Consider the following 72089-nt stretch of genomic DNA (forward strand, 5'->3'; position numbering starts at 1 on the left):
GGGCATAAATACTTTAACTCTATTTTACCGTGTGTGTGCATAAGCATATATATGCATTTATATATGCACATTATAAATGATCTCATGGTGACACAGCAAATGACAGATTTGAGAGGGAAATCCAGATCTGTCTCATTGCAAACAGCAGCAGCTCAATTATTAATCTCTTCTGAATCAGGCAAGCTAGTTGGTCAAAATTCTGTGACACAGACACTGTCCATATGTAGGTTTCCTCACTCATACCCTCCCTTTCTTTCTTAGGCATATTTTCTTCTTGCTTCAACTTTCATACTTACTAATTTATGGTTTCTTTCTGGTAGTCCTTTTTAAAGCCTTCGGAGAACATAAATAAGTGAAATAAACAAGTTACCGTGTGTGTGTGTGTGTGTGTGTGTGTGTGTGTGTGTGTGTGTGTGTGTGTGTGTGTCCAAAGATACAGCCAACTAAGACAAAATTGCACTCAGTGACAGAAGCTCTGAAGTCAGGTGCTTTGGGTGCTTAGTAACATAGCCTACATTGTACTATTGAGTAAAGACAGGAAGTCAAGCGTATAGCATACCTAAAACGGCATTGCTAGTAACTTTTATTACTACAATAGAATTGATCCTGTATTTTGAAATTCTGAAGGCATTAGATAGAACAATCTCTGTGAAAGCTCTTCAGTCAACAAAAGTGATTAAGGCCTTTACCAACTTCTGAGAGCAGAGTGCCCACTCACTATGATTAGTTAGTGGGTCAGCCTGAATCATAAGAAAGAATGCACCTGACTGAATCACCCATTCCATTTCCTGTAGCACCTGGTTTTCCTTGGATAGCTGCCACTCACCCAGGGCACCAACCAAAGCCTATTTGGTTCATGAAATCTGATAAAGTTACAACCACAGGCAGTATGGCAGTCAGATTCACTAGGCATTTATGCAAGAGTGGGGAAATCCATTACTCTCTAAAACCAACAAACATCTATCCATATAGCTTTTTGATATAGTCCCAGTCATTTAGACAAAGTCATTTTGTTGGGCACCGGGAAGCAATAGCAGGAAACTACTAATATAAGTCTAAGCAAATACTGGGGTTATTACATTTCAAAACGATTGATGTACAAAGTATCTGATAAAAGTTGCTGCTGAACTTGTGAGTCATTGATTTCCCCCTGCTAGAGTCCTATGAGAATTATGTTGTTAGAAGCCAGGGCCTCTCACTGCCGCCCTCTCCCAAGGCCTGGCCTAATCTCTTTGCTTCAGCCACTGGACTAGTGAGGAAACTCTCATCTGGGTGAGCTTAAGAAGACTGTCACTAGAAGAACAATCCAAATAAGATAAGAGAGGAAGAGCTGGACACCGGTGGCTCACGCCTGTAATTCTAGCTACTCAGGAGGCTGAGATCTGAGTATTGCTGTTCAAAGCCAGCTCGGGCAGGAAAGTCCATGAGACTCTTATCTCCAATAAGCCACTAGAAAAATGGAAGTGGTCTGTAGTTCAAATGGTAGAGTGCTTGCCTTGAGCTGAAGAGCTGAGAGACAGTGCCCAGGCCCAGAGTTCTAGACCATAAAAGTGGAGAGAGAGAGTGTCAGCCAACTCACTACCACCTTTCATTTACCATTATCAATATCTCAGGATATAAAACCTGTCAATTCAGGTTCCTAATATCAGGGTGCCATTCATTGGGTGAGCCTTTTCTCATGAGTAGGTTTAAACTACATCAGATCATAGAGATTGATCTATGTATGAGTCAATTACAATGAAAAAAGTCAGCCATGGGGAAGGTGGGCATGACTGTGCTGCAGATCAATGCACTTTCTTCTATGGAGGAGCCATGTGGAAAGGAAGTCACGGGAAGGATGCTTCTTGAGGAACGCAAGACCAATCAGAGCCCAAAGACTAAGCTCATACCTCATATCACCTATATCTAGCTGGCTAGTGAGCTAGGTGTGGTGGTGGGGCTTGAACTCAGGGCTCCCTATTGGTAAGCTGCAAAGCCATACCCTCCAGGCCTGTTTTCTGCTGGTTATTTTTAGGATGGGACTCCACTTACTGGGAATCATAATCTACCTACTTTCGGCTTCCCGTAGTTGCAGAGATAACCAGCACATGCCATGACATGCAGCTGCCCTTCATGGAGTTTTCCCACTCAGGCTATCCTGGAACCATGGTCCTCCCTATTTTAAACTATCATGTAGCTGGGTGGACAGGTTTATACGACTGTCCCTATCAATTAGTTGAGGAGGGGTCTCTCAAACTTGGATGAAGAGGCTGGCTTTGAACCACAATCTTCCAAATAGATAGGAATCACAGCCTCTCAAGTAGTTAGGATTTTAGGTATGAGACACCGGCGCCCAGCTAAGCTGATCTTAATAGACTGAGACACTCAGCCAAAGAAAGGAATCTTGCCAAGTCTCTTCTGATCATTTTGGCTTCTGTGACTCTACCTCCTCTGACTCCACAGTTGATGAGCCTTGTTAGCAAAGAGACTTTCCCCAAGATGGGGAATATTTGAGACGACACATACTGAGTTACAAAGCTGTGCACTCACATTCTAAGCCTTCTTTCTGATATTCCTCCTCACCATGTGCTGAAGCATGAGTGGTTTTCAAAATCTCCATCACCATAGAACAACAGCTAATTGTACTCATTTTGTAAGCATTTTCCAGTTTTTTAATACTAAGAAAAGCCATATTTTTTTAAAAAAGAAAAATCATAAATTCAAACTTGAAGAGTAATTCACCACCGTTTTATATATTGATAGTACTTTTTCTTTTCTTTCTTTTTTTGGGGGAGGTGGTGGTACCAGTCCTGGGGCTTGAACTGAGGGCCTAGACTCTGTCCCTTAGCTTTCATGCTCAAGGTTAACTCCCTATAACAGTGGATTCACAGCTCTGCTTTTACTGGTTAATGAGAGATAAGTCTCACAAGACTTTCCTGCTTGGGCTGGCTTTGAACAAATCATGATCTTCAGATCTCAGCCTTCTTAGTAGCTAGGATTATATGAGTGAGCCACCAATGCCTGGCTTGATATTAGCTTTTAATTTCAATTTAAGAACCAATATTAGAAACTATTAAAAACTTACTAGACCATAGCAATTTCAGACAAGTTTACTTAATATGTTGTGTTTATTATAACATTTTTTTGTACTCACACATATGCACACACAGGCATTGTCACACTTTAAAACAGTCACAACAGTTTCTCCAAATGGAGAGATGGTAAGAATATTCCCTGCCTGACCAGGGCTTTCCAGCTTATTCATGAGGCTTTGGCTATGACACTGTAACTCTGCTTTGAAACCAAGATTTCTAAAATCTTTGTTCAAAAACAGCAACTTCATTGCTAACTGGGTCATGCCTGCTTCCTGTTTGCTCCTTTTCCTGCATTGTAGACAAATTCTTAGATATACAACCAATGACATGTAAGTACTAGATGAGACCAATGAAATTCCAGTTAAACCGTCAGCCTCATCCCAACACCACATGAGATTACACGGGGCTTTCCTCTTCATTTCTTTCAGATTTCCTACAGCAAAGATCCAATATTGCCCCTCCCCAGTAAGTTCTAGAGTTTAATCAAGACGTTCTTCCTTGTGTGTAAATATAGTCTGACGGTAGAAACCATTTCTCTGTCTGATCTGCATGGAAAGAGGAAACATATAACCAGTTCTTTAATAACAGCATTCTATAGACTTGAAAACATTCAAGTCATCTCTAATTGCAATTTTTTCCCCAAATCAAATTCCCCACACTCTTGTTCTATTTCCCAACACTTCCGATTTTGTTTCTCTGTGGCTGCTTAATGAATTTGATAAGCCCCGTGTAACACAGAGAGATACCTAAAGTAGTAATTCTCCAGCCTGAAGTCTCCAAATATTTTATCCCATCTCCCAAATCATTGTAATATGTTCAGATTAGGACAGAAAGAAAGCAATATACTTTAGGCCCTATTTCAGCTCTAGCTCCTGTTCCACTTCAGTTTGGGATTAGTGACACTCAAAAAAATACCTGTTATCATTCCTCTTACCCTTTACCTATTCGCTTTTCTCAAGTAGGAATTACCAGTAACCAAAAGCAAGAGGTCTTACCCTTCAATCCAAATTCAAAAGCCTTCATAAAATGAATCTATAGTAACTGCCTTAGCAGGTAAACACCAAGTCTGCTTGCTTGCTTGCTTGCTTCCTTCCTCTCACTTTTCTTTTGCCTCTTTCTCCTCCTTTTCTTTCTTCTTTTTCTTCTTCCTTCTTTCTTCTCCATCATTATCTCTCTCTCCATTCTCCCCCCTCTTTGCAGTACATAGTGCCTCCTATTTGCCATACTCCTAGTTCTTTTAACTTAATTTTTCATATTAGCACTCAAGTTAACTTTGCCTTGTCAGCCATGAATTATGATCCTACTTCTGCCTCCTGAGTATCTGGGATTACAGGCATAGACTACTATACCCTACTGAACAAATCTCTTCTTTATTATTTCTGGACAGCATACACTCCCCTGACTAGCTTCAACATAGCAAGCAGATTTCTCCTACTACATGCCTTTATCTTTGGAGCCAAACAAATGATTTTTAACAATCCAGTATAGCCAAGCACTAGTGGCTCACGCCTGTAATCCTAGCTACTCAGGAGGCTGAGATATGAGGACTGCAGTTCAAAGCCAGCTTGGGCAGGAAAGTCCATGAGCTTTTATTGTCAATTAGCTATTCTACACCCCCCAAAAAAGCTGGAAGTGGAGGTGTGGTTCGAGTGGTGGAGCGCTAGCCTTGAGCAGAGAAAGCTCAGGAAGTGTGCCAGGCCCAGAGATTAAGCCCCAGAACTCCATACAATGAAAAGAAAAGAAACAATTCAGTAGAAACAAAACCTTCAAATGAGAAATGTGTAAGATAGCAAGGAAGTCCTTGGAAAAAGCCTTAGAAATGACAATGAGTGAGATTCATAATCTATGATCATTATTGCAATTTTTAATGAAAATTCTTAGGGCAATAATTTGATGAGGCTAAGGGATTGGAATGACTGGTTGGAATTCAAGACAAGAAGTGAAATGAAGAAAAGACTACACTTCATGTAACTTAAATACAACATCATTCCTGTAGCACAAATTCAACCACTGTGTGTAACTCCTTTAGTTTTAGCTCATCACACAGTCACATATTAAGAAGCCAAACTGCTTTGTGCTCAGCAGCCGAGATGTTGGGTACCCACCTACTGACTTCAACCCCTGAGGTGTTCTGTCACAAACATTTGTAAGTGTCAATATCCTCATTCCTTCCCAACCCCTTTTAATATCTAGCTCACATATATTTGTTATATGAAAAACGTTTTTTTGAGCTGGGCACAGGTGGCTCACACCTGTAATCATAAATACTTGGGAGGCTGAGATCTAAAGATTGCGGTTCAAAGCCAGCTGGGGCAGGAAAGTCTGTGATCCTCTTATCTCCAGTTAACCACTCAAAAACAAGAAGTATTGCTGTGGTAGATCACTAGCCTAGAGCAAAAAGAGCTTAGAAACAGCACCCAGGCCCTGAGTTCAAGCCCCAATGACAGACTAAATAAATTAATAAGTAAATTTGTAAACTCTTTACAAACATTGGTTTATCAAATCTTCATAACATCGCAAAGAGGTAGAAATTCTTTTTAAAATCCTGGTTGAGCCAGGTGCTGGTCGCTCACATCTGTAATCCTAGATATTCAGAAGGCTAAAATCTGGTTTGAAGCCAGCCAGGCAGGAACTATGTGGCTCAAGTGGTGGAGCACTAGCCAGACTTGCATTCAAGTCACAATACCGCCATGTGTGTGCACGCATGCACACCCCCACACTCACCCCCCACACACACACACAAAGCCTCACTCACAATGTGAAAATAAAGACTTAGGATATTAATTAAATTGTTGAGACACGTAGAAAATAGAAGATTCAGACTGATCCAACTGGCCTAGATTCAAGGTCTACTTTTACCAACGTTGCTAGGGCTATCATTGAGATTAATAGAAGTAACTTTCAATTACCTGGCAAACAAAAATATTCAGTAAGTGGTAGGGTTTGTATGTTGTTATGAAGAGGGGCAATTCTAATCTTATTGTTTTCCAAAGTGAACAGGAGGGCTTCCAAGGCGTGGTAGGAAGGGACATTGCTGATCAGTAGGTGGAGCTCTTTCCTGTGACTATCTATATATGTATGCCCACCACCTTCACCATCACCCACAGTCTTCCTACCATGGCATTGTGAAGTGATTGCATATTCAATGTGCCAGATATTGTATGGAAACGCCACCCACCTTTATCATAAACCTATATATGGAAAGTCTATAATAATACTAAGTTTCTGCAGTGACCACTGCTTCCTTCTTTTCTTCTGAAATTTTTGTGGTTCTCAAGGGCAAATCAATGCAACAGTGATACTCACAAGACAATATGCTGGGAATGAACTTTACAACTTGAGGGGAGGAGATTGGGGGGAGGAAAAGTAGGGGAAAAATGAGGGAGGGGGTAACAATGTTTGACAAGAAATGTACTTACAATCTTACGTATGTAACTATAACCCCTCTGTACATCACCTTGACAATAAAATGAAAATTTTAAAAGAAGGCAGTATAATGCCATGACCCACACACTGGGGTTGAATTCTCCTCTACCCTCTCTCAGCTATGGGAGCTTGGATATATTATTCTCTGTCTATGCTTTAGTCTTGTTTAGTGGGGATACTGAGTATATCTGCTCAATGAGATTGTTTGTCAGGAGCAAAATGACTTGATCCAGATAAAGTATTTAGAGCAACCCTTTAAGAGTATGCAACCATTGAGAAACATTATTCCTACTCACAAAACTTTATGGAATACTTATGTAGAACCAGGAAGCTCCTGAGCAGACAAAAGAAGAGTGAGGGCAAGGGTCAAAGTTAGGCTTTCCATGACTTACCCTGTTGAATTAAAAATGATCCAGCCATGGTCATCAGGAAGTTCAAAGGAAAGGAGGAAGGAGATCAAGTTAATAAGGAATCTACTGTCATCTATATTATTTGTGTTTTATTCCTCACCCTGCCATAGAATTAATCATTCATTCAACAAATATTTACAGAGAACATACTCTGTACACTGTACAGCGCCAACTGCTGACCAAATTAGAAACAAAAATTATGCTAGCTATGGATCCCAACCTCTGTCAGCCTAAACTAATTCACAAAAGAAGCGAAATAAACAACAGAAACAGGATTGTGTATATTGTAAGTGCAAATTTCATTGAGCATACATTCCTATAGTTAATATATTATCACCATGATATTCATTATACACAAAGATATTGATGTGATGTGATCACATTTGGAAAATCTACCAGGATTGAAGATTTTCATAATTTTCAAAAGGTGAGTGGGATAAGATTCACATTTATTTCCTTTATTTTCTTGGTAATGTGATTAAAATAAAATATTTTAAGTGGAGAAATCTTACTGAAGAAAAAGCTCTATCAAGTGCCTTCCTTTATAGTAGCCATTTGAGAAAGGCATTCAGCGAAATGAAAGCGCAAGGCAGGCAGGAGACAGGCTTCATCTTTGCTCTTGCTTGATCTTGAACATGTTAGAACTTGAGTTTGTTGACTACAAAATGGGGAAGATAACAGCTATACTGCTTTCATCTCAAGAATGCTAAAGATATACATATACATATACATAGACATATACCTATACATACAAATTCTATTAAACATGGGAGGCTATATAAACTACAGCCATGGAGTAGAAGGTGAAGAAAAGTGGTCCACGATTATGCTAGTGGTAAGAAGAGGCCATTCATTACCCTGCCCAAGCACACATTCCATGGTCCTTTGCATTCTTATTTTTAGATCTCCTAAGCACCTCGGACCATGTTCTACATATGAAAAAGATTCCATTAGTATCATTGATAGCATGACTTTTAGACATTATCATGATTTTAGGTGCTTGGAAAAACTTATTTATTCATCATACAGAAAAAAAGTTTGGATCCTATTCCACTTACAACAATTACTAATTATTGTCTCTATTCCCATATCTGAGCATTTATTGTCACATTGCTTTCTGTGCTTTTGTCCCAGCGACAAAACATAGTAGATAGTCATCCAAATAATAGTAATTTAAAATGATGAAGTCAGGAGTAAACAAACAACCTTGACTTAACCCATTCTCTTTTCTCACTTATGATTTTCCAGGCACCATCATGCATGACTTGTGGTACAGATTCCTTCCTGCTTGTTGAGCTGACCTGAATTCAAATTCTTAAGGACAGAACTTGAACCTGGGTTTCAGATTATTATGTAGGCTACCGGTATTTAGGAGTTAATCTCTAGTTCTTTCTCTAACAAACGAGGTTGATAATTGAATTCATCTATTTAACTTGAAAATATGTGAGGATACTTTTCCAATGCTGTTAAATTAGTGTTCCCAGATGGTAGAAGATGTAAGAGCACAAAATGTAATTACCACTGATTAGAATTTTGCCTCTGGAATTCCTTATCAATCAACTGTAGGACAGAAGACGAATTACATAATCTCAGTTTGCTCATCTCAGCATTCCCTTTTTAAGTCTCTATAAGTATAAATATAGACATTTTTGCCTTTTTTACATTGAAGTTAAGAAGCTAGACCAAGAGAGACAGGGCAGTCTACCACAGGAGATGTCTGTAGAAACAAGCAGTTGTAGTAGTAATAATAATAACAATACAAAAATAAACTAGCATATTGAAGTATCTCTTTTAAAAGTTTGAATGTGGTTTGTTTATTTGGTTCGGTTTTATTTTTTGTTGTTTTTTTTGTTGGTGCTAAATGTGATTGCTAACCCTTAATTCCACTTTAAAATAAAGAAAAAGAAGAACAGCAAGCTAAGATTTCATTGTTCAAATAAGAGAAAGTATGCAGCTAATGCAGAGTGCTGACTTCCCGAATGTCCTCCAAACTCATGAAGCGATTCCATCAACTCTCATGAGGTAGCAACAGGCAACAGAGTGTATATAGGCATAGAATGTCCCTGCTTCCCATGGAGCTGACTTTTCTGTTCACAGTGCCAGTTTGGGGCTTTCAAGGAAAAGAGAAACTTGTTTCTTCTCCTTATTTCATTAATGTTAAACTCACAGTACAAATTTCATAGTACAATCTTGCAGGGACCACAATTTGCAACGAGAGATAAACAGGGTAATGGGGAATGGTATGGTTGATTTCCTAAATGAATAACAAGGCATTTTTTCTCATATGCTAATGTTTATATGGTCAAGGAAACAAGATGTAAAGACTGCAGAATAAGTAATAGTAACAAGTAGGTCTAGAGGTTAAAAACCTTGTCAGAATTAGAATTCAGTACAACCTCTTGAGGTCTACTCTATCTACCATGGAAGTGAACGATCTAGTAGCACTAATTGATCACTTGTAAGCCTTTAACAAGGCCCCTGCTCACTTCTACCCCACTCCCAGCCTCAACTTCATCTCTCTAGTAGAAGGGCTGGTTTTACTGGCTTATAATGATAGCCAAAGAATTGTCTACATTGAAGGGCTGGGAAGGTGGCTCAGTGGTAGAGTGCTTGCCTTGCAGGCATGAGGCCCTGGGTTCGATTCCTCAGCACCACTTAAGCAAAAAGAAAAAAGCCGGAAGTGGCGCTGTGGCTCAAGTGGTAGAGCGCTAGCCTTGAGCTGAAGAGCTAAGGGACAGTGCCCAGGCCCAGAGTTCAGGCCCCACGACCGGACCCCCTCCCACACACAAAAACAGAATTGTCCATGTTCATGACCAGATCTTATCAAAACATTGAACAAATAGGAAGCATTACTATATTGTGACATTTCTTTGATATGGGTACTTATATTTTAGGACTTAAAAAAGTAAGCCAGATAATAAAAAATGTACATTAATGTGCTAATTTCTCCAGGAAGGAAGGATATATAAAATAAGAGGGAAAATAGCTGTCTTGGAAAGCATTATTTTTCATATGGTGGTTGGAGATTGGGACCATGAAAATTCATGATATGCAAAACTTCTAGGACAAAAATCAGTGAGTTACTTTAGGCAAATATTCCATTTCATGAGAATTGTCATACATTTTACTGATTGTCAGTTTTTACTTATTTCCTCCCTTCTTCCCTCTCTTTACTTCTCCTCTTTACTTCTCTCCTTCTCTCCTCTTCTCTCCTTCCCTTTCTTTCCCCTCTCTGTTCCTCTCCTCTCCTTTCCATCAGTTGGCCTTAAATTACCAGACTCAAGTAATATTCCTACCTCATCCTCTTGACTAGCTGACTACGAGATTACTAGTACACAATAACACTAATTTTCAGCATAAATAAAATGTACAACTTTGAAACTTTGATGGAGATAGTTAAACTTCTGAAACTTTAATAAGCACTTTGAGATCTAGAAACATCTCTGTGTTCTTATGATAAACAATACTCACTGACACTTGAATTCATAGTTTTAGAAGATATCAAATAAGCAGGTAAAATCTCAACCATCAGTATCCTGGTAACTTACTCTAATCTCTCTTCTCCCCCTTTTTAATTCCTTCACACTACTGTGTTTATTTCTTATTTGTCTTTAGTAAAAGGAGATTTCAGAAAAATCAAAATAAAATTATGTTGGTGTTTTTTGTTACTGGGATCCCGGTTAAATGAAAGTTGTACATTCTTGAAGAGGATGGGGATTTCAACTTTCCTATAGGCCAGAAAGAAGCCATGGGCCTTGATTAAGTTCCTTAAACTCTATGAATATCAGATTCCTCTTCAAAAAGTGACTCCATACAACATATTACAAATTTATAATTCTCAGGGTATGAGCAAAGATATACATCGTGAAAGTTTTTAAAACTGCAATTTAGTAGAAAGATGGATCAATTAGGATGAGGGTCTAAAATCTTAGTTTTATAGATGCCACTAACCATCTAAGTGACCCAGCCAAACTAAACTCTTTCTGAACAAGGAGGGGGGAAAATGATATTAAAGCTTGAAAAGTTGAGTGGTTTCATGTAAGCCACTCATTAACCTTTCTGGATCTCAATTTTTGCATCTAAAATATAAAAGTGCTTGATTAAATGATATCTGAAATCTTTTGGCTCTAGAAATAACGTTTGGCCATTTCTATTTTTGTATTTTCCAATATCATAATGATGGTCCAATAGCCATTTTCAACACTAATCATTATAAAATTTAATTAGTCATAACTAACTTTTGATCTACTTCTCTATAACTCTTCGAGATAATTAATACTGTCCAGTTGTTCCTTGCCAGAAAAAAACCAAATATCTTGTGGATGATGCATTTCATTCATTTATTCACTCATTGTGTTTTACTATTTTTTCAAATGATGACTAACTCTGAGGACCGAAATATATTCCACTTCAAAAGGCTAAAACACTTGCTTTCTTTGTGCTTTTTTTCACTATAAAATTGGGAGCGTAGGTACTTACCTCCATATGGAAGGCTTTGATGACTCATGACATGTGTAAGGTGCATTGAGGTCCTTAATGGAAGAAACTCCATCTGTTACAGCATGTAATTAACATTATGAGTTTACCAAAAGGAACATAAGAGTCATTGTTAAAGAGCATCATGGGGGCTGGCTCATCCTTTAGTCATAAGACACTTCTGATGCAGAAGCAGGTAATAATAGTAGCTCCTAAAAGAAACTTGGATGGGAAAAAGACATAGTTGTTTTAAAACTCAGCATGGTCTTTTTGATTAATTAGAAGAGTCGCCATGGTAATCTATTCAACATGCTGTGTTTTTAACTGATAAGAAAAACAAGTGCTATGCTGTAGACAAAGTGTTAGATTCTATGAAAGCTAAAGAAGGTAATATCTATCTATCTTAGGCAAGCTATTTGCGAGTGTGTGTGTGTGTGTGTGTGTGTGTGTGTGTGTGTGTGTGTGTGTGTGCTCATGTATGCATGCATACTACTACCAGCACTTGAATTAAGGGCCTCAGCACTGTCCCTTAGCTTCTTCTGCTCAAGGATGGTACTCTGCTATTAAGGTACAGTTCTACTTCCAGCTTTTTGATGGCTAATTGGAGATAGACGTCTATGGACTTCCTTGCTCAGTCTGGCTTTGAACTACAATTCTCAGATCTCAGCCTCCTGAGTAGCTGGTGGGAGGACCACCAGCATCCAGCTTAGGCAAGCTACTCTTAAGAGAGTCTTGTTGCTACAGAGCTGGAAAATATCTGATTCTTTGGTCAAAAGTAGAGAGAATGCCCTCTTTACTTTTCACATCTTTTGTATGTGCTAGAATTCTACAATGCACTCTAGTAATGTTGGCATTGGGCAGGTGAGGAATCTAGTATAAGCATTTAAGCCTGTTGTGTGACAATGCTACCTAAAGCATTTTCTAAGCCCTGCACTTCTCTAGAAGACCAGAAAAGCTCTGAGCAAGTCTCAGTGATCCAAAGTGTGACTGTCAAATAGTTCTAGCCAACATTTCCTAAGGGCCAAGTCTGGCAGTGTCACACATATGTCAATGCTTAATTAAGATTGGTGTTAAGCCAGGTGCCAGTGGCTTGCCCCTGTAACCTTCAATACTCAGGAGGCTGAGATCTGAGGATCGCTGTGTAAAACCAGCCAGAGCAGATAATCAGCCAGAGCAGATAATCCCCATGAGACTCTTATCTCCAATTAACCACCAAAAGCCAGAAGTGGACCTGTGGCTCAACTGGTAGAGCACTAGCCTTGAGAAAATAAGCTTAAGAACAACACCTAGGAGCAGCGCACATGCACACACAGAGCCAATTCTTGGTATTGATGCTGTAGCTGATGATGGGGGGGAGGGGGCGGTGGAAATGAACTCACAATTGTGCCATAGTTGACACATTAAATCTTTCACCTCCAATAAAAATAAAGGAAGCTGGGTATAATAGCTCAAGCCTATAATCCCAGCTACTTTGGCAGCAGAGATAAGGATGATTGTATTCACTGGTGTTGACCGGGCACAAAGCTAGCAAGACCTTATCTTGATCAATAGCTAGGCAGGGTAACAAAAACCTGTGGCCCCAGCCCCTTAGGAGGGGTTAGAAGGTGGACAAAGAAGTATAAAGCTGGCCCCTGGGAAATGATAAAAGAATCTTATCTGAAAAATAACTATAGTAGCTGTATCTATAGGTGCTGGTGGCTCACATCTATAATCCCAGCTACACAGGAGGCTGAGATCTGAGAATCACTGTGTAAAGCCAGCCAGAGCAGACAAGTCCCCATGAGACTCTTATCTCCAATTAAACACTCAAAAACTGGACGTGGCACTGTGGCTCAAGTGGTAGAGCACTAGTCTTGAGCACAGAGGCTCAAGGACAATGTCTAAGCCCTGAGTTCAAGCCTCACAACCAACAACAGCAAAAACAACTGTAGTAGAAAAGGACTGGGAATGTGGCACAAGTGGTGTAGCACCTGCCTAGCAAGCAAGTAAATACAAGAACAAATAATTAAATAAGGAATGGAAATAAGGGAGAAAATTCTTATTTTTTACTCCAGATGTGCCATGGGCTTAGGGGAGTCTTCCCATATTAGAGCCACACTTGACAAGCTTTTTGAGTAGGTAACCAAATGCATATTTATCCAAATACTGTGCTAAAACTGTGCCAAATACTGTCCTAAAACTAAAATCGAAAAATTCTTAAAACCTTAATGCAAATATATCTTTTAAAAAATCAGATCAGGGCTGAGAATGTGGCTTAGTGGTAGAGTGCTAGCCTAGCATGCATGAAGCTCTGGGTTCAATTCCCCAGTATGACATAAACAGAAAAAAAAAAAGAAGTAGCACTGTTACACAAGTTGTAGAGTGCTAGCCTTGAGCTAGCTCAGGGACAGTGTCAAGGCCCTAAGTTCAAGCCCTAGGACTGGCAAAAACAAAACAAAACAAAGCAAAAAACTAATCAACTGGGAGTGAGCAAAGGAAGATGTTGCATTCTCCAAAAAAGAATGTACTCATTTTATCTGATTTATAAAATGGTAGCCCTTCTGTATATCACTCTTATAATAACAATAAAAATATTTAATGAAAAGATCAAATCATCATCCATAACAAAAAAGAGGAGAAAGGCTTCATGCTACTCCATGCACATGCAATCTGAACAAAAAAAATCAGGCACAAAGGTGAATCCTTTTTAAAGTGTTAGTAAGATCAAACATAGTCAGAAATTGAGCCTGGCTAGAACTCCTCCTTTAAATAAACAGGTGGACATACTGCAAAGAAGCAACAAGCTCACAGAGATCTTGGTATATTTTGAATCAGAAAATTGATTAAACTACACATTTTTACAGTAAAGATTGTTGATGATCCCAATAAAAGTTGTAACTCTTATCCTCAACTTGAAGCAAAACAGAAAATATTTTATAAGACTTCTATACGTTTAGCTGATGTAGATATAGTTGTATGATAAATAGAAATTGGGATAGTTGGATCCAATAGACAAATAAATTATGTGTTCAGGATTTGTTTCATGCTTCCTATACTGGGAATTTTATAAACTAAGATTAGAATTGGGAAAGTGAATATAATACTCTGTTCTTTGTATTAAGTCATATAGAATCAAATGGTTATGGGTCTAGTTATACCATTTATATTTATGAATACTTTTGTGGCCTGAGTCATTTCAAGGTCAAGTAGTTTAATTAAGTTATAAGAGAATGCTGGTTAGAAAAACCACTGGGGGAAAATCTTAAGGATCATCAGGGTCTGAAACTTACATGCTCTATGCTCAACTGTCTTACCATCTGGATGGAAAAAGACACCTTCAGTCTTCTTGTCTATGGTTGTTCACTGATATGGTAGAGTGTCACAGCAGTATTACACAAAGCGCTCTGATGTGGACAATCCAGGGAAAAAAATTAAGAAATGGGTAAACTTTTCATTTTTCTTTGGGTAGTACTAAGGTTTGAGCTCAAGAACTTATGAGCTTTACCACTTGAAACATATCTTCAGCCTTCAAATTTGACTTTGTACCACTTTCAGGGATAACTCACTTCCTTTATTTTCAGAAACGGGCTCTCTGTTCCCTCCTGATACACAGAGATTTCATCTTTCTGCTTTAATACATTTGCTGCTCCAAGTTCCCAATTCCTGTTGATGCTTCGAAGAATAACCCACCAAGGGTGTCCTACATGGATCAATTCTCTCAGTTAGTCATTCTGTGGCAACCTAGACCAACCACCATCCCTCATTCTTTATTCACTTCTTTTGTTTAGTAGGCAGTACTAGGGTGTGAACTCAGGGTGTGAACTTGCATTTGCTAGGCAAGTGTTCTACCACCTGAGCCATCTCCAAAAAAAAAAATGTACTCATTTTATCTGACTTATGAAATGGTAACCTCTGTACATCATCTTTATGATAACAATAAAAATATTTAATGAAAAAAATCAAATCATTATCCATTCCAAAAAAAGAGAAAAAAGTTCTCATGCTACTACATGCACATGTAATTTAAGCAAAAAAAGCAGCCACGAAAGCGAATTTTTGCTTTCAGGTTAGTTTTCAGATATGGTTTCACTCTCTTGCCCTACCAGCCAGGGACCACAATCTCCCTCTGTCTCTCATGTACCTGGGACAGTAGTTAAATAACAATACTTCAGGCTCTTTTAATCACCTACATTCAGTCACCTACTGGACACTTACTATAAACTAGACATCAAACTAAACTAATGGATACCCTAAACAATAAAAGAAATGTGGCCCCTGGTCTCATAAAGTTTATTGTTGATCTAGAAAGACAAGCATGAATCACACCAATGAGTATTTAATTCAAATATTCATAAGCATTACAAAGGAACACATATGGTAATGAGAATGTGTAGAAGGAATGAATCTGCTAATATGTGAGTGGGAGTTGGTCAGAGAAGTTTAAGGCTCTGATGTTTTTTGTGTGGTCTAGCCTGTCATCACATGTTGAATCATGCAACCTCTACAAGACAAAACTTTTATTCCTTTCAAAAATGCAATTAGCTGACAGGTGCCAGTGGCTCACACCTGTAATCCTAGCTACTCAGGAGGCTGAGATCTGAGGATCATGGTTCAAAGCCAGCCCAGGCAGGAAAGTCCATGAGATGTTGATATCTAACTACCAGAAAAATTGAAAATGTAACTGTGGCTCACATGGTGGCAACCTAGCCTTGAGTAAGAAAAACTCAGGGACAGTGCTCAGGCCCCGAGTTCAAGGCCCAGGCCTTGAACTAATGGCATTTTAAAAATGCAATTAGGTAATCTAGTGAATTCATTGTAGAACTGATATGCTAGCAATAAGATCCTGATGGGGCTTTCAGAAGCACCTCTTCACTGAACAGCCCCCTTATACTCATGGCAAAGGACCATCAGCGTCTCTGGTATCTCAAACTGAAGGAATGTGCAGTCAATTACAAAGGAAAAGCCCAGGGTTGATCTGATTGAGATGAAGTGGTTCATGCCTCAGTCAGCTGCCTCCTTTATCTATGCTGGGGTCATATCTGACAATTATCTCAGGACCATGTTACCAAGGCAAAGATAGACATTATTGGGGCATGCTAGGTTTTATAAAAGTCCCTCAGGGCAGGGGTGGGGGGAAGAGGGGAAATCAGTGAGTCTCCTTCGAGGTGGTGACCTTAGGCCATCTTTTGTAGAACTCTGTAAAAAGTCTTTATAGTTATCTCTTAGCCTTGGGCCTCCTTATAAGAGTGTGTTTATTATAGCCATAAAATCTGGAGGGATCCAGCACGATCTTGATCAGCCACAAGCAGGACATATCCAGGCATTATTATAAAGTAGGTGGTTTAATTCCAATGGTCCTTTTGAGAATTTCCATGCTAAACACTCCTTATCACCTGGTGATACCTGTTGGACACCTTAAATGTTCACACTGTAGCATACCATTAATCACAACAATGTCCTTACCACCTAGTCAAAATGTACATACCCTTTGTACCATTTTCTCAAAACCCTATCTATACAATACTGTTAGTTGTTTTAGCAACACAATTATATTAAATGACAGGGTTAATTCTATGCCAATATTCTTGAACAAAATGTCTTCCCTTTACTTTTTCTAGGCCTTGTTTTCCTTAACATGAAGAGGTTGGCTTAGATGAACTTTGGAGTTAATTTTCAGATTCAACAATCTACTAATATAATGGGATACAAAAATCTATTCTAACATTGCAGCTGTCACTGATACATTCCTCCCATGAATTGTGGTGTTTTATGCACTCAGTTCTGGATTGGCTAGCAAGGTGTTAAGGTATCTCATGATTTACTTCTCTTCTTTTCTTTCTTTTTCTTTCATTTTCTTTTCTCATTTTTCTTCTCTTCTGCTCTCCCCCACCTCACACTTTCTGTTCTCATTTCACTAGAATTTTCCACTGTCTCTAGAACATTTACTCCTCTATGTTCCTTAAATGCATCCTGTTTTCCAAGACCTCAAAGATGTGCACAATCTTTATTTTCCTCTGGAAAAAGGTTCTAACATAACCCTGTTTGCTAGGAGTTTTCCCCTTTCATTAGGAAATATTTCAAATACACAAAGATAACAGTAACTAATATCACGACCCTACTTTGATCTTACTTCCAAAAGCTGTTCTGTAATGTGTGCCTTTTGCTGTTATCTCACATGTACTATCTCATAAATATTATTCAGATTCTTTGTGAGAGTTTCAAACCTGCATCCATGAAATATTGTGTATACTTATTTGTGATATGCTTATTTCTGGTTAACCTAATACTTTCTAGCCCCATCTGTAGAGCCAGATCATTTACTAAGCCCCAATGTTTCCATTCTGTGAGCATAACATAATTTAAAGATTCATTCAGAGTACATAAATGTACACTTAGGTCTTTCAAAGGTTGTGGTTTAACTAATACTGCCATAGGAAATATCCTGTCAGATATTTCCTTGGGCATGAGTGAGAGATTCTCTCTCAAGGATGTACCCTGTAAGTATAGCACCTGGCTACAGGTGCTACACACCTTCAAATTACTATTAATCTATGGAAATTCAAGTGAAAACCAATCCAAAAAGCAGGTCACTGTTTTCTGTATAACCAATTGGCAAAAAAAAAAAAAAGAAAGCGGATGCTGGATCAGGACTTAGAGGAGTCATCCTATGGAAAGATAATGAAGTAACATTTTCCTTAAGCTTTAGTTATTTCATTAATAAAATGAAAATAATCACTAGGGATCCTAAAAACTCTAACTTTCTTGTTTTCGTCTCTCTGTTTCAATATGATTGTCTCAGCACTAGGTTCAGGAATATAGAATGAAGAAAGCATTTTTTTCCTTATTACTTGTTTATTATTACCTAGAAAGTCAGACTCTTTTAGTATTGACAGGCCTTATTTTGGTGTATTTCATTTGATCTTTTCTTTCCAAATATTTATTAACTATTTACTTAGAGAGTAGGCATTTTCTAAATTCTTGTTCTCACAGAACTTATGGAGTAATAAAAATTTAAGCTTCTAAAGGGACAGAATATTTACAGATAATGCTATAACAGGCAAGCTTGTAGAAAGGCCCTAGGAGTACTATGACTCAGAGCTGAAGTCCTGAAGTACGATTCCTATAAACATCTCTATCTAGAAGATGCTAGAAACTACAGTACCATCATCCAGAAGAGAAAGAAGTAATCCTAGCCAGACCAAAAAAAAACAAAAAAAAAAAAACAAAAAAAAAACCAAACAAACAGAAAGTAACATGAAATAGAGTTTTCCAGAACTAAAGAAGGGTAGCTTTCAAGAAATGGAGGGGAAAGAGATAAAAAGAATCCAAGAAAATGTAGGCATTTTAAGCTATATTAAAGGATTTAGATCTGTTCTAAGGCCCAGGGGAGTCATTGATGGCTTTCAAGAGAATGACAGATTTGAATTGCAATTCAGAAAGTCAGACTCCAAGACTGGAGAAAATGAACCTAGTGATTAATCCAGATGGGAAACAACATGGAGCTTTGTGCCCCACATGCCAAAAGGAATAGGTTAGAATGGCCAACTCTGAGAGGTTTTGGAGAGGTAGAGTCAGTAGGACGTGGGACTAGATGTGAAGGAAAGGAAAGGAAGGATGAAGGATTTGCAGGCCTTATGGCTTGAACAATGTGGTAAAGTGATGCTGTTCACTAAGATGCAGGACACAGATCACAGAGCAGAAGGAGGAGTGCATCTGATGACAGCGCTGGGCAGGGTGGGTTTGAGGTATCTGGTAAACATTGAAATTACCAGGACAGGATTGCCTCAGAGATTTAGATTTGCAAATCATCACCATAGACCAGGCAATTGAAATTCCACTAGTAGATAATGCTATCAAGCTAGAGCATCTAGCGTGAGATGTAGGGGCCAATAGACTAAAAAGACATTATCAGATGGATTGGAGAGAAAAACAAATGTGTGCTGCGGTGCACGTATACTCATACACACACAAGGATGCAGTTAGCAACAACTTCAAGAATTTCTATCTCTTAATATAGTCTTTTGGTCTTCTTAAACATTGGCCTTCCAACACTCATGGCTTTTCAGAGAAGTCTCATGAGTGTTTGTGGATTTTCTCTCTAAATGTATGGCTATACTGGGCTATACTGTGTAGAATTGGCCCCCTAATCCCTGAGCTCTCTTAGAAGCATTGGTCCTAGTAGAAAGTGTTACTGCTGGATTTACTTTTCTTGTCATTCACATCTGCTGTCTTAATACAAAAAGCAGCTTGCTCTGTATTGCCAGACCAGAGCTGCTGGGCAATGCAGAACAGAAAGGAGAGGAAAATCTTCCTTCTTAACAGATATGGAAACTTCTTGGATGCAGACTGTAAGAGCAAAATGCAATGGAATTCAATAAAAATGATAGAGACAGCCCTCTGATGTTAGAAGTAAAAATTAAGTCCACTGGAAATCACCCTAGGGCTGATGTCAAATGTATTAAGAACTATTGCCATGAAGAGAATAAAGGAAGAGGTGACAAAGAATGACCTGGCCCCATTTATAAAGAAATAGAAAGACCTGGAAAAAAATCATATTAGGTGAAGTAAGCCAGACCCAAAGAATCATAGGTCCATGGTTTCCCTTATTTGTAATAATTAGCATACGTCTAGGACAATCTTAGCAGATGAGCTGAATAGCTCAATAGCTATGTACATATGACCATATAAGATGATGCTAGGAGAAATGAACTCCAAGACATGGACACAAGAGGGTTTTCTTTGTTGTTGTTTTTAATGTACAATGTGATTTTTTGTTTCTTTTGTATGTTCTTTCCCCTTGGTGTATCCTCTGCAGTCACTGTATTTGATTTTGTATATATGTTTATTTGAATTAGGGAGGGAAGGGGAACAACAGAATGGTGAGACAATGGACAAGAGGGGAACCAATGAAACCATGATATACACAAGACAATATGTTGGAAGCGATCTATACAACTTGTGGGGGAGGTTGGGAGGAGGGAAAGTAGGAGAAAGATGAGGGAAGGGGTAAAAGTTTGACAAGAAATATAGTTATTACCTTACTCATGTAACTGTAACCCCTCTGTACATCACCTTGCCAATTAAAAAAGAAAGAGGTGACAATGATAAAGATGCATTATACTCATAAACCAATGTTGAATTGAAAGCCCCCCTTGTCAACTACTTAGTGATAATAAGAAATAAATTAAGTTGTAAACAAGACAAAGCCAAAACAGAACTATTACCTCTCAAAGTGTACTTTCCCAGAGAGTACTCTGATGTTACTAGCTCAAATTTGTCCCCAAAGAAGAGTATGGCTAAGAAAATGTTCCTTTGCTTCTTTCAAACTCTTTCTGAACCCCATACCATGTGTTCTCTTACTGGTAGTACCATTTCCATTCTGTTAGTCCAATCAGTATTCATTAATCAAAGATACATGTCATAACTATTGATCAAATCATCTGTATCTTGTCTTTTTTTTTAACTAGGCTGGTCTTGAAGTTGTGATCTTCCTGCCTCTGTCTTCCCAGTTCTAGTACTACATGTATGAGCTACCATGCCCAGCTTGGTCTTTCTCATGAATTAACCATCTGGACCTCACATTCTTAATTCAAATCCTGTGTTTTTATTTTAACTTACTTGGCAGCACTACAGACAATCAATTTACTGTAACTTCAGAAGTATTTTCTTTTTTGAAAAGGTGATGGCATTGTTCACATACAGGTTAATCACTGCAGGAAAAAAATACAATAAACAAAACAGAAAAAACAAATCCCTCTGATTGTCGTCTTCCTACAACAGGTTGCACAAATTACAAAGGCGGTCGTGTATGACACCTTCAAATGATTGTACGTGAGTAAAATCAACAGAAGCATTATCAAGGAAGCAAGAAATAGATGGAAGAAGAATAATAAAGTTGGAAAGAGTCTTTGCCCCCCTGTATTTCCAAGAGAAGTGGCAAAGAGCAAAACAACAACAACAAACAAACAACAGCAATGCATGTCAAAAGGGATATGCTTTTAAGGTTAAGAGGAAGACAGAGGCAAGCTCCGTACATAGAAATTTTCAGTCATGTTTTCAAATCACTCATGGCTTTGAGGTGGTGAAAGGTCCACAGGACGGGGATTTATGCATAATCGGATCATTCAAAAACATAGAAATGGCTGCCAGAGCAAAGTACAATGTTCACTTTTGAAATCACAAGAAAAGCTTTGTTTTCAGCAGGCTGAATTGACTAAAGTTTAGTTTCAGTGAAGCATGTTTTTGCTTTGGGTGTCACTATTTAGTTTGGCATCCTCGCCAAAGAAACCTTTTTCTTGCTTCAACTGTTGTTTTTCTTCTGCTGCTACAACTGTGAAAGTAGAGGCAAGCTCCTGACCTCCATATTTAAATGAGGACTGGCTCCCTGTTTTCCTTTGATTCTGATAAAGGGAGTGGGGAGCTGGGGGCTTGATAGCTTGCCAGGACTTGTAAAGCTGATAGTTTTGTGCCTTGTCTCTTGAATAATCTGGAAAATCAAGTTTAGCTGGTTTGATCAAAGAGTTTGTAAGCCACTCACATTCAATAACTTGCATTCAATAACTATAGATACTGTATACATGGACCAGCCAAAGGCCAAAAAGCTAATAGTTCTGCCAGAGATAAAGTATTATGTATGTTGTGCTTGTGAATAACGAAGGAAGGAATTCTTTATTTTAATATTGGTGGCAGCTAAGGTTTCTCCTGGCTAGATCTTCAGACAAAGTTCTCCAAATCTTCACTACTTTGGTCATGAGTTAAAAAAAATTTTTTTTTAGATCTTGCTGCTATCTGCCCATTTAAATCCCAGGTGGAGAGAGGAGATAAACCCTGTATCACTTCTTACTGAAGGTTCAGACAGAGAGAAGGAAGTAAATAGCAAGGTGAGATTGCCTTGCTTTTGAGGGAAGTCATTTTATATCCAGAGCTTCTAGTCACAACACCTGAAGAGACAAAACGACTGGCATAGCCTTTTATTTGGACATCCCTATCTGGGGCAGATTGATCATGAAGGACAAAACTGTGCCCTGATATGGGAAAATAGAAAAATTAATATCAAAAAAGATTCAGGTTACTTCAAGTCCTGTTGTTACTGTGATTCAATTTATGCAAGGACTAGTAACTTTCTTGGCAAATCTATAGACTGTACCTTTGGCCAGTATTTTCCTCTAGAGCAGATAATATGAAATCAGGTTCTGAAAGATGAGGTGCTCAAAGCTCTAATGTGCACAGAGAATATTCTGGATACCTTCAAAGGACAGCCAAGTTGATTGATTATGATTTCCTAAAATGGTAGCTTTAGTGACTACTAAGAAGTCCTATAAAACACTGTTAAATAAAAATTTTTAAATATGCACACACACACACACACACACACACACACACACACATACACATACCTGGCATGTTGACCTGCCTTTAAACTAAATTACAGGTGCAGTGGTGACATATGTAAATGAATCTGCCAGTATAAGTCACTGAATATTATATATTCTGCTCAATAACAGGCAAAGCATCATTCAAGTTTTGTACTAATTAAAGAACTACTTGGTTGCTAAGAATCAGCATATGAAGAACATACGTTCTTATTAAGCGCTTTCCCAAGAGTTAGAAAGATGAGAGGTAGATCTCAGGTTTCAAGGAACTATTATTAGGTTCTCAAAGTATTTTCTAAATCACATGCATTTTTTTATGAGAAAGCTCAGAGTCCATATCACATAAACAAGATCAGGTTGAGTTTTAAATGGTAATGGTGGGACTCACTTCTTTCCAAGTTCTTTTTCCTTCATCCCACCAAATCTTGCTTCTTGGAACCAGGATTTGAACAAAGTTAAACATCATAAAGAAATTTATTCAGTACACATAGACTTTTATGGACCAAAAGGCATTTTTACAGTGTAATCTACATTTCTGTAAATCTTCCTGGAAAATCCCCTATGATTGAGTACTACTTAAAGACTTAAAAATATACATTTGCCATGGGGCTTTCAAAAAGTTAAAGGGGACAAAGGGGAAGAGAAATGCATAGATCCATGTGATTAGTCTGTCTTCTCTAGAACAAAAGATTGCTTTTATGGCCCAGTGCTTCTTGGCTTCATCCCTAGCAGGCCTCCAGTTCTCTGTCCAACAGTGAACAACAGACTCCACCCAACCCAATACCTTTTTATTCCTTTATTGTGTGTGTGTGTGTGTGTGTGTGTGTGTGTGTGTGTGTGTGTGCATGCGCATGCACCAGTACTCAGGCTTAAACTTAAAGTCTTGAGCTCTTGTTTGACTTTTTCAGTGAAGTCTGGGACTTTACCACTTGAACCACACCTCCATTTCAGGATATTTGCTAGTTAATTGGAAATAAGAGTCTCATGGACCTTTCTGCTACAAATCACCATCCTCAGATCTCAGCCTTCTGAGTGGCTGGATTATAGGTGTGAGCCACTGCCATCCAGCCCTGGTTTTCTTCCTTAGCAACTTTTTCATCAGGCAAGTTTCCACAGGTAATTCTTCCCCTAACCTGACATGGGCTGAGACACAAAGTCCCTTTGTCAGCTCTATAGTAGTACACGGTCCTTACCATCCCCAGCTCTGAAACTTCCATGCTTCTGGCTTACTGAATCATGAGTGTGAAAGATGTGTGCAAATCACAGAGGATTGCTTTTCACTCTTTCTCATTTGTACTTTTACAGGAATTTTGAGTGAGCAAGACTGGAGTGAAATTACAGTTGATTTTCCAGAAATTATATCCTCCCACCTACAACAGCACAGAAAATGTGCACAGTCCTACTCGCGTGTGGATATAGGAAAGCTCCCAGAGCCACTGCCAATTGGTGCTACCCAAATCACTCTACTCTTTATTCCTTCTTTCTTGAACTTTGTCAGGAACTTCTCATTCCCAGGTCTCTTTTTTCCTCTTCCTTTCTCCTTCCTCCTTCCCCCTTTCTTTATATCCTCTTCTTTCCTTCCTTGTAGCATCATAATGCTCTCCCTTTCTACTGATACTCAGAATCCAACATTGTAAAATGTCAACTTCATTCCAACCCTATCAACACTTGCCCAGTAGCAAAGGACAAGTGCCAAGATCTTCCCTTTCCCCCTTCAGAAAAAAATAAAACTTTTAGCTGAACAACTTTTCCAATATAGCTAGTACCAAAGAATTCTTTATTTTCTCTTTAACTTATTCAGTCCACATAATTTCTGAAAATTGACAGTATTTTTTTTTCATAGACTTGCCAGCTAGGGCTGTGCTCAGCACATGCTTGGGGTTATTCTTTTTTTTTTTTTAAATAGGGAACGCTTCACGAATTTGTGTGTCATCCTTGCGCAGGGGCCATGCTAATCTTCTCTGTATCCTTCCAATTTTTTAGTATATGTGCTGCCAAAGCGAGCACAGCTTGGGGTTATTCTTATAACAGGATTTAAGTAAAAATAGATTGTAAGTTAGAAACTAATGGTTATTTTTTTAATCATAAGCATACCTCTCAGCTAATATCTATAACATCTGATGTATATCCAGATGTATATGTCCCAGTTATCAATTCAATTTACTTATTAAGATACTGACACCTAGAATTAATTTTTTGTCAGTTTTGGGGTTTGAACTCTGGGCCTGGGCACTGTCCCTCAGCTCTTCAGCTCAAGGCTAGCACTCTACCACTTGAACCACAGCACCACTTCTGGTTTTCTGGCGGTTTATTGGAGATAAGAGTTTCAAAACCTTTTCTGCCTGGGATGGCTTCGAACCATGATCCTAGATCTCAGTCTCCTGAGTAGATAGGATTACAAGTATGAGTCACCAGTGCCTGGCTAGAATTAATTTTTAAGTGTCTTTATTTTGTGTTAGTAATAATCTCTATTCGCTATATATTTATAGATATATCTATATCCAGATATTTGATATAGATATATCTTAGGCATAGATATATCTATAAATATAAATATGTAAAGGTACATCTAGAGATAGATGGATAGATAGATAGACAGACAGACAGATAGACAGACAGATTTTTGGTGGTATTAGAGTTTGAACTCAGGCTTTTATGCTTGCTAGGCTACCACTCTACTCTTGAACCATACCTCCAACATTGCTTTTTTGCTGGTTTGTGTGTATGTGTATGCTGGTCCTGGGGCTTGAACTCAGGGCCTGGATGTTGTTCCTGAGCTTTTTTGTTCAAGGTTAGTGCTCTACCACTTGAGCCACAACTCTACCTACAGCTTTTTGCTGGTCAATTGGAGTTAAAAGTCACATAGACCTTTCTGCCTGAGCTGGCTTTGAACTATAATCCTCAGATCTCAGTCTTCTGAGTAGCTAGGATTGTATGTATGAACTACTTGTCTCATTATAAAAAAATTTAATAAACTTATTGAGCCTAGTATCAAATGACATAGTTTACTTTTCATCATTCATTTCCAAATTTTATCACAGACTTATACCCATAGAGAATTATGAATACTAAGCCAAGTAATTATTTTCCCTTAAATTTTATTTAATTCTATAGGTACTTCTGTGCAAATTCTCCCCAAACCTTTATTTTTTAACCCTTTCCCTACAAATGTCAGATGGGATTGTAGCCACCCACTAACCATCTCTGTTCTGAAACCACCTTGCAAACAAATAGTGGACTCCAAGTGAAGCCTTCAACAAATCCTCTCCACAGACTATAGCATGGTGTGTGTGATCCATTTCCTGTGGAGGCAGCCACACCAGAGGGACATATGGAGCCGCTAAAGACTTCATCTGTGTTTATTGGAGCTGATTTTGAAATGTGAGCAGAAAATACCCAGGAGTCATTTCAAGCGAAAAACAAGAACTGGAGCAAGGGAGAATTATGAATCCTGCAATACCCCATTTCCATTCCAACTGTCAGTAATCTTGGTCAAATCTCTACTGAAGGATTGGAGGTATGGCTAAGGTGGTAGAGCACCAACTAATGAGTGAAAGCATCAAATACTGAGTTTGAGTTCTAGTCTCAGACCAAAAGAAAAAACAATCTCCACTCAGGCTTCACTGGTATTCAAATGAATATCTTCTGTTCTCAATCCAATCTAATTTCTCCCTATCAAAACTTTATGTTCCAGGCATAATCAAATGCCTTCCATTGTATTGTTTGTCTGCTTGGAAAGTCCTATGTTTCCTTTCTGCCCGTGGAAGTTCTAGTTACCATTCACCTTTGTGAAGCCTTCTGTTTTTCCCTCTGGGTAAAAGAAATGGTGCTTTCTTTTAAACCATCATATCATAATAGCCTTTGTCCCAAGCAGGCCTGTATGAGACTTACCTGTCAACTTGTCTACCTACTCTACCAGACTATAAACTCCTTGAGATCAGGGACCACTTCTGACCTAGTTGTTCATCTCTACTAGTGCTTGACATGGTGCTTTGTATGTAGCAAGCTCCCCATTGTTATCTACTAAATTGAATTGAATGAATGGTTACTGAATAAAAAAAATTACACATAATTTTATCTACATAATTATAGCTAAGCTGGTACAGGTGGTTACTCTGTCATTCTTTTCGTTTCCAAGTCTCAACTTGCTGTTGAATCATTTGTAGATTTCCTGGCAGCTTTTTTTTTATATTACTAGGATTTAGTGGTATAAAAAATATGATCTTGTAATTTGAATTACTGTAAAAGTAGTTCCTTAGTTTTGTAATCTGTGTACAAGGGAGGGTTATAGCTGTGTATGGTTCCTCTTGTAGTGAGTAAAGCAATTTCAGGTTTACGCTGAGATTGTTTCCTTTTGCCTTTTGATGGCTTAAATTCATAAGGAATGACTTCATTCCCACACGAAATGGAAAAAGCTACACTGTAGATGCATGACTGAAGCTGAATTAATTGTATGTCTCATACTAAAATAATTGCCAGGCTCTCTGTGTATAAACTGAATTATTTCATATAGATGATTGTACCGTAATACTAAATTTTTTTGCAATGAATAAACCCATCATAATGATATTGTTTCTATAGGGCTGTCATTTCTGGAAACTAAGTGAAATACTAGGGAAATTTTATTTACTTGGCCCATTTCTATTGTAGAATGGTAAAGACAAGGTCTCCTGTTAGCTCTCTGTTTGGGAGCTTTTTACCAATTTGAGACCACTGGAACCAATAGGCTGTTTCTAGTCACTTTCAGCCTTGATATAAATGTGTTGTTCCTAAGCTACTTAGATGACAACTTCACTTTGATCAGTCTTATATGCCTCTGTGATGTTGATACTAATTTTCACAATTTATTGTACACCTGATGCCATTTATGTTTTAAAACAGTAATGTACTCATTACCTTACTCATGCAACTGTAACCCCTCTGTACATCTTTACAATAAAATAAAATTGAAAAAATAAAAATAAATAAAAAAACAAAAAAAATAGAACAAATTCCAAACAGAAACCTAAATAAAATAATGCCAGTTTTCCTTACCTCTATGTTGATTAAAATATGGGTTTTACAAGTCAGGTGCCAGTGGCTCAGATTGCAATCCTAGCTACTCAGAAGGCTGAGATCTGAGGATCCTGGTTCGAAGACAGATCAGGCAGGCAAATCCACAAGAGTCTTGTCTCCAATTAACCAACAAAAAGCTATAAGTGGAACAGTGAATTAAGAGCATCAGCCTTAAGTGAAAAAGTTAAATAAAAATGCAAGGCCTGAAGTTCAATTCCCATTACTTCAATTCCCATATACTTGATATAGATAGATAGATAGATAGATAGATAGATAGATAGATAGATAGATAGATAGATAGATAGATAGATAGATCGATAGATCGATAGATAGATAGATAGATAGATAGAGATACACACATAACACCCCCCCACACACAACACACATATGATCCTTAGTTTGAAAATTTTTCCCAACACTTGTTTCAAAGATTTAAAAGGGTCCTTTTGCTCATTGAATTAGGCAGAAAAACTAATGGTCCAAGTGCCTAGCTAATTAACATGAAAATGGAATCGAAGAACTATGTTACAGGCTTTTAAAACACAATTAGTATAATCCAATCACAAATCTCTAATTTCCTCTTGGTAACATAGGTTTATTCAATTGTCATAATTCTTAGTCCAATCTTCTTGAAATATCAGTTTTTTTCACTTACCAATAAAAGTAAGTTTCTCATTTTAAAGTAACTATTTCCACTTGTAAGACAGTAAAAAGTTTCTATCTTCTCACATAATCTATCAAAATTAGAAAGCATATCATTTTGGCAAAAGTAAATATTTCCAGTCTTCTTCCAGAGTCTTCTGCTTCAATCACATACTATATCTTCTAATATAGTAAGAGCAACTTTTACTGGATATTCATAGTGTCTACTATGACTGGTTCATCTACCTTGTTCAGAATACAGAGTAAGAGATTTCATACCACCAAATAAAAACATTTTTTGACCTTTGAAATATATTTTTCTGAAAATATATTATTCCCTAGTCTGGCCATAGTGAGAATGATCAAAAGAAGTATATGGTAATCAAGGTCCTTGAACTCAAAGAAATCATTATAATCATATAAAATGAACAGCAACAGCCAATGGTAACTGTAAGAGTTCAGGGTAAAGAGTAATAGAGACTGATTATATCCTACAATATTTCAGATCTATTGAGCAATTCAAACATTAAATTCTATTTTATCCATTGGAAGAAAAAAGAGTTACAGAGAAACAGAGAGCAGAAAATCAGTTATTTGACCCTGTTAGTGGATAATAGAAGGCAAGAAAATTGCCTGCTCAATAATCAAAGAAAAGAGCTGCTGAATGGCAGAAGAGGGTATCTGTGTGTAGATATGAATATAAGTGAGATCAGCCCATTGGTGTGGTGGGGGAAAAAATCACTAGCTTTGTGAATGGTAAGACTGTATTCCCATACGTTCTCTGCATTAACCTTTGGAGCTCCATGACTGAATCCAGGTTAACATTTAAGGCAGATGATTTGAACAACATGAACCTTCATTAGTGCGATTAGACACTTATAAGTCATAAAGCATTTTGAAAGTACAAGATGATAAAAATCATTATTAACAACATATTCATGATCCGATCCACATATTCTCCTATCTAAAACCCTCTAGAGACTTCACTTTGCACTGGAAATAAAATCTAGATTCATCATCATCAATAATGGCTAAGACCTGTCTACTCTCCACCTTCAGTTGTTGCTATGTTCACTTTTCTTTAGAAGCATTAGCTTTCTCCTACTTCAAAGCAAGCTCAGTTGGTCACCCAGTTTTCTCCTTCTCCTCTATTTCTCTGTCTGTCTGTCTGTCCGTCTGTCTCTCTTTCTCTGTCTGTCTTCTTTTCCTCCTGCCTCTGGATAGTTGAAAAAAAAATCTTCAGATATCAAATAAAACATCTCCTCAGAGGGGGATTTTCTACCCACTTTATGTTAAGTAACGTTACATGTTTTCTTCAGATTCCCCATCCTTTGTTTTTGTACAACACTTATTATAAGCCACAATGGCAACAACCTTTGCTGTTGCTGACTGGCTCCTGAATCTTTTTCTTTTTCTTTTTTTCTTTGGGGTCTCTATTGTGTCGTTCTTTTTCCCGTTGAATAACAAAACAAAACCTTCTTGCCTCTACCTCTCCTTCTAGTTGTTGGGTTTCTATGCTTTATAACTTGATTTTCCTCTCCCATTCTCTCTTGCAGGTTCTGCAGTCAGGCTCCATGTAAGTGTTTCATGCATGTGACAAGAATGCCTGAGATTAGCAACTTAACAGGATAAAAACTTTGCTTTACAGTCTCAGAGGCAGTTTCATCCTGATAGGGAGTGTGCAGTGCAGCAAAACTGCTCACCTTATGGCAGCCAGGGAACCAAAAGAAAAGAAGAGGAGGCCACAGTCTCAATATACCATTCAGGGTTATTTCAAGTGACCTTAAGTTCCTCCCATGAAATCGTACTCCTAAACTGGTGAGAACTAAGGAAACTACAATGGGAACTAAGCCTTCAACATGTAAGACTCTGGGGGGACATTTGAGATCCAAACCATAAGGGTACCTGGCCCCCCACTCCATGAAACAGCTCTTATGAATGTCACTAAAACTTGATTTTGCCAAATCTGAGGGACAGTTCTCAGCCCTCATCTGCAGCAGCAGCAGTGTAACATTGATCGTTGCATTGATTGTAACATTGATCCAATGCATACCTGTTCATTTGTTTGTTTTGTGGCACCTAGACTCTATTTTCTCTGGGCTTCCCTATATAGTCTGACAGGCTGTTCTCAGTCTCCTTTATTAGCTCCTCACCATCTTGAAGGTCAAAAGCTCAGACTTTTCTCAATTTTTAGGCCACTCGCAATTCTGTACTGATCATTTAGAGATGTGTGTACTGAGTATTCTCCCCTTGACTGTTATGGAGGTAACTTGAATGCAAGATTCCTGATCTTTTTACCAATTACTAAATAATAAACTACTGAAAAAGCAATGGCTTAAAACAACAAAATTTTGAATTCTTCAAAATTTTTATTATCTTTAAGTAGTTGTATAAAGGGGTTTCAACATAGTTTATGTACAATGAATCTTCATCAATATCACCCCTTAACAACTACTTTTTGTTTGTTTTACTTTATTTTTATGCTGGTCCTGGGGCTCGAACTCAGGGCTTGGCCATTTTCCCTGAGATTTTTTGCTCAAGGCTTGTTTTACTACTTGAGCCACAGCTCCACTTCCTGCTTTTTAGTAGGTGACTAGAGATAAGAGGCCCTTGAACTTTCCTGCCCCAGTTGGCTTCCAACAAAAGAAACAAAAACCACATACATAAGTATCTGCCTATTATAAAGTTGGTTGAATAGGACTGTTTCTGGTGTGATGATTAAGTAGGGAGTCTTGGGTATGTGGCTCCAATGATCTTGAGATTTACAAACATAAAAACTAAAGCTAATTGGAAGCTTCTTTGAACTGTACTTACATTAGACTCATAATTCATGCAAATTTTTCTTCTATATCATATGTACATTTGTCCTAATTTAAAAAGTCTAGATAATATTTATCAAATATTTTCAGAAGGTTACATAACTCCTTTCTAAACTCCTTTCTTCTATTTTTCTTTTTTGGTCTGTGGTGGGGCTTGAATTCTGGGCCTGGGTGCTGTCCCTGAATTCTTCAGCTCAAGGCTAGCACTCTTCCACTTGAATCACAGTGCCACTTCTGGTTTTCTGGTGGTTAATTGAGATAAGAGTCTCATGGGCTTTACTCCCTGGGCTGGCTTTGAACTGCAATCCTCAGATCTCAACCTCCCGAGTAGCTAGGATTATAGGCGTGAGCCACCAGCGCCCACCTTTCTTCTATTTTTGTACAGGACTTTCCCAGTCTTATTTTCAGATATTTATAAATAATTGGTTGAATAATAGTGGCAAATGAGAGTTTTCTAGACCTTTTTCTGTGTCCAGTACTCTATAGCCTTTCCCTTCAACTAGGCTGTATTCAAAGCATCATGCTTGCTAATCTTGGAAACCACATATTACAGATAACAGAGTCACAGTGTGGAAGGAGCTTCGAATGGCCTGATGGAGGAAAAGTGTATGCCAATCCCATCATGATTATAGTGAGAAAAAAATTTCCTCCCTAACTATACCATGACCCACTATGGACTTCATGCCAGCAGCTACTTTTCTTTTAACAAAATAAACATTTAAATTCTTCTCCACATCATTGGGACAATGGATGTGGGAGATGAGATCTATTTGTTCCATACCTTCCAAGAACACTTAGCATATCACAGCAAAGGCCTAGCAAGATCCACTGATTCCCTTTCTGAAGAATAAGGTGTACCTGCATTACACCCCCTCTCCAAACATGCATGAATACCCTTAACAGGTGAAGGTGTTAAAAGAAGAAGGAAGGAAAGTAGATCCCTTCTCTCTCTCTCTCTCTCTCTCTCTCTCTCTCTCTCTCTCTCTCTCTCTCTCTCTCTCTCTCTCTCTCTCTCTCTCTCTCCTATATATATCTATATATGTACATATATAGATATATATATGTTACAAAAAAAAAGGTTGCACTCTCCTGAAAACAATATTAGAGTCCCCAGAGCCCTTTGCTTCTTCTCAGGCTGCTGGCAATAAGATCCGCTATGACCTACTTGAAGAAACAGCCTGGCTGCCAGCCCCAGAAAAGCCAACAATGGAACTTCTTTGGGAGTGGCAAGGCCCTGCCATTGCCGCCATCAGCTTCAGTGCTTCAGCATGATGCAACACGTCAGATCCCCTCCCTGTGGGGAGTATTTCTTTTCTTAGGAGGTAAAATTCAGGTTCTGCCATTTGCAACAGGTTTGTTGTATATCATGATATTTGAAAAAAGATTTTTTTAAAAAACCACCTGATTAATTTGGGAGTCAATAGAGCCCTGCCCTGCCCTATTAAAACAGATTGTTTTTAATGTAATAAAACTCGGCTCCTCTTTGCTATTTTATGTGAGGAACATGAGATGGTGAGTAGTCTAATGACAGCATAAAAGTTACAGAATTGACACAGGAGCCCATGAGTATTAGTGGATTTGTAAAGTTATGTTCTTTCTGCTATGTCTGAATTATTGCATGCAAATTACCTGAATGTCAAATATCTCCAAACTTAAAACCTAGCATCATCTTTCGGCCTAATCCATTTGTTGTTTTTTTTTTTAGGGGGGGGGTCCGGTCGTGGGGCCTGAACTCTGGGCCTGGGCACTGCCCTCAGCTCTTCAGCTCAAGGCTAGCACTCTACCACTTGAGCCACAGCACCACTTCCGGCTTTTTTCTTATGTGGTGCTGAGGAATCGAACCCAGGGCCTCGAGCATGCAAGGCAAGTGCTCTACCACTGAGCCACCTTCCCAGCCCCAACAGCCTAATCCATTTGTAAAAGGAGAAATTATTGATCATTTTAAGACAGAGGAACTGCAGGATTCCGATGACTCACGCTGGAGTCTGAGATCTGAGAATTGTGGTTCAAAGCCCGCCTGGGTGGGAAAGTCTTTGAGTCTCTTATCTCCAATTAACCAGAAAACTGGAAGTGGTGCTGTGCCTTGAAGTGGTAGAGTGTTAACTTGAGCAAACAAGCTCAGAAACAGAGCCCAGGCCTGAGTTCAAGCCCTAGGATCTCCAAAAAAATAAAATAAAATAATAAAAGGACAGGGGAACTATTCCTATCTGCCAAGTGTGGATTTAGACTTTGTAGCAAAAAGATTGATGAGATGACAGGATTCTTGAAACCCAGTGCATGTTCCTAAACCACTAAAATCTGCCATTGTTTCTACTTGCCTTTTATTCCTAATTGATCTTATGAAAAACATTCTCTGTTAGTAAAGGATCCTTTACCTGCTGTGCTTTGGAAGCTTAGTCTGAAATGTCACATGTATTTAGCTGGGCATGGTGGTATATGCATGCATATAATCCCAGCACCCAAGAGTTTGAGACAGCAGGATGACAGATTTGAGATCAGCCTGGGCTAACCAGTGAGAACATGTCTCAAAATACAAAACCAAACAAGCAAATAAACAAAACATAAAAGAGTAATGCTTGTTAACTTTGGCTTGCAAGAAGTTTTCCCCAGCCTGCCCTACAACTGAATCCTTTTACTCCATTCATTGGTTGGTTTGATGATAAAACATGGTCATATTGCCTGTTTACATGCTCCCATGCCACTTTCTAATTGGGGTGACTTGAAAATAAGAGTCTATTATTCTCTGAATCACTCCTATTATCTGTCTCAATGTTCATCCTGGACAACAGCACTGCTTGTTGATTGACAGAAATACCCTGAGTTGTTGTGTCCTTCTGTTTCTGGTTTCTTCTTCATTTCTCATAGTTTCACCTGATCAAGAAATACTAGTTTTTCTGCCTTTACAATGTGGGAGAGTTCACCATGAAGGCAGAGTGTTCCTTTAGTACTGTTCTACTTGGAGCTTGTCACTGCTCGTGTTCACATAGTTTAAACTCCCTGAGAGGATGTTCATGCCCTCATGAACTGCTTAGCTCGCCATAGTGGATCATGTTGTAAGTTATAATGAACCATGCCTGTGCCCACCCTACAGTACAGATATGAGGTGGGTCTTTCACCATCCTAAATGTGACCGTGATTCATTCTAGAAGCTCATTCAACTTCCTTTATTGGTTTTTGTTTTTCTCAATTTCTCACTTGGAGACAATTTCAAGTTTCAAGTCTCCAAGGCCAAGGAAAGTCCTACTTCAAAAGTCATCTGTACTAAAACCTACTGTTTTTCTTTCCATCTTAGTCGAACAGCTAGCAATGTTTCAGTTCTTTGCCTTCTTTCCATTCTGCCATCTTCCTGCTTCCGAAATGGACGTCTTCTGCTGGTCCCAGTGTCTCTGGCACACTCAGGTTCCTTGTTGAATGTTCTGGCCTTTCTATGACACGAAGAACCCTCTGTGTCATCCTGACCCTCACACATCTCACCTACTGTCCTGTGGCTTCACCACCTCCCGTCACTTCTTAGGTATCTCCTAACCATGTTTCTCAAACAGGGAACCAGACTTTTCCCTATGAGAAAAGTCATTGGCTTTAGCTAGCACATTTCCCAGGTTCATCAAACAAATGCAAGCAAGAGTTCCCTGTGTCCCATGGACAAACCCCCAAATGTGGTGCTGCAGTTATGTCAGCTTGTCCATGAACTTTTAAGCCCATCCTTAAAAAGGATAGGAGCCTGGCTCAGAGCAAAGTGGTTAGCCTGGTTCTACCCAGGCTGGAAGCTCCCTTCTCTGGCAAGTATTATCACCTGTGGCTTCTCCTATAGCTGTGTTCTTCATAGCTCCTCTGATCTTTCTCACTTTTCCAAGTGGCTCCCAGCTCCAGGTTCTGCCCTCATTTTTAAAAGACATTTAAAACAAAGCCCACCCTCCCTTCTTGACATGCTTCCCCTTCAAACTCCTCTGTGAGTAAAACCATCATTTCTGAAGTCAGACGACCTCAGAGCGATCAATATAAATTTCCTCTCAGCTTTCCTCTCATACCTGTGCTCAGTCAATTAGGAAACCAGGGTTTTCTTCTATACAAGATATTATATGTTGTCTGTTTTCAATCTGTTTTATCACCATTGTAATTTGGACACTTACTTATTCATTCAAGATTTAATGTGTCACCTTTGTAAAATATTATCCTTGCCTGTAATTACACCCTTTCCAGAATTTTTTTTTTTTACGCATTCCTGCCCTGACCTTCTTTCTTAAGGCAGGTTTTCATGATGTCATTTTTTTTATTGTGAAAATACAGTACAGAGGGGTTACAATTACATGGGCAAGATAATGAGTACATTTCTTATCAAGCATTGCAGCCTCCTCCTCTTTTGTTTCCCCTTCCCATCCCTTCCCATCCCGCCCCCCATCCAATCCTCCCCCCCCCACCAAAGTTGTAAAGTTCGTTTTCGACATAACAACTTGTACATCTCATTGTTGCAATGGGTCCACCTGTATCCCTATTTAAACAATTTGTTTTTCCCCTTCCCCTCCACAAATTATACCGACATCAAATACAGTGAAAGCAGGGGTTATACTGTTGGGGAGGGACATACAAAGCAACAAAGAAATAACATGATGTCATTGTTTACATCAGAAATCATCCCTTATTATTTGTGAATGCATATGTCATGTTTCTTAATTTGTCATTTACCAAACACCACTGTCCTCAGTACTTATTTATACAATGAATTCTAAGGAGTTTTTTACGGTTAGCCACATTTTATGGATAAAGAAGTTGAAGACTGAAAAACAAATCCATGCTTACCCAAGGACAAATAGTACATGATGGTCACAAGGTTCTGACCTAAGCCTCATAGCAGCTTCAGACTTATTGTTTTGACCCTTGGACACCAACTACTTTCAGACTTCAACTGAAAATAGCTTGACATGTCTCTGTCTTTGTGTCCACCTTTCCTTTTTTAATTTTTTTCATTTACACAAACTCTGGTGGGACCAACCCAAGACCATTTCTGCATACATTGTTTTCCCTCTCTGTGGGCATTTCCAGTCACCCACTGCTCCTTTCCTGTCACCAACAGTCCCTATAATGTGCCTTACAATCCTATCTTGTGTAGCCATTTAACGCAGGAAAATCAGATAATGTGCTCTGGTGTACTTTGTCTTAAGTTTTTTATTTTTTGTTTTTTTGTCGGTCATGGGGCCTGAACTCTGGCCCTGGGCACTGTCCCTCAGCTCTTCAGCTGTAGACTAGCATTCTTCCACTGGAGCCTCAGCCCCACTTCCGGCTTTTTCTGCTTATGTGGTGCTGAGGAATCGAACCCAGGGCCTCATGCATGCAAGGCAAGCACTCTACCACTGAGCCACCTTCCCAGCCCCTGTCTTAAGTTTTATAAGAAGAAGCCTTTCTCATATCTTTTGGGACCCACCTCTAATTTTATATCAACCAAGTACTTATTTCATGGAAGGCAACGGGATTTTTTTTTACTGCTTACTACATGAATCACAATGTTTCTTCTTCACAGAGGACATGGACTTTGCAATTGTGATCTAGCTGCCTCACAGAGATGGCAATCAAGAACTGTAGAACTAGACAGCATGGTTGGCTCATGCCTGTAATCCTAGCTATGCAGGAAGCTGAGATCTGCGGGTCAAAGTTAGAAGTCAGCCCAGGGAGGAAGGTCTATGTGACTCTTGTTTCCAATTAACTACAAAAATAAAGCTAGAAGTGGAGCTATGGCTCCACTAACCTTGGATGAAAAAGCTAAGAAACAGCACCCAGTAACACACACATACACACACACACACACACATACACACACACACACACACACACGTATTATAGAACTGCTAGATGTGATGGCACATTCCTGTGATTTCAGGATTTGAGGATTGGTATAGTCTTATTCAGGAAGCTGAAGCAGGAAGATCAAGGCCAATCTAGGATATGACACATAATTTTCAAAAAAAAGAAAGAAAGAGAAAGAAAGGTGGGGAGAAGGAAAGAAAGAAGGGAGGAAGGAAGGAAAGAAAGGATGGAAAGGAAAATAAAATGAGAAATATACAAAATTTCCTAAGGAAGGATCAGGGTAGAAAAGCGGCGGATATCATGTATTAATCCACACCAAGCATATATCTGCTTTAGCATTTTACAAATTCTCAAACTTTAAAAAAAGAATAATTATTATTGTGTTCTTCCTTTTAAGCCCCCTCCCTTTTTTTCCTTCCATGAAAATAACTGATGACATGAATCATTTAAAGACATTAAAAACTTACAGGAATTTAAAAAAAGAAACCACAGTAGGTATTCAAAGAATCCAAAAGCAGAAATAAAATAAACATGAAATATTTTACCTCCCTCTTAATTGGCCTTTGGTTGCTTGTAATAAAATCGGTTACTTTTGGTTGGAGATTCTCTGACCGATGAGAGAGCTCCATTTAGAAGGTAAGTGGAAAAGAAATTCCAGCCAGGGTCCACAGTGTTTCCACAACCAAACTAAACTAAATGCTCCTGATACATACTACATGTACGTATTTCTGTCAACATAGTATAGTGTATTCATTTGTTAGGAAAAACTCCTGGTTGGAAGAATGAATTGATCATGTTTTTAATGACCATTATTGCCACTATTCTAATGCACTCACTCACTCATTCAAGTCATTTGTTTGCCTAAACCCATCTAGATCTTTCAGTGGATTTATTTCAAGATCTTCTTCATCACTTGTATTTCTCTTGAGTCCTCTGCCTGATTTCTCTTCCTCGGGGTTTTGTCTTCAAATCAAACCTCCATAGAGTCTCAACAGAGACCTGTTGAAATTATGTCCAGAAATCGCATCACCTGCCTTGCAAACATCCCATGGTTTCCTCTTATCTTCCTGAAGTTTCTTCAGAGTACAGTTTAAACATCAGGCACAGCACAGAAACCCTTTTACCACCTGAGAGCATCACCTTGCACTAAAGTTTTCCTTCCAGTGCCTTGGCTTTTGATGTTTTGAAGAGTACCAAGTCTTTTGATACTATTGACCTGTGTGGTGCACTAGTTAAACTTGAAATGCAATCATATATGCAAGCCTTACAGCACAAACATATATAAGGGTACACAAAGGTTTTCCTGTGTTGGTGGGTGAACTTCCCACATGTGGTGTGGCTTACTTGAAGCCCAAGTTATCTCAGTCTGATTATTTCCCATGAACCTTTTCCCACTCTATAAATCTTTTCCTTAGAAAGGAAAGGCGCCTGGCTCACAGCAAAGTGGTTAGCATGAAATCAACAAGCTCTTTAGGGATTTGCCCATCTCTACAGTACAGAGAACAAATTCCTACTGTTTGTCAGGTTTCTGTGAACTTATATAAACAAGTTTCCCAGACATTCAGGTACAACACTCAGATGTAGTGATAGAAAAACATCAGAGTACAAAAAAGGCATTCAATTCTCTTGGAAACGCTGTGCTTATGAAAGGCATAAATACTGGGTACAGAAAGTTCAGTAATCCCTTTCCTAAGGGCAATAATAATTTTTTTTCATTCCCAAATCAAATGGTTGTGCTTTCTTTGAGGGCTGAAATAAAGTGCTAGTGTGGAGAAGAAACAAAGTGTAACCAAGTCAAATGCTCACATGAAATGGAATGTGAAGTTCTCTTGCCTTACAGCAGGTATGACAATGTAGCCAGCTTTGCCTTTTCATTTTCCCAGGTGGTATATCTTTACCATTGGTTGCCACTCTGATTTAACCAAGGAAATACATCCTTCATTTAATCCTCGGGTACATTAGTGATCCCTGCACATCCTACAGGAAACCCAGGATTCTGTAGCCAGTTCAACACCATGCTGAGCCTTCCCTGTTCTCACCACACAGTAAGATTGATCAGCAATAAAAATCATATGCAACAACTACATACTTCTTTAAGAATGAAAGAGAGAAGCAAACCAAGGCATCATGCTTTGAGTTACTTTAGGGATCTGGCCTATACATAACGCTTAAAAGCAATTATTATTGAAAGCATTAAATTATTGCTGCCATACTACAGCTAAGAATTCCAAGCCCTTCAGGGAAGTCTTTTGCCTGAGTTCTTGCAATTAATCGGTGGCAGAACCAGGATGTGAAGTGACAGTTCGAGGACATGTCCTTTCCCTTCCGTGCCAGCTGTTTCACAGAAAAAGAAGCATGGACCTATTGTGATGCAGTTAAGTTCTAGGAAACCAGACACCAAGACATGGACACCGATTGTATCCAACTCCTGTAGCCTTCTAAGATCTTGAGTAATCAAATATTTGGACAGAGGCTCACCTCTACATCTTAGGGCTTTCATATATGTTCCCCAATGAGCATTATTACGATGGCATTCATCCTCTGAATTCTGGGACTCAAATTTTAGAAAAGATGGTTTAACTCAGTAAGAATTACCAGGGCAAAAGGAGGCATTAATAGTAAGATGTCCAACGTGGAAGTCAAACAATTGTACAATCTCTAACTTCACACCAAATCCCTTCTTTCAGCATCGCATTGTACTTAGCAGTGAGGCACAAAGGACTGGCTTGGCGTTATCTCTACTGATGATACCAATTCCGACTATCGTCTATCATGGCATCCTCCACAAACTCAGTAACTACTGATAAATCTGAGAGTCAGTATTTCCTGGCATCATAGATCAACGGATCACTGGCTCTTTGTTGTTGCTGAGATATCTCATTCCTTATACTCCTCTCCAAACATTTATTCATTCAACAAGATGTCCACAGTGTAAGCCACACTGTGGTAGCAATGTAAAAGATGCACACGGGGCTATCCCTCCATAATTAACCCATCTTAAATCTATGCTGTTCTCAGCATAATAAAAAGAAACATCACCCACCATCTAGAATACTGTATCAGTCTTGTAATTGGTCTGTGAAATTTTTGAAGCTAGAAATCAAACTACAGTACAATTCCTTAAGATTTTTCAATACTGCTATTGGAATTTCAACAAAAATCAAAAGTATAGTTTTGCTCTACAAAATCTACATGGTCCAACTCCTGTCTTCTCACACTATGGTCCAGCAATCCTGGGCTATTGCCCTAGATGCTCCTTAGATGATCCCTCTGCCTGAAATGCTTTTGTCCCAAATGCTCACCTCTGGATTTCACCCAAAATTCCTATTGTCTTAAATAACACCTTCTTAGAGAGACTTCTGATTATACTATCTTTTTTTTTTCTTTTGTTGGTTGTGGAGCTTAAACTCTGGGTTTGGGTGCTGTCCCTGCACTCTTTAGCTCAAAGCAAGTGCTCTATCACTTGAGCCACAGCGCCACTTCCAGTTTTATAGTGCCTTATTGGAGATAAGAGTCTCACAGACTTTTCTGCCTGGGCTGGCTTTGAACTATCATCCTTAGATCTCAGCCTCCTGAGTAGCTAGACTAACAGGCATGAGCCACCAGCGTCCGGTTCTGATTATACTATCTTAAACAAGGAGGGAGGGAAGGAAGGAAGGAGGAAAAAGAAAAGAAGAAAGTAGAAATAATGATAACTGCCATAGTATGAAATATAAATTCAGAAGTTAAAATGAATAATTTCATGCATAATTTCAAGATATACTATTTCTACAAATAACTAACTCTGAAAGAGGAAAGTGGCACAATTATTCATATAAGATTATCTTATTTGCTAAAAAAATAACATTTAAACCCAGACATTTGTGCCTCATGCTTGTCATCTTAGCTGCTAAGGAGGTTGAAATCTGAGGACTGCAGTTCAAACCTAGCCCAGGCAAGAAAGTCTGTGAGACTCTCATCTCCAATTAACTACCAAAAATCTAGAAGTGGAGCTGTCGTTCAAGTGGTAAACTGCTAGCTTTGAGCACAAAAAACTCAGGGACAGGTGCCCAAACCCTGAGATCAAGCCAGAATGCATGCACGCATGCACACACAGGCACACATAATAAACAAATGAATAACAATTTAAAAACATACATTTCTATTTGTATGTTTGTTTCTTATGTATGTAAGATACCAATCTAAGAGGTTATTCACTGCATTTCTAAGGGTAGTTCTATCTGAGAGAGGATGAGGTGATAAAAGGCAGATATACAAATTCGATGTGCTATTTAAAACTATTATATCTGTTCATAAAGCATTTACTCTGGTCTGCATCTGATGATGCTGATGGGTAAGATACATTCTTATCCTTTGAGGGTAAAGGGAAGGCAGGGAAGTATCATGTGGGCTCTGGTGAGGAATGGGAGGGCTAGTGATTACACTGGGGGTAGAGGGCCTCTGGCTTCCAGAGTAGAGTCAGGAAAGCCCCCATGGAAAATGGAGTATTTGAATGGGGTGTTGTAGGGTGATGCAATCTTCCTGATGGATGAGACAGAGGAGATGCCTCAGGAGATGGGACAGCGGGCTCCAAGGCAGAGGGGTGCAAGGAACCCTGGTGCAATTGGATCACTTTAAGAAGGCCTCTGGGGCTGTGCTGTAAAAGTCCTCATGCTTAGCATGGAAGGTGTGCTCACTGTTGTGACTGGCTGGTTCACATCAGGAACAAAGGGTGGGAAGATTCCTCAGTGAAGCCTGATAACGGAAAACATCATCACCGTTACCACCAGACTCAGCATCCTTATCACTACCATCTCAGTAGGTCTTTAACTCCCTTTCCCTGTGTTTCTGCCAAAAAATAAACAAATAACCTAATCGTTAGACTCCCCAAATATACATATGTACATACTGCTTCATTGATGGAATCTGAATTTTTATCATCTTAAAAAAGGAACAAATTTGATGCAGATGATGAATATCTACTAGTCTAATCAAGTTATGTACACTAGAGCTCTGCTTATGAGAGCTATGAATTATTATTCAGTAATTTTGGTGAAAATGGGTGAGGAATAAAGGAAATGTTCCATGGAGTAGTTGAACTCGAGGTGGGCATTGACGAAGGTGCTGTATTTGAATAGCTGCATACAAACCAGACAAGGCCATTGCTTTAGCATGTACATGGGAATCTGAATATGTACATTAAGTTCGATTTTTTGTTTTAATGCCTGTCCTGAGGCTTGAACTCAGGGCCTGGGCATGGCTGCTGAGTTTCTGAGCTCAAAGCTAGTGCTCTATCACTTGAGCTACAGTTTCACTTCTGACTTTTTTGGAAGTTAATTAGAGATAAGAGTCTCAAGACTTGCCTGCCTAGGCTGGCTTCAAACCATGGTCTTCAGGTCTCTCTCTTGAGTAACTAGGATTACAGGTGTGAGCCTCTGGCACCCAGCTAAGTTCAATTATTTTTTTAAAAGAAGCAATGCATATGTGCAAACACAAAGAAGAATAATTCCTAATGTTTTCAATATTGCATTTCTAAAATCAAACTATCAATTATTATGAAAGAAATTATTAAATCAATAGGTAAAATCAAGTTTAAGTAAGTCAAGACAGTTGCAAAATGTTAATAAACCATGACCTTTCTTCCTGGTGGATAATATTACTAAGGTAATTGATGTCATCTATGCATTGGCATGCCTCAGCAAGCCTTGATAAAACAGGCAGAATGTGGAGAAAGAATATCAACCTGATTTCATGATGAATCTCTCCTGAATAGAACAATGAGAAAGAAACTGAGTGAGATACATAAAAACAAGCAATAGCTTCTGGAAAGCATCTTAAACTGAAATATCTGTTATCTTTTAAAATCTGCAATTATATAGAGATACAAGTTACACCCTTACCAGTCAATACACAAATATAAGTTCAATACTTTTTTAGTAGGCCGTTATATCCCCTAATCCATGGGGAATATGGTCAAGGCCCCTAGTGGACCTTTGAAACTGAGGGTTCCACCAAATCCTCTATACATTATGCGTATTCGTGACATTTATCCCTATGACGAAGCATTGTAAGCACTGAACATAATATCTTTTTGTATGTCTTAGCAACCTCAGTGCCCATTTGTTTTCTATTTAATCCAAAACTTTGATCTCTTCACATAAAGAATGCACTTTATGGATTTTCTGTGATACATCCGAGTGTCTAGCATCATTCCTCTTATACTTTGGGGTTATTTTAAAGGAAAATAGTGGTGATTTGAATACAAGCACTAGGACATTGCCACAACAATCTGATAACTAAGAAGACTACTAAGAGAAGACCGGGCAGATAGCATATATAGCACGGACACACTAGACAAAGATAATTCAACAAAGAAATAAAACAAGGTAAAAAGGGAATCCACAATATTCATAGAATTGTACAACTATCACCCCAATCCCTTATGTAATATTGTCATTATCCCCCAAAGAAAACTATTACCCATCTACTCATATCTAAAATATATTTGGAACTCAAAAAATTAAATCCCCCAACAACAAATCCTCAAAGAAACAACTGCCCAATAAATAAGTGGGATAAAGACTTAAAGAGAAACTTCTCTGAAGAGGAAAGAAGGATGGCCAATAGACACATGAAGAAATGCTCAACCTCCCTAGCCATAAAAGAAATGCAAATCAAAACAACATTGAGATACCACCTCACTCCAGTTAGAATGGCTAAAATCAAGAACTCTAAAAACAACAGATGCTGGAGGGGATGTGGTGGACAAAAGGGAACCTTACTGAATTGTTGGTGGGAGTGTAAACTTGTTCAACCACTTTGGAAAGTAGTATGGAGGTTCCTCAAAAGACTCCACATAGGCTGGGAAGATGGCTCAGTGGTAGGGCGCTTGCCTTGCATGCCTGAGGTCCTGGGTTTGATTCCTCAGAACCACATAAGAAAAAAGAAAAAGAAAAAAGCCGGAAGTGGCACTGTGGCTCAAGCAGTAGATCGCTAGCCTTGAGCTGAAGAGCTGAGGGACAGCACCCAGGCCCAGAGTTCAGACCCACAACCGGACCCCCCCCCCCCGAAAAAAAAGGCTCTACATAGAGCTCCCCTATGACCCAGCAATCCCACTTTTGGGCATTTACCCAAAAGTTTACAAACAAGACCACACTAAAGCTACCAGCACAACTATGTTTATTGCAGCACTATTTACTATAGCTAAGATATGGAACCAACCCGATGCCCCTCAGTAGATGAATGGATCAAGAAAATGTGGTATATATACATAATGGAATTCTATGCCTCCATCAGAAAGAATGACATTGTCCCATTTGTTAGGAAATGGAAAGGCTGGAAAAAATTATTTTAAGTGAAGTAAGCCAGGCCCAAAGAATTATTTTAAGTGAAGTAAGCCAGGCCCAAAGAAACATAGGTCCCATGGTTTCCCTTATTTGCAATATCTAGTATATGTCTGAGTCAAGCAGAAAAGGTCAGATAAGGTGATGTTAGGGAAATGAACCCTAAGATATGTTTTCAAATGTTTTTTTTTCTTTCATGCAATTGTTTCTAACACATTTATAAGATTATTTCTTTGTTGCTTTGTATGTCCCTCCCCCACAGTATAACCCCTGCTTTCACTGTATTTGATGTCAGTCTAATTTGTGGAGGGGAAGGGGAAAAACAAATCATTTAAATAGGGATACAGGTGGACCCATTGCAACAATGAGATGTACAAGTCGAACTTTACAACTTTGGTGTGGGGGTGGAGGGGAGGAGAGCAGGGAGGATTGGGGGCGAGGCGGGGAGGATGGGAAGGGATGGGAAGGGGAAACAAAGGAGGAAGCTACAATGCTTGATAAGAAATGTATTCATTATCTTGCCCATGTAATTGTAACCCCTCTGTACAGTATTTTCACAATAAAAAAAGAAAACTATTACCCACCTACATTTACTTCCCACTCTCTTTTCAACCCTAACTAGACCTTTAGAAATGATAGTATATAGGAATCACGAAAAATTAATATGAGAGAATAAAAGACAAAGTCCAGTGGACAAACCAGCAACTTGAAGATAAGGTTAGGAAAAGGCAAGTAAAGGCAGGAGGGCGGAGAGAACTAGGCATGTCATTCATTCCAAATCCATCTTTCAGCAAGTATCCTGGTGAACCAATAAAGGCTTATTTTCCAAATGGATGGTCTTCTTTTTATAGAGGGAAAACACAAAGAAAGCATTTAAAGAAAAATGATTTACAAGAAAATTATTTTTAAAAAAAGAAAGCTATAGGCTGAGCGTGTTAAGCACAATTCTGTCCAGGAAAGCCCTAGGATATTTCATTACTTAAGTAGTAGTAATGTTAAAGTTTTAAAATTGATTTTTTTTTTCCTCTAGTCTCAAAGGCATCTCCACTTCTGATTTTCTGGGATGTTAAAAAGAAAATTATACAACACTTTTTATCCTATGGTCATTCAGGAGTCACATTTTGCACACTTCAAACATTTTTCACTTGAAAAGGCTTCTTATTTTTATAGTGTTCTTCTCCCTCATCAAGGATTCAGAAGAGATCAGTCAGGGACAAAGGGTCACAGAAAATGGTTCCGGCATCTTGGCCTTCCAACCTCACATATTTAGGGAACACAGTGAAGTTAATGTGAGCCCGCCCAAGTTGAAAGCTCAGTCTCAAATGTTGCCAGCCGCTATCAACCTCCCGCTCATCTCAACTTTTGCACCTTTCAAGACAACAGAAGTTGAACTCGTTGGAGATAAGACAAGGAAAAACACCAAGATCTTTTCCGTGAGCCTGATTTTTTTTCCCCTGGCAAGAAGGACAAGATGATGGTACTTTCTCAACTTTTGAAATAATTTCCAGTAGAGAAGTGAATGCATATCTGGAAAAATCAACACAATATAGCAGAAATGCGGGTGAGATACCAATTGTTAAAGAGGGCTCTTTTAGACTGTGTTGCTAGGTGGTTGATAAATAAAAACAAACAAGATTGACTGTAGAAGAACCGAGTCTGAACATGACTTCTTGGAAAGAGAAATTAATAAATTGCCAGTTAGTAAGGTAAGAAGAATGAGATTAAACATGCAAAGTTTACTTGCATTTTTTTTTAAAGAAGTGATTTAACAAAGAGAAGTACAGTGAAGACTCACTGGTATAGAAAATGGGAGTCCGGGAAGATAAGAGGAAGTTTGTTTTAAAGGTGGAGTTTAAAGGAAAAGGTTGAGCCTGTGACACAAGCATCCAAGTGTTTGTTCCTCTGTAGTTCTGTGGAATGGCCTTAGGCCTTTGGTATACAATTCAACTATTTGTAGAAAAACTATACTCTGAAGATTGAACCAGATTTCTCACAGCCTTTCTCCTGCTATCTTACAAAGATACTAGGACAACAGTTTGTGAACAAAGCTGATTGGATGGCTACCTTTACAATTCACACTACTAGCAAAGATGCTGGATCAGCAGCCCATCAACTACAGTGTAGACAACAACTTTCTGCTCAGTTTAAAAATCACATCACTCTCTAATGGAAACCAACTGCTTCTTCCATCTAGCTAGTAAGATCCCTATTGCCTCTAATCTGAAGTACTTACTGTACTTGCCCATCAGAAACGCAAGCCATCCTGAACATTCTTCATCTTTCCAACTCGAATTTACCCCCAAAACAGTTTTTCAGCTCTTACCACTTTCCTGAGACTTGCTCTTACACTCTAGTATAAAGGAATCTTTTTATCTCTAGTACATATTCCCTGTAGTCAAAGTGACAGACTGTCTTGTACATTCATTGTATGTACATGTTTTAATCTACCAAATTTGACTCCAAACTCCTTAAGGACCAGGGAGTTAGGAATATTCACTTGTATTTCATCTTCCTCAGGGCTTAGCACATAAATCAGTATTCAATAAATGTTTGTTGCTAGCTTTATTCAGGCATGAAAATGAAAAAAACCCACTGTATTGGGGAAATGACAGTTACTAAAAAAATAGGAAGCAATGAGAAATACTGTTCCAATTTTGACAAGAGGGAACTAGAATGACAGAGCTCCATCAGCTTTGATAAGTGACTTTCAGGATCACTTCTATCCCAGCCAATCAGAAAGGAGGAAAAGGTAGAGTTCCATCCCTATAGACTTTGCTTTGGGATATGAACAAGAAGTTGGTTGCATTACCCTTGCAAGTTGGGAATGGCACTTAAGTTACATAACTATATCCCAGCTGCAACCGTGTGTTTGGGGAAAAGCAGGAAATGTGGTTTCAGTGGGTGAGAAGCATCTCACTACAGACACTCTGAATAGCTTCTCCATCTGTCCAAAGAATCACTTTCTTCAGCTAATGAGAAAATGAGCCTCTATCGATGGCAAAACCAATTTTTGTATGTAATACTAGCACAACCTGAAAACCCTCTGCAATCCAAAGATGCGTCTTAGCTTTCCCTGCCCAGATCTCATTCTGAAATGGTCAAGAACCACGCTGGAGAGGTAATGCACAAAGCAGAGTTAGCGGTCCCTTTCCCCGCCCTCCTAGAAGAAAAGGACATTCCAGTTCCCTAATTTCTCTGTGTGAGCCCAAGTGATAGATGGCATCTGTCTGCCCGGCTGGGGCAGAAGATCAAATCTGCTGCTGTGGACCAGAGACTGGAAATCTGTGTCTTTCGCTTTCCTGTACTACGATGTCCCCAGAGTCACACTCGCTGCCTAAGCTCTGCAGGAGATGTGCCCAGAGTAGTGACCCCCTCCTCCATCACCCATATTTAAAGGCAACTCATCTATTATTCCATTTTAATTCAATTCGAAAACACTTATCGGTTGTGTATTATGAGCAACACACTAAATGGATAGTGAGATTTTTTTTTTAAGCCAGAATTCTTGCCCTAAAGTTGCTTAGAAGCTCACGAAGGAGACAGATACAAGCCACTAACTCTATTGCAAAACAAAATTGAGCACATCTTACTTGAAGCCCAAGCAAAGTGCCATGCGACCATGGCCAAAGGAAAGTCAAAGTGGATAGCTGGGGACATTTTTGCAAAGTATTGAGATAAACGTGGTTCCTGGAAGGGGTCGCATTTGAACTGGGCTCTCACAGGATGAGTGGAATTTTAACATGTGGCTGAGAAAGAAAGCAAAGGCACTGAGGTATAGGAATGGGTCAGTCAGTGGCCCAAATCCCTTAGAGAAACTCTCTTTTTAAAATGTTATTTATTTATGTAGGCATTTATCTTTTTATTGTTGGTCATGGGGCTTAAACTCTGGGCCTGGGCACTGTCCCTCAGCTCTTCAGCTCTACCACTTGAGCCACAGCGCCACTTCTGGTTTTCTGGTGGATTACTGGAGATAAGAATCTCATGGACTTCCCTGCCTGGTCTGGCTTTGAACTGAAATCCTCAGATTTCAGCCTCCTGGATTGCTAGGATTACATGTACAAGCCACGGATGCCCATCTTGCATTTATTTATTTCTTTGGTAGTAGTACTGAAGCTTGAACTCAGGACTAGGCGACGTCCCTTAGCTCTTTTCGCTCAAGACTAGAACTTTTTCCAGCTCTACTTTTGCTGATTAATTGGTGCTAAGAGTCTCACATACTTTCCTGCCATAGCTGGCTTGGAACCACAATTCTCAGATCTGAGATCCTTGAGTAACTAGAAGGAACCCCTTTATTTAAATGTGCTAAACAAAAGGGTCACACAGAAATGTAAAAACTGCTCTGGTTGTGGATAGACAAAATGACAACTGGTAGCCACATGCTATGTTAGACTTCCTTTAAAAGCCCTCAAGGCACTGGCAATTCAATCTAAGGCTGTCTGTCATTCCCTGACCTTCACTGAGACCCAGACTGCTTTCCCCAGCAACACGCCACCCAACTCAAAGGCGAGTGATTGCTTTCTCTTTAAATTCTTTCCATTTACCTGCAGTGTTTATTTCAAGTTTTTCAGGTGACCCACCTGTGTCCCCCTACTAAGAAATAAATGGAAGTACAGGGTGAGAGTATAGCTCACTGGCTTTTGTTGTTGTTGGTTGTGGGGCTTGAACTCAGGTCCTGGGTGCTGTCCCTGAACCTCTTTGTGCTCAAGGCTAGTGCTGTAGCCCTTGAGCCACAGCACCATTTCTGTTGTTGTTGCTGGTCGTAGGGCTTGAACTCTGGGCCTGAACGCTGTCCCTCAGCTCTTCAGCTCAAGGCTAGCACTCTACCACCTGAGCCACTGCTCCACCTCTGGTTTTCTGAGTGGGTTTATTAGAGATAAGAGTCTCACAAACTTTCCTGCCTAGGCTGGCTTTGAACAGTGATCCTCAGATTTCAGCCTCCTGAGTAGCTAGGATTATAGGTATGAGCCACAGTCAACCGGCCTCATTTCTGTTTTGGGGCAGTTAATTGGAGATAAGAATCTCATGGGGACTTTTCTGCTCAGATTGGCTTTGAACCATGATCCTCAGATCTCAGCCTCCAGGATAGGATTACAGGTGCCCAGCAAAAACAAACAAAAAAAAACCAACTGACTCGCTTCAGAGAAAAAAAAAACCACAATTGTTCCCTATTCACTATACTAACTTTCTCACCACATAGCTGTTCAGGTCAACAGCTTTATCAAAGCCCAGAGCTGTCAGGTTAGAAGAGAGGTTATTTGGCAAATCAGAATCCATAAACTTTTAGTACAGAAACTGGAACACAAATTAAGCCCATATCACTCAAAAAATGGGGGGGGGGAGGGCTGAATACATCTGAAATCACAGTACACTGTCAGCCACCTCCACTAGCTCTAGGCGCTGATTCCTTGATTAGCTATGCAAGAAGCTACCTGCTATTTTAGAATTATATGAAGTCACCTCAGGCTATCTACAAGCTTCTCACGCACAAAACACTGACTTCTTTTTTTTTTTCCTTCCTTCTTCTTGGCTTAGATACAGTTGTTGCTACATGCAGGTAAGTGCTATATCATGGACTATGATTGCATAAGCTGTTATTAAAGCAGCCTGCCTGCTCAGAGAAAAATCAGTCTGCAAACAATAATGGTTTGTTGCTACTAAATCTCCTAAGCATAAAAGACACTGAATAATTTTTTTCCTGAGGTAGTGAGTATTCCTCTAAAAGATTAGAGAGCTAAAAGCTTAATTTATAGAAGAATTTTTTTAGTAATGCAGAACTTTCCCTTTATCCCATCCTCTTAAAAAATAATAAATTACCCTGTCTCCTAAAATAGTAACCAAATATATAGGAACAAAAGACTAGCTCATGATAGGTATCTACACAATGAAACTGCCAGTGTACATAGGATTATAGGCACCGTGCCCTTCAACATGTTTCTACCTGAGGTCCATAGATCCTGTTTTGATACACGACTGCTTCAAAACATTTCTAGATGAAAATATAATCGTGAATGTGAGCAATGGACATCTCAGCCCTCAAAAGCCAAGGTCAACAAGAGCTTTTGTATGCCTTCCCAAATAAATACATTAACATAACTCACCTTTGACCTATATGGTCCTTAATCTTTCAGTCCCAAGCTTCTCCAGGGAAGGGTGTGACAATGCTAGCAAACTGAGCTGTGCCAAAAAAGTACTGAACACTCATACATTCTGGCGTAGACCGAAACCACCTTAATCGCTCACCTCTCCTCTTCCCAGAGTTCCAGCGTAACTATGCAAACTGTACTTAGATTTCTCAGGCTCTGCCTTCCCCCACAAAACTTGACTGTTCACATAAAAGAGAAAAATACCAGATTTCTGCCTCTGTTCCTTTAGCTCAGAGGCATTCTGGGTCCTAATTCCTGGTAGTCATCATTAAAAGGACTGCTGGGAATCGGCATCTCCTCTTGAACTCAACTCAGGTTGCAACCCCTTTCATCTGTCACTTCTATCCCTCCTGTGTGCACCTGAGGTGTCTAAGTCCAAGCCGCCCCGAGGCCTTCATGAAACTGCCTTCTTCACCACACGTGCAGTTGGTAAGCATGCCATTTCTAGTTCCAGGTGCAAACATGTCTCATGCAAACCTCTTTGACTTGAAGTAGCTGAATGCATCTTTGGCATCAAGAATCTACCCCTCACCCAACAGATGTGCAGTTGACACCATCAAGCACATCTTGCTTTCCTCCACTCCAAATCACCCTGGCTTACTTAGACATATACTGAATCCATGGCAAACCTCACAGGCTCTATTAAAAGTGAACTGAACCACTACTAGGCAACAAGATTTACCTTTGTCTTTGGGGTTTATACCAAAAAAAGGGGATAAAATCCCAGGAGCTCTAGTCCTGTGATAGGAAGACAGCCTGTCTGGTTAATGGTTATGACTTACACTGTTCTGATCATGTAAGTTATAGGAAATGTGTATGAAATAGTTTTTGCTATCTATATTTCAAATTTTACTTAGATGCTACAAAGTACAAATGTGTAATTGGAGTTGATTAGTGAAGGTTCAAGGAAGGGGAATTTGGACTCAGAGATCCTCTTCTGCAAACTTGCTAAACGGCTGATCATGGCCAATGGCCCAGGACAGGAAGCCGATTAGCCCAGACAGACAACTCAGTTACAGTCCTTAATGTTACTTCCTACCTACACTGTGATTAGCCTTGGATAGTGTGCAGGAAAAATCAATCTGACCCTGCTGCCGAGGCTGAGAAGCCTCCAGTGGTTAGGTCAGCCAGTACTTCTTCTATGAAAGACCTCAACTCTAGGGAACAATAGGTGAATAGGTCTGAAAGGTTTTACTTATCCCTGGAAAAAAAAAAAGAGAACACATTGCCATTGGCTAATTGCTTATTTATTCATTCAACAAATATTTATTCACAGTATACTCAGTTCATGACTACATGCATCATTACACTGGAAACACACTAAAAGAGGAAACCCTTGTTAAATACAAGCTGTTTTCCCTGTCTCTTCTCTCAGGGCAAATGCAATCTAATTTCAAACAAGGACTGACAAGTCATCCTTTGGGGACTGTCTTTGACTATATTCAAACTAAAATGCAAAGGATTCTGGGAGCCTTTAGAAGCACAGACATTTCAAGAGAGTTCATTTCTAAATAGATGCTGATAACCTAAATCCAGGTAAGACATTCCTGGATCGGAGAAGCAAAGCTTATTATAACTGTCTGAGCAGGTTCCTTATAGTATTTCTTGATAGAGAGTATCATTCCACTTAAAAATAAATTATTGCTTTTTTTCTCTCTTTGGTCTTCAGGTGTAATTGGGCACACATAAATTGTTCTTTCTTTGCAATGCACAGAGTGACATGATAGATTTGATTCAGTTGTATTTTATTACACAATCAACAGGTAATAATTACCCAGGTGACTCATGACGAGGTATAGAACTGTGCTTAAGCTATGTAAAAGGGAAGAAAAGTTCATTAAAGTTCAGCTGCAGAGAACGTAAATCTGAAAGCTTATATATTTTTTTTAGAAATGGTTCAGTCTCATGACGTGTATATTACCTTAAAATCTGATTTTTACAAAGGATCTGTGAATGCACAGCTAAATTAGTCATGTGAGAGAAGATTTGTTTTTAAGATGAAAATCCTGCTAGTCTCTATTGATCTCAAACAGGTTGAGTTACAAGTATTTGTTATTTCTGAGGATACACTCTAGTATGAACGTAAATGGGAAATTCTCAACGAAGATGCAATTAAGGACGAAGACCCCTCCTCCCCCCCAAAAAAAGGGTCATCAAGGAGCAAGGCTCACACTAGCTTACATGGAGTCTTGACTTTTCCCCATATAGTCTCTCACAAAAGAGGCCATTTCTCCATCTCAAACCAAGTGGGAGGGGTTAGAGGCTGAGAGGAGAAGAAACTATCATTAGGTAAACACATTCTAGCAAAAAGTCCTTTCTAAAATGGATTGAATATCTTTAATCCTGTATTCTGGCCTCCAGAAGATTTATAGCTCTTATTTTCTTTTCTCTCTTTCCTTGTAGGGCTTGCCAAAGTACACTTCAACTCTGCCTTGAAGCATGCAAACACAGAGTTCTGTCTTCCCCAACCAACCGGATCAGTGCCAAGTCAAGCTTTAATGACAAAATTATGCTCCAAGGAAGGGGCAAGGTGATAGTCTAAAAAGCTAAGAGAAACACCATGCAGTGTTCTGTTCCCTCAACTGTTAGAGTTTACAGAATTAGGACTTAGGCCAGGGTCCTCACAAGCATCTCACTACTGATCCTAATCTCAACCCGCTTCCCTGTAACCTGAGAACCCCGGAGGCTGACACAGGAGGACTGAAAGTTCAAGGTCAGTCTGCACTGATGAGTGAGACCCCATCTCAGAAATACCTCGATTGTCATCTGTGTCCAGCAGACACTGAACATATTAAAAGCTCAACCAGCTTTATTTTCTTTTTATTGCAGTATTAAGTAATGCATTTGTGTATTATTTTTTGAGCATGCCAGTATGGGCTTGAACTCAGGGATTGGTGTTGTCCCTTAGCTTTTTCACTCAAGACTCATGCTCTACCATCTGAGTCATATCTCTACTTCTGGGATGTTTTGCTAGTTAATTGGAGATATGAGCCTCCAGGACGTTCTGGCATGGTCTGGCTTTGAGCCTCAATCCTCAGCTCTCAGCCTCTTGAGTAGCTAGGATTACAGGTGAAAGCACCCAGCACCCAGCTGCATTTGTATATTATTAATGCTGAATGAGTGATTTTTGTTAAAATATATATATATTTTAAGTGGTTTTATAAAGGTGGTATACAGAGGAGTCACACTTTCATAATGAATGAGTGATTCCTGAATGAATAGAGAGAAGAAACGTTTTAAGGGAATGCCTAACCCAAATGATCAGACTCCTATGAAATTCCAAGCCTTTTTGGCATGTATACTAAAAGCTAAGTTTTGACATTTTTGCCAGTGGTTCCTCAATGTCTCCCAAAGCATGCTATCTGAGTGATTTTCTGACTGTTTTTACTCTTTGTCTTCAGCAAAGAGGAGCTGCCATAGAGCTCAGACCTCTTGCTGAGTTTATTTTATAAGAATTCTTGGCCCCATCGATCTCTCTCATTAATAACAATGGTGTGTGAGTACCACTACTGACCCCTAAAATCAAACTACGTACAATTTTATCCTCCCCTCCCCCAGTGTGGTTGTATGTACAAAACCAAAAATGAAGCCTCTTCGAGTAGAATGCAATGACAAAACGACCATCTCTTGAGGCCCTGCCTTCAGAAAGTGATGAGAAATGTGAAGTATGAATCGGTGTTCTGTTTATTATTCTGTAAGCAGATAGCTGTGCCTCAGGTAGAATGAGCACATGTTCACTGAGGGTTCTGTGCATGCTTGTCCCAGACAGTGCACATCTCATTGTAATGAGAGTAGTATTCATATTGGTTCAGAGTTTATAGGGGGAAAAAAAGCCATAGAGATCCAACTCTATCTGATCTAGCTAAATGCCAGTTCCACTGCACCAAGCTGAAAAATAAAGTTGAAAATCCATGAATAGAAGAGGGAAAAGAACTCAGGTGAACTTTGGATGGAAAAATCCACAATATTCTGGCTTTTGCCATATGATTTGATTTCCAGAGGGATTTAGTATTATACTCTTGTGAGTATTCACTCTGGCAATCTGATATAAAGGAAACTTTTAATAGATCATTAAACAAGACATGCATATTATAGATACTTGTGGTTTTTTCCCTTAGATCAGTGTTACAAGCTTGTTTGTTCTTCTATTTCTCGTCTCTTATGCTCTTCTCATGTCTCCTCTCTCATTCTCTTTCTCCCTCACTTCGCTCTTTCTTTGTGCCAGTACTTAGGCTTGAACTCAGGGCCTTGTGATCTTGCTTTAATTTTTTGGTCAAAGCTGGTGTTCTGCGACTTGAGCTAAACCTCCACTTATTGCCTTTATTTTTTAATAACTTTTTTATTGTGAAAATACTGTACAGAGGGGTTACAGTTACATGAGCAAGGTAATGAGTCCATTTCTTATCCAGCGTTGTTGCTTCCTCCTTTGTTTTGTCCTCACCATCCTGTCCCTCCCATCTCCTCAACTATACCCCCCCTCCCCGCCTAAATTGTAAAGTTCATTTTTCGACATAGCGTCTTGTAAATCTCATTGTTGCAATGGGTCAATCTGTATCCCTATTTAAGCATTTTGTTTTTTCCCTTCCCCTCCCCAAATTATACCAACATCAAATACAGTGAAAACAGGGGTTATACCATGGGAGAGGGACATACAAAGCAACAAAAAAAAATCACATGGTACCTTATAAATAGCAAGGAAGAAAACTTGTGTCCCTATCTTGGGGTTCATTTCACTTAACATCATCTTATCTGACCTTTTCTGCTTGTCCCAGACATATATTAGTTATTGCAAATAAGGAAAACCATGGACCTATGTTTCTTTGGGCTTGGTTTACTTCATTTAATATAATTTTCTCCAAGTCTTTTCATTTTCTAACAAATGGGGCGATGTCATTCTTTCTGATGGAAGCATAGAATTCCATTATGTATATATACCACATTTTCTTGATCCATTCATCTATTGGTTCTATATCTTAGCTGTGATAAATAAGGCTGCAGTAAACATATTTGTGCTGGTAGCTTTAGTATAGTCTTGCTTGTGATCATTTGAGTAAATGCCCAAAAGTGGGATTGCTGGGTCATAGGGGAGCTCTATGTGGAGTCTTTAGAGGAACCTCCATACTACTTTCCAAAGTGGTTGAGCAAGTTTACACTCCCACCAATTATGCAGTAAGGTTCCCTTCTGTCCACATCCCCTCCAGCATCTGTTGTTATTAGAGTTTTTGATTATAGCCATTCTAACTGGGGTGAGGTGGAATCTCAATGTTGTTTTGATTTGCATTTCTTTTATGGCTAGAGAGGTTGAGCATTTCTTCATGTGTCTATTGGCCATTCTTATTTCCTCTTCAGAGAAGTTTCTCTTTAAGTCTTTTTTTTTAATTGTGAAAATACCATAAAGAGGGGTTACAATTACATGGGAAAAATAATGAGTACATTTCTTTAAGTCTTTAGGCCACTTATCACTTACTGCTTTTTGCTGGTTAACGTCTCACCACCTTTTCTACCTTGGCTGGCTTTGAACCTCAATCCTCATATCTCAGCCTTCTTTGTAACTGGGATTACAGGAGTAATTTAGCTGTACTCAGTTTACTAACTTGCTTATTCTCAATGCAGCTTTGACTCTCTTGTGCAAAGGATAGAAAGAGAGCCAGATGAAATCTGTAGCACTCAAGTTCAGTTTCCCAAAATTGGCAGTAGTAGAACTTGAGCAAAACCCATAAGAAACTTCTATCCGTCTAGTTTTGTTTAGGTTGCTATGTCCTCATTTCACCAAAAAAACCCAGGAAATCCCTGGGAAACAAATGTATATCAGACTTTGTCTCTGCATCAGCAAGGCAACTTATAAAGTTGATATTCATTATTCAGACTATATTCATTAAGGGTTCAATTGACTATACCTTCCATATCTACACTGACTTGGTAACACAATGAAAATGCTGTCTTCAATCATGGCACAATGAAAATTCTTATCTTCAATTGTGACCGGGGACACCACAGATAATCATTAAATGTATGCTCTAAATTGTACTTACTAGGGCAGAAAATTGAAATAACATACCTCAGAATGTTTTATAAGCAGGGGCTGAAGTTTAAAAAATGATTTCCTAGTTAATCTTCAGATAATTAAAAAAATGCTACTAAATTATACCACTGAAGTTTTGTAATGGAAGATGCCATAAAGTAAGTACTTTTTTCAACAAACTCATTTTAGCAAACATTTACACTTTGCCAGAAATGCTGTGGTATGGGAAAACAATAATGAAATAGCTCTGTCCTTTGGAACTGGGTGATCAGCTCTGAAACACAGGACAGGCCTGTGTTTGTGTGATCTGTGTCATTTTTATGTTTTTATAACTGTTGGAGGTAGAGCAAAAGAAGACAGTCTTGTAACACAAGAAACTCGTATATAAAATTCAAATGTCTAGCCAAGCACCAGTGGCTCACACCTATAATCCTAGCTACTCAGGAGGCTGAGATCTGAGGATTGCAGTTTAAAGCCAGCCTGGGCAGGAAAGTCCGTGAGACTTTTATCTCCAATAAACCACCAGAAAACCAGTGGCATTGTGGCTCAAGAGGTAGAGCACTAGCCTTGAGCTGAAGAGCTGAGGGACAGTGCCCAGGCCCAGAGTTCAAGCCCCTAGACTGACAAAAAAAAAAGTTCAAATGTCTGTGTTGATCAATGACATGTTACAGAAACATAGCCACATTAACTTTTTTTAACATTTGTTTATGAATGCCTCCAACTGTGATGAAAGGTTGATGGGGAGGACTAATTGGCCTGAAAAACTCTTTGGAGAAGAAGTTCAGCAGCTCTTGCTTTAGAAGCTGGTAATCTACAGTGAGATAAAGATACTGAATACATATGAGAATATAGGGTAAGTGCTGTTCTAGAGATCTGGTAAAAACAGAAAAAGTTCTCCCTTCTACCCAGAGAAGTCTGAAATTAATAAGTATGTGTTAGTGGCAATGAGGTGAGGAAAGGAACTCTAAGCCAGGACACGGAAAAAGGGAGATGGTAAGTCCAGGGAGAGAGGAGGGCAAGCTAGTTTGTCTAAGAGAAGTTCTGTAAGGAGTGTAGAAAGAAGTAGAAAATGAGAATAATGAAGTACATGAAATCAGATTAGGATCTTAAATCCCTGCAGAGATCATAGATTTCCCATAAATAACTGTCATTAGAGATTTGAAAGTAGAAGTACTTGATCAGATCTTGTGTTTTAGAACGATAGCTCAAACTAGAGGTTGGAGCCCAGGAAGACTGAAAGGGAAGTAAAGGCAGAAAGGCCAGATTAAAGCATATAGCAACCATCCAGGATAATCAGTTATCCAGTAGCATAAGGTCAAGAGGTATAAGAGCATTTCTAATTGAATTGGTAATTCACCGGATTCGAAAAAACAGGTGGCATGACTTTAGGCTAAACCTCTGCATAGAGGGTGACATCATCTGAATATGGAGAAAAGCTGAATTGGAGAAAAGCTCCCTGCCTTCCTCATTCTTTTGTCTACCCCAGGATGTAAAGCAATGTCTACCACTTTAGAAACACTCAATGTATACTTCTTAAATGAATACATCAATGAATGCCAAAAAGCAAGACAAGAAACCAAAATATATGAGTTTGACTGGGAACTGGGAGCTTCAGCCTGCAATCTCTGCACTCAGGAGGCTGAGGTCTGAGGATTGTGGTTTAAAACTGGCCTAGGCAGAACAAACCTTGACACTCTTAGCTCTACTAACCAGCAAAAAGCTGGAAGTAGAGATACAACTCAAGGGGTAGAGCACCGGCCTTGGGCAAAAATGTTAAGGCAAAGTGTCCCCGGGATCCATTACTGCCAGTACTGGCAGACACTCCCCCCACACACACATGTGTAAGTGCACACACACAATAATAATAATACTTAAGCTGGATAGAAATGATTGCATCTTTCCCACATCCCTTTTCAGAGGAGATATGATACACTCTATTTCAGATCTCAATTACCTGCATACATCTGGGAACAGCAGAAGACATATTAAAATATGGTCCATTCTGATAACATTAAAGGTCCACAGTACTCAATATATGCATAAACCAATGGAACCAAGGAGAATATTCCAGTGAATTTGTGGTGGTGGTACTCTTCCTGGATACCTTTTCTTCTGTCAGTCTATAAGATAATTCTGTTTAATGGAACAGACACTGCATATTTCCACAGCCTACATTCCCTGTTCTATTTGAATAGCCAGCACCCTGCTGCTACAGCCTTTTCAAAGCACTAGGTAATAGGGAAAGAAAGGACCACATGAACTATTTCCAAACCATCATTAAATGGTTAGGGTTGTCTAGTATATGATACTACAATAAAACAAAATTGTAGTTATCTGAGAATCCAACAGGAGCTCCACCGAATTTTAAGCAAAGTTTAGGAAAGAAAATGAATATACAAAGTGTAAGGCATTTCACCTAGAACTTGCTTTGAAATATGATGCTAAGCATTTAGCAAAATAAGACACCTGATCATATAGCAACTCATCATGTCCTACAACTATTGGCAAGTAAAACAGAACTACCATTGAACAGGACCAAGTAAGAGGTGGTGGTGCAGGTATCATCCACAGGTTCAAATATCACATGACAGAAGACAAGTAGGATTTGATTTTCCTGACCTTTTGCGTCAGGAGGAGAGAACACAGTGTGATGAAAAGTGAGACACACGTTGATATTGCTGGATTTCCTCATTTTAATTCTGTGTGTGTGTGTGTGTGTGTGTGTGTGTGTGTGTGTGTGTGTGTGTGTGTGTGTGTGTGTGTGTGTGTGTGTGTGTGTGTGTGTGTGTGTGTGTGTGTGTGTACACCAGTCCTGGAGCTTAAACTCAGGGCCTGGATGTTGAGCCACAGTTCCACTTACAGCTTTTTGCTGGTAAATTGGAGATAAGAGTTTCAGGGACTTTCCTTCATGGGCTGGCTTAGAACAGCAATCCTCTGATCTCAGCCATCTGATTAGCTAGCATTACAGGCATGAGTCACAAACACCCAGCATCCAATCGTTTTTAATATGTTTTTAACTTTCTGGTTTTTAATGCAATGCCTTGTATATTTTCAAAGAAGTATATTATTTGATATACTTCTTTTTCTTTTTTTGCTTTTTGTTTTGCCAGTCCTGCCTGGGGCTTGAACTCAGGGCCTGGGCACTGTCCCTGAACTTCTTTTGGCTCAAGGCTAGCACTCTACCACTTAGCCACAGTGCCACTTAAGGCTTTTTCTGTTTATCTGGTACTAAGGAATTGAACCCAGGGCTTCATGCATGCTAAGCAAGCACTCTACAACCAAGCCACATTCCCAGCCTTGATTCACTTCTTAAATTTACTTGAGCACTAACTTTATCCGAAGCTTCTTATAGCTAAGTCTACCTCAGAACCCACTGTAGAAAACAATATATGAGCTATCTCTAAGAATCACACGTATCTTTGTATGCAATATCATCTACTGCTAGTTCAATAGCTGTTTATTTGCAGATAGCAGCCAAATTTGTCTCACCATTTGTTATTTCCCTCTTCAACTTCAGACTTGTGTCTTTTTTGGTATTGTCATTGGAATGTCTTACAAGCATCTGAAAAAAATCTTTATGTCAAAAATGGAACTCCAGCCAGGTGCTGGCGGCTCACACTTATAATCCTAGCTACTCAAGAGGATGAGATCTGAGATCATAATTCAAAGCCAGCCTAGGCAGGAAAGTTTATGAAACTATTACCTCCAGTTAACCACCAGAAAACTGGTAGTGGCTCTGACACAAAGTGGTAGCCACACAAAGCAAAACAGCATAAGGAAAGCACACATGCCCCGAGTTCAAGCCTCACAACTGACAAAAAAAAAGGAACTCAAGTGAGTTGAAGATAGCCCAAGAAAAAAGTCTGAGAGACTCCATTTTCAAAATATACAGTAAAAGTCTGGGCTGGAGGTGGAACCCAAGTAGTAGAACACAAAGCAAGCAAAGTTGAGCAAGTGTAAGGCCATGAGTTCGAACCCTGATACTGACAAAAAAAAAAAAAAGAACTCAATCAGGCATTGCTGATGGACAAAATAAAACTATACTCATAAGCATTGATTGCAATATTTCTATCTATGCTTCATTCTGCCTCTCTTTTAATTCAATTCTCAAAAGTCCTACTAGATAGTTCAAGTAATGGCCTCAATTGTCTTTGTGACTCTATCTTACTTCATTCTAACTCACTTTCAGTGATATAAATAGAAGGATTTTCTACAAATCTCATCAGACAACAACCTTCATGAAATTCTTCAGTAATGGGCTTCGATATCACATGGATTCAAAACTCCTGTATGACCTAGAACTCCTGCTAATCGTACCATTTCTTCCTTAACTCCCTTCAGCTGTGACTCAACTTATCTCAGTTCTTCATAGATACCTCATGAGTAATATGCTGTCACCCCCCATCCCCACCTCTACCCACTCTGTAGTTTCTGGGTCAATCCTGTTTTTCTTCTCCCCTCCTTTCCTTGTCTCCATCCCTTTCCCTGGCTCGCTCCTACTTATCCTCTCATCCTATAGTAAACATGCCTTCTTCCAGGGCTCCTCCTGATCCTCTGATAGTGCGAGATTAGCTCAGCTCTCATGACTTCCCTTGCCATTCCACTCATCACATGCCTCTGCCGTTATTGTCTACGTTTTCTCTCTCCCATGACAACACAAATTCCATGCAGGCAGACAGCTTGTCTTTTGGATTCCTCACGCTATCTTCAATGGCTATCTGGATTGAGAGAAGCTCCGTGACTTTTGATTAGGTTAGGGGAATCCTGAAAGCCCTTCCAAGCTTTAAAGTTTATGAGTTTATGAGCTAATCAATCCAACCTCATGTTATAGTCACTCAACACAAAGTACAAAATGTCTCCTGATCCAGGGTTATTTACCAGTGAAAATAGGCCTTCGTCCTTCTATTTCAGACTCTTATCTATATACTGACAGACTGGGGCAAACATTGAGCTGAAAGCAAAGGGTCTGGGGGATTGTTTTTACAAGTATTTTTCATAAGGTCAAATGTAAGAAAAATCAAGAATTTCTATAAAATCAAGAATCAATGTTTAAATGCTAGACACCAAGGAATTTAATGGATTACCTCTGTTGACATAGAGCCCAAGAATGAGCAAAATGAAAGAACTATTAGAAATCAGAAAGTGGTTGCTTCACCAAGGGAGAGAAACTTGGAAGGATCCTGAAAGGGGTTGCCAGGTATACCAATGCTGTTCTGAGTGAACATTACACAGATTTATAAAATTGTAAAAGACATGCCACTGAAGTACCTAACTCATACTTTAATAAAGTACTTTTAACTGACTTGATACCAAGGAACTAGATAAATTAAAATAAGAGAAAATAAGCTGGTGTGTTCCCTTACACCAAGATAACTCAGAATGTAGAGATAAGGAAGACTACAATTTGAGGCCAGCTTGGGCAAAAGTTAGTGAAAAACATCATCTCAACAAATAAGCAGATATGGTGGCATGTCTGTGATGCCAACTGTATAGGAGATATAAGTAGGAGGACCGTGTTTGGAGGCCAATGCTGGGGAAAAAGTAGAATTGTAGCTAGAAAATAACCTAAAAGGCCAAAAAAGGCTAGATGGGTGCCTGAGTAGTAGATTGCCTTCCTAGCAAGTGCAAGACACTAAGGTCAAACACAAATATTACTAAAAAATAAAAAATAAAGTGACTGAGCACCAGTGGCTCACACCTGTAATCCTAGCCATGGTCTGAGGATCATGATTCAAAGCCAGCCCACAAACATCTGGGAGACTTTTATTTCCAATTAACCAGAAAACATCAGAAGTGGGTCTGTGAATCAAGTGGTAGAGAACCAGCCTTGAACAAAAAAAAAAAAAAAGCAAAACAAGAGCACAAGGCTCTGAGTTCAAGCCCCAATAGTAGCAGGAAGGAAAAGAAAGAAAGAAAGAAAGAAAGAAAGAGGCAGCAGGCAGGCTGGATATTGGTGGCATCATGACTATAATCTTAGCAACTCAGGAGGTTGAGATCTGAGGATCATGGTTCCAAGGTAGGAAGGGCAGAAAAGTTTATGAAACAATTATCTCCAATTAACCAGCAAAAGATCAGAAGTATGGCTCAGAACACCAGCCTTGAATGAAAAAGCTAAACAAAACTGCAGCCTCTGAATTCAACCTCCAATATTTACACCAAAAAATCATATATACATACATACATGCAATACATTATTTAATGATTCTCCAATAAAAAATGCATTTGATTAATAAATCCAGTAAACCACCTAAAATTCTTGCTATGAATCAGTGACCTTGTGGCTGAAAGTGCCAGTAAAACTCAAACAAATCAGATCAGTGCATACCTAACAAAACATAAACACACATGTAACTCTCAACACTGTCAGGTAAGCTGAGCCAGGACAAATACAAGTCAAAGGCTAGGTTGGCTCAAGGAACACATGATGCCACGTCAGCTGCCTCTGCACGAGAATAAGAAGCAAAGATCCAGGAGTTATAGACAGAATTTCACGTGTACACCTTGCATCACATTCTACTATGTATTTGCCAAGATGTTCTTAGGATTTTTATTACCACCTTCTTACCAGTATCAACATTATTTCTGCCTTTTTTAGTTTACTGCAATATTGACTCTCTTTGGAAGAATTCTTCCTTTACCTATGGCAATTGAAGATGAGGATTTAGAAAAGAAATAGTTTGAGGTGGGGATTGCCTATGTTTTCTCTATGCCTGTCAATATAACAAAATGAATACCAGGAAGCTGAAATGTGTCTGTGTGGGGCAGAGGTGCTCAGGAAGAGAGGAAGGGAAAGCAAATACAGTCATCATACTTAATGCACACACATGAAAATGGAAGTAGGAAACTAGAATGATGGAAGAGGTAACTCTAAACAAGATATTTTTACACATAAAACATTTGAAATTGAAGGTGGGCACCAAAGGCTCACAACTATAATCCTAGCTACTCAGGAGGCTGAGATCTGAGGACTGTGGTTCAAAGCCAGCCTGGCCAGGAAAGTCTGTGAGACTCTTATTTCCAATTAACCATAGAAAACCATTTTTTAAAAAAGCCAGAAGTGGAGCTATGGCTCAAATGGTAGAGTAGTAGCCTTGAGTGAAAAAGCTCAGGCCCTGAGTTCAAGTCCTAGAACCATCACAGAAAGAAAGAGAAAGGAAGGAAGGAAGGAAGGAAGGAAGGAAGGAAGGAAGGAAGGAAGGAAGGAAGGAAGGAAGGAAGGAAGGTAGGAAGGTAGGAAGGAAGGAAGGTAGGAAGGGAAGGAGGGAGGGAGGGAAGGAGGGAGGGAGGGAGGGAGGGAGAAAGAAAGAAAGAAAGAAAGAAAGAAAGAAAGAAAGAAAGAAAGAAAGAAAGAAAGAAAGAAAGAAAGAAACAAGAAAGTTTACACCAGCTTATATAACTATTTGAAGCTAATTTTTTTTTAAAGCCTGTAAGTGGCATATTCCTAATCAGGGAAAGCCATAAAGGCCTAAACAGGTCCCATGAAGAAGTGGTCAGAATGCTACTGTCTTCCCTCCTTCACATCGTACCTATGGCCTCATGGGGAGTCCACTGCCATGCTGGCAGAGGAAAGGAAGACTCAAGCCCAATTGACAGATTGTTTTGCTTAATATTTAGGCCTCATCCAGAAGCGGGCAACTGAGGTCTTCTATATAGCCTCTTTCTAGTGCCTTCCTAAAAGACAGCAATAAAAAGAACTCCTCCCAGTGGACACAACTCAGGAAATGCACTTGCCTTAAACTTTGCATGGAAGAAAAAAATGGTCCTATGTGTGTTATGTGCCAGTGGTTTGGCTGAATGCTCAAAGCTTTCGAATGATCAGAGAAGTAGTGACCAGGAGACCTGAAGAATAGATTCGTGATGGTCAGTGTGTATTCCATATGAATGCTCACCCAAGGGTAACCTCAATCAAGGGAGATTTCAGTAATTAATTGAATAGGATGCCCTTTTTGACTGAAACACAGGAAATCCCAGAGTATCTTTTAGTATAATTATGCCCTGTGATTCCCAGTGGAAAACGACAACCACTAATGACTCAGATTCTCCATGAATGAACCAACATGGAGTCAGATACTATAGTGTAAAAACCTTTTAGCAGGTCTTTCTCCAACTTTGAATTTCCTGACCAGTAAGCGCTAGATAAGCCAGAGACCCTTCCTAGAGCTCCAGAATTCCCTCTCTGTGTAGCTCCCTCTGCTCTGGTTCCAAGAACTCTAGCCACCTGCTATCCCTGACTCCCTGCTTGTCTCCTCCATTCAAGGAATACCAGAGATTCCATGTTGAGGGGAGTCTATACGTTTTTGTGAAACAGCCTGAAAACATTCTCTCTAGACAGAACAATTCTAGGACTTACAGATTTAATTCACATTTCTCAGGAATGATGATCTTTTGTTGCTTATTGTTCAGTTTCTGGAAGATTGTTATTTCATGTATTTTTTTCCTATTTTGGGGTTGTGCTTTGTAGGAGAATAAATCTGACATGAATGGTCTTAGTAAGTCTAGACAGCTAGACTAGAAGTACATTCCCATTGTGGTCATCTCACATTATCTTTAGAGACTCGTTCCAAGACCCTGGGTGGACACTAAAAGCTACGGACACGCTTATCACTTATATGTAGCATTTGCCTACAACCTGGGCACACACTCCCGTTTACTTTAATTTATCCCTAAGTTGTTTATAATAATAGTTAATATACTGTAACTAGTCATTTATTATTATATTGTTTAGGGAATCATGACAAGAAAAATGTGTGTGTTTAGTACAGACAAATCCAAGCATTTTTGACTCACAGTTCTTAAATCCATGGGTGTGAAATACACAGATATGAAGACCATGTATGGATTTGAATAAATTGTCATGAAGTAACAAAGAAAGGAAACACAACCTGGGAAATTCTACCACACTTGGTCAGTGAAGAACAACTGTGAATCAGCAGGGTTTTCTGAAGTATAGAAGTGGAAATTGTAGAAGCATACTGTTGATTTTTGACAAGTTGAGTTATTCAAGGAAGTGTGGATTGGAATGTGATCACTCTGGAAAGGTAGACTAGACTAGAATGTCACAAGTTTGTGTGTCAGCCAAGCACTGTGGCTCATGCTTGTAATCTTAGGTACTCAGTAGGCTGAGATCTAAGGATTGTGGTTCAAAGAACCCTGGGCAGGAAACTCTGTGAGACTCTTATCTCTAATTAACCACTAGAAAACCGGAAGTGGGGTTGTGCTCAAGTGGTAGAGCACTAACCTTGAGCTGAAGAGCTCAGGGACAGCATCCCAGGCCCAAAGTTTAAGACCCACCACTGACAAAAACAAGTTTGTGTGCCTGATTGAAGCATTTTGTGTTCTACTGTGTAATGATAAATGAGATAACAGTATATTTTAGTAATAATTGTGCAACAAAGGGAATGGATTAGAGAAGAAATATGAGAAATGGAAAAGATAAAGTAGGAAAGTCTTTAATAGATTAGCAAAATGCATTATTATCAACTTAAATCTATAATTCAAATGGGATCCTATAGATTTATCATGAAGTTTCTTAGTTAACTTTTTATTAGGTTAAAAACATGTTCCTTAATAGATAGATAGATAGATAGATGACTAAGGGTTGTGTAAAAATTTGAGATAAGTCTTCACCCTTTAGACACCCCATGAGAAGATGACATGGTTTACGTTCATCCAGTCTGAGAACTAACAAGCAGATAATCAGGTCTTTTCCTTCTAATTCCAGCAGAATTTCTACAGACCACAGCTATGAAGAGTATATACATTCACCCAGTCAGTAACTGTCCTCAGGAGAACACTCCTCCGGTCCCTATCTTATCACTGCCATAACTAAAAAAAAAAGACAATCAAGAAACAACATTCCCTTCTCCTAGAGAGATTATATTGAGTGATGAGGTAATTACATTACAATGATGGTCATGTTCCTACTTCTAGACATGGTGATAGAGATGGAATTGAAGATAGAGAGATAGGAAGGCTTATTTTCATTCTTTCTGCTAGCTTTTTTCCCCTGATATACTAAATGTACTGAATTCAAATAAACTTCCAATTAATATGATTTTATTCCAATGAAAATCATTACAATTATAACCATTGAATAATTAAATAATTAAAATTGTAGCTGTTTTCATTTACTTTTTCTTTACTGGAGACAAACAAACTAGGTCACCGTTTAAAACTGTATTTATCTCCTTCCAAAGTATTATGAAGTTGCTTGGTTAACTTTTTACTAGGTTAAACACACACACACACACACACACACACACACACACACACACACACACATGTATGTATTAGATGACTAAATCTTTTGTAAAGATTTTGTAAAGTTGAAAACTGAAGACATCAGTAGATTAACAAATCCTTCCACTTAATGAATTTACTTTAGTTTATACACATTCATCTTAAAGTGGAAAATGTTTTACTCTTTTTCGGGTGAAATTCTGCCACAGGGGCGTCATAGGCTGGAGAGTTTCATGGATGCCTGATACCATTAAGACCTGATTTAGTGCATTTGTAACTTAAAGGGCCAGTACAGTGTGAGATCAAGAGAGACAGAAGGCTGCTACACAGGTGTGTCCTGGGAGCCAGAGTGAGGCAAAGGCACATTCTGGATCAAAGCCAGGTCTGCACAAGCTCCTTACTGAGCCTCAGTCTCCTCATCTGTAGAGTGAGGATAATGAGTGTGGCAGCACAATGATTGAAATGACCAAATGACACAAACAAATCTTCTGGTATAGCGAGTGATATGGGGGTGTTCACTTGAACGATTACAGTGGTTGTTGTTTTTGTTGTGAGAGTCATCTTGTAAAGTAGAGAAGGCCTAGTGGATTGACAAGTAGTATCAGAGAAACCAGCGATTAGCTCTGTCTCTCATGACCTAAATGAAATACGGCTGTAGTCATTACCTATAATTTATTAAAATGTCCACAGAGGCATACCCAAATTGCTGTGCATTCAAATACCATGATATTTTTCTGAAGGCATTTTGGGGGGAGGGGCACAAGAGTATAGGTGTGCCAGTCTTGGGGCCTGAAGTTAGGGGCTGGGCACTGTTCCTGAGCTGCCTTGTTCAAAGCTAGCACCCTACCACTTGAGCCACAATTCTGCCTCTGGCTTTTCTGGTAGTTAATTGAAGACAAGAATCTTACAAACTTTCTTGCTCAAGCTAGCTTCAAACCACAATCCTCAGATCTCAGCCTCCTGAGTAGCTAGGATTACAGGCACAAGCCACTGGAGTCTGTCTTTGTATTTTTAACTTACAATGGGCTTATCAAGATGTAACTCTTGCAGAAGGCTTAAGAGCATTCTTTTAATTTCAGTTATTGAAGAAAGCAAACTAATGCATCTCACAATTTAAACCTCCACCTCCATTGCAGCTTTAAGGCTAAGATGGAGAAAATAATATTTCAGAAATATCAATAACATGAGTCATAAACAGATTAGACATTGTCTAATATAAATCACCTCAGCTCAACATCTGTTAACAAGTGGCCATCATCCACCTAAGCATTTGTGCAAACTCCAAGTTCTAGCATTACTCTCCTCTTGCAGGTAAGTCAGACAAGAATGTATTTTCACTCCAAGTTTTTAATACTGTTAAAAAAATAATTTCAATGTAATTCACATGAAAACAATAAGATAGTTTATTTTGTTCAAAAAAAAAATAATCATTTTCTCAACCCACACAGTAGTATGCCCTTCAGATTGTCTTTTTGTACACCATCTAAAACATTTACTAAGTTCAGGTTGTTTTGACATTTTACCAAAAGCCTTGCTTCCTTTTCATTGTTCATAAATTGCAAACCGGAAGGAATGGAGGAGGGCACAGTAGCAACTTCCTGTTGGAATTTCTAGCGCTTACCTGATTTAATGCCTCCTTCTGCCAGCAGGGTGAAGATGGACTACATTATCTGACTTAGGTTGGTGCATCATTGTGATGCTGTTGGGAATTGTTTTTAGGATCCTCCATATCTGATTTGTATTTTAAACAGAAGTAAGGAAGATGTGATTCACCTGTAAAAAAGAAAATCAGCAGTCTGTGACTCTCTGATTCACCCTGGAATTTTACCCTGCCTCTGCCACTGCTGATTTGTTTACAAAATACATTCTAACGACATGTTCAGTTTTCACCTAATACGAAAGCCCAGACAAATATTAAATTGTCACCAACTGTAAATTAATTTCAGGATGTAGGTAGCTGTATTTTACTGTAAGGAGTACTTCTAGATTCTGTGTTTCAATTCTGTGCAGTATAAGCCCTGAGAACTACACTGATATTCACATGGGAAGATTGTATTAAAATAAATGGGTCCAGAAATATGTGGGCATATTTTAATTATTATTCATAGAAAGTGTCTTAATAAAACTTTAAAGACACACCCACTAGGATGACTATTATTTAAAAGAGAAAAGTGGAAAGTTTTGACAAGCATATGGAAAAGTTGGAAACACTTGTCTATTATTGGTGGGAATTTATTTATTTGTTTGTCTGTTTATTATTGTCCCTGAGCTATTTTGCTCAAGGTGAGTGCTCTACTGTGTTGAGTCACAGCTCTGCTTCTGATTTGGGGATGGTTAATTGGAGATACAAGTGTCACAGACTTTCTTGCCCAGGCTGGCTTCAAACCATAATCGTCAAATCTCAGCCTCCTCAGTAGCTGGGATTATAAACCATCAGTGCCTGACTTGTTGACAGGAATATAATAAAATGGAGCATGCAAAATAGTTTAGTGGCTCCTCCTAGAATTAAACAGGAAATGGGGGGGAGGGGGGAGGCTGGGAAGGGAGGTGAAGGGTAAACAAAGGAGGAGGCTGCAATGCTTGGTAAGAAATGTATGCATTATCCTGCCAATGTAATTGTAACCCCTCTGTACAGTATGTTCTCAAATAAAATAAAATAAAATAAAATAAAAATCCAAAAAAAAAAAAAGAATTAAACAGGAAAATAGAGCTATGGCTTAAGTGATAGAGCCTTGATCAAAAAAGCCAAGCAAGAGTGAAGGCCCTGAGTTCAAGCCTTTCTACTAGCACACACACACACACACACACACACACACACACACACACACACACACACACACACACACACACACACACACACAACCACACTGGTCCCTGGTTACTTGTGCATGCCTATAATCCTAGCTACTCAGAGGCTGAGATCTGAGGATCATACTTTGGGGAGAAAAAAAAAGACATGATTACTGTAAAACCCAGCACTTCCACCTCCAGATTTTCATCTGAAAGAGCTGAAAGCAGGACTTAAACAAGTGCTTATGTATCAGTATTCATTGCATCATTATTCACTGGAGCCAAAAGATGGAAACAACCAGAATGTCTATCAACACATGAACAGATGAACAAATGTGATATCTCCTTGACACTGAATACTATTCAACCTTAAAAGGGAATGGAATTCTGTAACCTATTACAGTAGGGATTAATCCTGAAAACATTATGACCAGTGAAATTACAAGATAGACAAATATTGTATGATTCCAGTTATATGATGTCAGCTAGAATAGTTAAATTCATAGACACAAAGAACAAAATAAGCCAGACTGTGGTGGTCAGAAGCTATCCTGGACAAAAACCTGAGACCTTATTGGAAAAACAAACTGGGTTTACTTGAGGCCCTGAGTTCAAATTCTGCACTGCCAAATAAAAATTAAATTAATAATACTTAAAGGCTTTTTACAAATTTAAAGTAATGCAATGTAGGTTATTTAAAATAAAATAAATTTGGGCTGGGAAGGTGGCTCAGTGGTAGAGTGCTTGCCTTGCATGAGGCCCTGGGTTCTATTCCTCAGCACCACATAGGCAGAAAAAAAAAAGCTGGAAGTGGTGCTGTGGCTCAAGTGGTAGAGCGCTAGCCTTGAGCTGAAGAGCTGAGGGACAGCGCCCAGGCCCAGAGATCAGGCCTATGACCGGACCCCAAAAAATAAATAAATAAAGTAAAATAAAATAAATTTCACATAGATAGCTAATGTCTTTATCTGTGGTAAAGACACTGGCAGAGAATGGGAAAAGACCAGGGCTGGAGATAGAATGACTAAAACAGTCAAAGCCACAATGTCACATAGGGAAAAAAGTTGCTTTCCAAGCAATTGTCTTAAACCTTCAGTCTCAGAATCTGGAAAATGTATGTTCTTACTCTGAAACACAACCAGTTACTTTGCCATGCATTGATTGTATGGCGTTTACCTTCCTATTACTTTACCATCCTGCTTTTCCTCATAATGATGCAGATAGTGAACACAACAACTAATTTATTAGAATATTCTATTTCATTATCAACTAAAAAGAAAGTTTTGCAGAAATTTTCCATAGAGCCAAAAACAGATGAATTGTGTAGAAAACTGTCATATTTATTAGCTATGCAATCTCCCTACAGCCTCAACTTTCCTGATCTGTGAAATGGGAATACAACTGTCAATATCAGAGTCAGACTACATATGAAATAATGTGAAAATACTACTTCTGATATATTATATGAATCCAAATTTTGCATGCATTTTGACACTGGTGCCTGATCTCTCAAGGTCTGTTACTCAGCTTTTCTGCTCAAGGATGGCACTTTGCCACTTGAGCTACAATTACATTTGTAGCTTTTTAGAGATATCATTCTCTCAGATTTGTCTGCCTGGGCTAGCTTCAAACTTTTGCCCTCAGAACTCCCTTCCAGAGTATCTAAAATTTTAAGCATGAGCCACTGGAGCCACTGGTGCATAGCTTGAACGCAAATATTTTTATCGAATGGATGAATGAGTGAATAAATGCATACAAATTAATCAACTGGGAGCAAATAGGGAAAGTAGAAAGACTTTTCTTTGGACAACCAAAGGTGGAAGCTTTTATCCCGAATGGGTGTGGAGATTTACAAGATGGGACCTGAAATTAACTGATACATGCTGACATACTATATGTTATACTAGTTCTAAAATAATCAAAGAAAAAATAAACAAAATGACATCCATAAAATCTACAGACAAGATGATACATGGGAAACCACAGGTAATTGGACAATAATCTCCATAACTGTGAATAACATGCCACTGTGAGTCACAAAACATTTGTTTTGCTCTGCTTTCTTTTCTTTTCCTTCTCTTTTCATGGAAACAAAATGGTTGTTTTTCTTCAAAATAAAAACATTGGTTTGTGGGTTTGAATTTTTTTTTTTTTACTCTTTGTATCAAGAGGTCGGAATGACTATCAACTCAAAAATGAAATAGAAACAAGTAGTTTCCGGAATGGGAAATTTGATTATCAAACAAAAGGAAAAGAGAAAAGACCACCTTGGATCACAGAAGACAAAAATTAAATATTACATGTTTCCAACTTGTATGTCGGGAGAATTTTTGATCACTTTAGTTTTAGCTTTGGGGAAAACATTAGTGAATATTCATTTCCCTAACGTTTCTAAATTATTCCTTATATCCAAATAAGAAAGGAACAAAACTCCCCTGACCAAAAAAAAATTTTAAATAGAAAGGTAAGTGATGATAGGATTGTTTTACAGTAACTTGACTAAATTGTCAGTTTTCTAATCCCA

At 38.9% G+C, this 72089-nt stretch overlaps 1 non-coding gene across 1 annotated transcript; it reads right to left on the minus strand.

The window, feature by feature from the left end:
• Positions 1 to 24635: 24635 nt before the first annotated feature.
• LOC138814406 (U6 spliceosomal RNA) lies at positions 24636 to 24744 on the minus strand. Its single transcript, XR_011367985.1, has one exon. It is a non-coding gene; the product is annotated as a U6 spliceosomal RNA (small nuclear RNA).
• Positions 24745 to 72089: the final 47345 nt, after the last annotated feature.

This window comes from Dipodomys merriami, unplaced genomic scaffold (assembly GCF_024711535.1).
Source record: "Dipodomys merriami isolate MVZ:Mamm:240054 unplaced genomic scaffold, mDipMer1.0.p SCAF_6, whole genome shotgun sequence".
NCBI classification, from domain to species: Eukaryota; Metazoa; Chordata; class Mammalia; order Rodentia; family Heteromyidae; genus Dipodomys; species Dipodomys merriami.